Source organism: Opisthocomus hoazin, chromosome 2 (assembly GCF_030867145.1).
Source record: "Opisthocomus hoazin isolate bOpiHoa1 chromosome 2, bOpiHoa1.hap1, whole genome shotgun sequence".
Taxonomy (NCBI): domain Eukaryota; kingdom Metazoa; phylum Chordata; class Aves; order Opisthocomiformes; family Opisthocomidae; genus Opisthocomus; species Opisthocomus hoazin.
The window spans coordinates 52,725,308-52,788,460 of NC_134415.1; the positions used below are offsets into that span (position 1 = coordinate 52,725,308).

At 38.5% G+C, this 63,153-nt stretch overlaps 1 protein-coding gene and 1 long non-coding RNA gene across 4 annotated transcripts; one reads left to right on the forward strand and one right to left on the reverse strand.

Moving 5' to 3' along the window:
* Nucleotides 1–7,518: 7,518 nt before the first annotated feature.
* ACYP2 (acylphosphatase 2) lies at nt 7,519–55,486 on the reverse strand. Of its 2 annotated transcripts, XM_075413629.1 has the most exons (4): nt 55,404–55,486; nt 54,801–54,817; nt 52,441–52,550; nt 7,519–8,142 (listed from the first exon to the last, which is right to left on the reverse strand). In XM_075413629.1, the coding sequence occupies exons 1-4, from the start codon at nt 55,471–55,473 to the stop codon at nt 8,028–8,030; spliced, it is 312 nt and encodes a 103-aa protein (XP_075269744.1). In that variant the 5' UTR covers nt 55,474–55,486; the 3' UTR covers nt 7,519–8,027. The 2 variants fall into 2 exon arrangements, with proteins under 2 accessions (XP_075269744.1, XP_075269745.1); XM_075413630.1 differs by lacking the exon at nt 55,404–55,486 and having other exon boundaries at nt 54,730–54,813.
* Nucleotides 55,487–55,519: 33 nt separating this feature from the next.
* Nucleotides 55,520–60,450, forward strand: LOC142360535 (uncharacterized). 2 transcript variants are annotated; one of them, XR_012763138.1, is made up of 5 exons: nt 55,520–55,780; nt 55,879–55,938; nt 56,991–57,124; nt 59,187–59,665; nt 59,771–60,450. It is a non-coding gene; the product is annotated as an uncharacterized LOC142360535 (long non-coding RNA). The 2 variants fall into 2 exon arrangements; XR_012763139.1 differs by having other exon boundaries at nt 59,187–59,314.
* The last annotated feature ends 2,703 nt before the right edge of the window (nt 60,451–63,153 follow it).

A 63,153-nucleotide genomic window follows, 5' to 3' on the forward strand; every position in this document is an offset into this window, starting at 1 on the left:
TTGAACAGTAGAATGTAAGAATTCAGTGGGTTTAACGGACTTTGCTTCAGATAAAAGTGTTGTTACAAATGTTAGCACCACATCCTAGAAATAAGAGAAAGCACAGTCTTGTCAATCACATGGTGCCTACAGTTCAGTTTAAAATGACAGAAATAGTTTCTTCCTTCTCACAGGCACATTACTGACTGCTAGATTATACTGCCTGCATAATGAATTTAAGTGATCAGCATTATGGTATTCAGGCTATGGCTTAACTGTGATAAATAGTGCCTAAATCCTATTCATCTTGGTATATCACTCATTCTTTGGAGTACACATTACTATTTAGTCATCATTTTGTTTTGAAAGTGTCAGCAAACATAGATAACTGCACAACTTTTTTTCCTCTGTATTATATAGTGGGTCATTAACTAGTTTTAACTTGGTCTGCAAATTTTTTGTCTGTCTATTCCCTGACTGCAGACATGGTCATTTCTGATAAGAGATGTGACTGTTATAGCTTCTCCCTTATCTGGAGATACACATCACAATTCACATGTATTTCCCTAGCTGGTAATAAGGTTTCTTCCTCCAAGTTAACTAAGCCGCTCAGCAGTACACTAGTTATAAAGTTCAGTAGTACATGTCATAGAAGTTTTATAAGGCTAGTTGTTTTTAAACAGGGAAAAAAATACAAAACACCAGCAACAGTTGTACAAGACTCACAGTAAGTATCAAAAGCCCCCAGCTGTGATCTGCCCAGAGCACCAAGATGCTGCCATCTAGAGATGATTCTCTTAAGAGTCGATATATTATTTCAACCTCTCTTTCCATGCTCCAAACATATCTCCTGAGCTTTTGATCCTGAATGCCTTCTTGAAGATAGGACCTCTTCTGCCGAGACCCTCTTCCCCAGCTAACCCTTTTCTGTTTATGCTGTTCACCAAGAACTAGTTTCCAGTGATGCTATTGACTGCAGCTCCAGATAAACAACTTCATGTAAATTTCTCCATGTTGAGCTTTCTAAAAGTCCAGTTCCTACACCCTTCCTGCTCTATTTACAATCCCTATGCCTCAGCTGGAATTTTATTGTTATTACTGTTAATGCTTTGCAGGGTTGTGTGTATCCACTTACCTCTGCTCCCATTCTTTGCAGAACAACTTTGTAACTACAAAGTGGCAATTACTTGTTTGCTTGGGATAGTGCAGTATCTGGCACCTTTTCAAGTGCTGAACTTCACCTAAGAAAGTTCAGGCTTTTATAACCTTACCGAAGACACAGTAATACTTCTTTAAGTAGGAAAAAACAAAGCCAGCACACAAGAAGGTGACTTAGTGTCTTTATCTTATCTACCACTTCTCAAACACTGTCCCATTAATAATCCATTTCCTTGCTTGGTAGCGTTCCTCCAGTTGCATGACTGTTCTCACTGAAGTCCATGGCAGCATTCCAATGGAACATAAGTTAGTGCTTCCGAGGACAGAACTCCTGTCTCTCCATTGTTTATTTTGCTATCTCCCTGTCAAAGACAAGTGAATGTCAGGTTACCTTTCATCTAATGGAGAAACCTAGGGATTCTGGGTATACCTCTAATTCAGACTCGGTTTAGCGTGCTATGCATATCCATACAGAAAAGAATTGGCCTCAGAAAGCCTAATGGGCATTGTCCCTTTTCCATGTCACTAGACACCAGTGCATGGTTATGATGGACAAAACTTATTTCTTGACACTGATCAGATGTCTGTGAATCAGAATCACGGCTTAAAGCCTATCGTCCACATTCAGGAACAACTCAAATGCAGGAAGAAATGTTACAGGACTTTCCTATTTCTAAAAAAGAGGAATCATGGCCGTTAGTTCTAACACCAAAAGCTATCTGCATAGCTACAAAAGAGCCCACACTGCCTTTTCAAACCATAGATCTCGGATACTGTTGGGCCAAGCTTCTCATACTCCTCCATTAAAGCTGTTTACAGTGTATTTCTTTGTGTTGCTACCTTCTGACATAAAGGTGATTACATTTCACAACTGGTTTATGAAGTGATTCATCAGAAAATATTTTTATATTTGCACTTATGTATATTAACTATTGTTGTAAGATCACCTAGTTATGGAAGACAACCAGCATCCTCAATTACTTAAATCATTCTTTAATTTTGACTTGTAAAACCTTTCAATCCATTTCTGCAGGCCCTTTAACCAAAAGTGAGGTTGGCTCCTTCTTTGATCTTCCATTTCATTATTTCTTATTCAGTTATGTCAGTATTAATAACAGACAAACTGGGGCAAGCATAGTTATTTTAAGTCTGTGCAACGTGTTTTGGTTTTGATGCAGAAAAAACTTCCAACTCTCTAATACTAGTACTTATACCCACTACAAAGGATACTGTGAGGAGTCGTTAAGAATGAACAATACTATAGAAATTCCAATTTACAGTATTGCCATTGTATAAACAGCCTTAAGTTATAGCACATGCCAATATTTGCCCTCGTCTTTCAATACAGCGTTCTCTTCAAATTAGAGTACTTTCAGTGGGTAGTAGTATGTAGCTATGCATTAATCAGCAAGGTCTCTTGACTAATCCAGTTCATTCTGTCTAGTAAGAGGATTCCAGCAGCAAACATGCATACAGTTTTCTAAGAAGAAAGCAAGCCAAGAAAGGCAGCTCCAGAGGATATCAAGAAAATAAAAAGTGACAGATTGGTGTCACGTAAAAGGAAGTATGGCAGGAGATACCATCATGCTGTTCTCGGTACAAAGGCTCAAGAATGAGTAAGTATAGCAGAACATTCTTGTTCTGCATTACAACACTGTCAGTATTGAGAACAGCTAGCTTAATACAAGATTACATCATTCCTGATGAGGAATAATGCTCTCATTCTGTTCACTGCTTAGGGAAGATTTCATTTTTTTATTCTTTAATCAAAGGAAAACCCACAAATTTTTGAAACTGCCTGACCATTTAGGGGTTAAGCTCTAATTTTAATTAACATGTCTGGTCTTAAGTTTTAATGATGTGAACTTTCTTAAATTATGGTAAAACACAAGTAAGACACAAAATTTTCCTTCAAGAAAATAATTGTCCAGAATTCACAAATAACTTGGAAATAGTGAGAACAGACTTTCAGTCTCAATCCTTTTTAGACAGGTGGAAACTATTTCCACTTGCAGCAAGAATGGAGCTGGCCTACACATAATCCGTTCCTGCTGCATTGCGTTTTTAAAAAATCTCAAAATAAAATTAAAGGATATCTACAGTTATAACTGAGTGATATTAGTATTCAGTAGAAAAGGGAAAAAGGTATCAACCTAGTTTTCATGTCTAATTAGCCATCTGTTCTTGTCTTTTTTCTATCTTACAACTGGAATTCTTTGGCTGCTCAAAATCAGTGATGTTCTCATTAAATTTCAAGATACTGCTCTGATGTTCTGCACACACTGTATTTCCACAAATTCGATGGTTTTGGACTCATGATGCCTTAACAGAATCTGAGGATTAAATAAAATGAGAAGATTAATGCATGCAATACAAGACAGCACCTCATTAGTTGCAGTAACACAGCAACATGTGACTTGCAGCATGAAAAAATATTTCTAAACACCCATATTCCACAGAGAGCTCAAACCTCCCCAAATGTGAGGGTGTCTTTCCCAGACGCATCCAATCCCTCTGACAAGCTCTTCATCCAACTTTAGAACCCTTAATTCACACAGGGCAGCCTCACTAGCCTACCCAGGAAGCTGGCAGACAGAAGTTACCACTGTCTTCTGCCATGCCACAAGCTCACAATTAAGACTTGACCTGCTCAGACTGCAGGACTGCATCCTGCCTTGATCTGAAGGATCTTTCAGACAGAGAACGGAAGTTATTTGGAACAGTCTTTTAATATCGATTTTGGAAAAAGTTATCCAAGTTATGAAAAACAAACTGCTATCTGTTCACTTCCAGCAGCCTTCTCAGGAAAGCAACAATGACACACTGTCTTCTAGACTACTTTCCAGCGTGCTTTTGACAACACCGTCTCACTTAAGCTACTTACAAAACTTCAATCTATTCTCTTTCTTGCAGTCAGTAAAAGCCTCCATTTTGTGTTCAGTATACCCCTGAAAAGATGCAGGATTATTTGCTTATTGCTGATGATCGCCTGGGCAAGAGTCCTACAAGCTTGTATTTACCCACAAGTAAGGCAGTTGCCACTTTGTGCAAATCAAACATTTCCCTGTGCATAAAACAAGTTACTTTAGGCTGGCTATATACCTCAGCAAATACAGGATCCTAACAGCTCTGCAGGCATTTGCATGAATAAAACATGACTATGCAACAACAGTTAAGAACAGATATGATGGATTAAAGTTTGATTTCAATGCAGTGTAAAATGTCTGTGTAAAGGCATTTCCCTCTGGCCATGCACAAGGATGCCAGCAGCAGTCAAGTAAGTTAAGTATTAATTCCACAGCTTGATAAACAGATGGGCTTTGGCCTCAGTAACCCCTATATTCACAGGGACATATACTCTTTCCTATATTATTATTACCCTTATCACCACCTTGGACCTCCGCCTGCAGCTAGAATGAGGAAGTGTAAGGGAAGAGATCCCTTTGCCCCTTGGAACACCACGCACTTCAGAAAACTCTACCTGGGTGTAACTCCAGAAGTACAAGAGGCTATAAGACTTCCCAAAACTTTGAAGGTATGGAATGTGGTATTTATTCTCTTTTCCTCTTCCTCTGAAAACCTTGCCCAGGGTTTCTGGGAAACATTGACAGGCCTGTAGTGCTTATTTGTTCAGCAAAATTTTAACTTCTCTAAGAATGAAAAGCATACTATGTGCAACTTATTTAGCACTGTTATAAAACTTATCATAGAAGCATACAATCATAGGTTGGAAAAGACCTCTAAGATCATCAAGTCCAACCATCCACCCAACAACAGCCTACTAAACCATATCCCAAAGCACCGTATCTACGCATCTTTTAAACACTTCCAGGGATGGGAACTCCACCATGTTCCTGGGCAGCCTATTCCAATGCCTGACCACTCTTTTCAGTAAATAAATTTTTCCTAACATCTAATCTAAACCTCCCTGATGCAACTTGAGGCCATTGCCTCTCATCCTATAGCTAGTTACCTGGGAGAAGAGACCAACATCTGCCTCATTACAACCTCCTTTCAGGCAGTTGTAACGAGCAGTAAGGTCTCCCCTCAGCCTCCTCTTCTGCAGACTAAACAGCCCCAGCTCCCTCAGCCGCTCCTTGTAAGACTTGTTCTCTAGACCCCTCATCAGCCTCGTTGCCCTTCTCTGGACACGCTCAAACATCTCAGCGTCCTTGTAGTGAGGGGCCCAAAACTGAACACAGTACTTGAGGTGTGGTCTCACCAGTGCCGAGTACTGGGGCGCAATCACCTCCCTACTCCTGCTGGCCACACTGTTCCTGATACAAGCCAGTATGCCATTGGCCTTCTTGGCCACCTGGGCACACTGCTGGCTCATGTTCAGCCAGCTGTTGACCAACACCCCAAGGTCCTTTTCTGCCAGGCAGCTTTCCAGCCACTCCTCCCCAAGCCTGTAGGGTTGCATGGGGTTGTTGTGACCCAAGTGCAGGACCCAGTATTTGGCGTTGTTGAAACTCATACAGTTGGCCTCGGCGCATCAATCCAGCCTTCTGATTCATGTCAAAACCACTCAAACTCATTAGAGAACTTGCGTGTATTTTTTGCCTTGTCATATCACTGATGCGAGAGAAGTGGATGTTGAAAATAGAAAACATCAGTATTGCTGACTTACAAACAAAGAGGAAGGTTATAGATGCATTCCAGAACCAAACTTTTCATCAGATAGGCTCAAAAAAACCACAAAAGCAGAGGCTGAGTGTTATCACACAGATATAGAAAAAATCCTTGTGACAGACTCAACAAGAGATCTGGCCTACAGTATATAAGATGCAGATTACAGGAATTACTTAATTAACACCACATTAGAAGTAAGTTCTGCTGAAACACTTCTTGGTTAGGGAAAGCATTTCAAAAATCCTGGTGTAGTGCTCATATCAAGGCTCAAATTTTTTTTGGTCTTCCATGTAAAACAGTTACCTACAAATTTCTTCATCTTTCAACTTTCTCAAAGTTCTCTACCAGCACATTTTCTCCCCCCAAAAGTGAGCATTTCAAATGGCTGCCTCCCCATCCTCAGGCCTTGCATTTCTAGTGGAATCTGGCTAAAATTACTGAGTCCTTGTGAGCATCCAGCTACACCCATGCCAACACATCAAAACAACAATTTCATATTTGGCTCTTCTTCCTGTGTATCTAATGGCCTATTTGTTTTCTGCCTTCCTCTACCATTGTTTCTCAAAATATGAGCAAAGCAACTTGCCTGGAAATGCCTTTGACTGAAGGAGTATCTTCTGCCAGGTAGCTTCAAGGAAAATGTAAACTACTTACGTTCAGCAGGATACAACTTTCAGAGAGGATGTAACAGCTATTGAGCTACTGCTACACTTGAACTTTGCCATTTACCATCTGAGTTCAACAAGAGTTATTGACAATGACTTCAACAAAGGATGCTTGTGTATAATCACAGAAGTCAACTGCACTCTGAACTATAACAATTTATAAATAACTCCTGCAAATTCTAGAAAGGAGATTTTATTGCTTAATGCACAAAGGCCTAGTGAAAATACATCTAGCAGTCCACAGAAATACCTTTCTATGCACACCTTGCTCTGCACACATGAAAAACTGTAATGCTTAAACTATGAAGTGCCCTTTCCTGAAATTAAAAAAGTAAACCATAAATTTGAGGATGTTGCCTAAATTGACACTATCTACTCTGAGAAGAGGTACAGACCAGCCAGTGGAAATACCAGTGCTCTGCCCATGCTCAGAGCCAATCTGAGGCCATGTGACCACGTTACTGCAGGATTACTGCGCTTTATGTGCTACATACTTCTCACAGGGACTTACAGCTTGAGCCTCCACCACAGCATGAACACACCAATCTTGATTAACTGAAAGTACTGCCAGATCATGTAGGTGCCTGCTTAGATACATCAGATCTAACCAAAGCCTTCCAATAGCTACTAATCCTGACACAGAAGTACTTCCCGAATTGAGGATATAGGTGTGTTCCAGCCCTGACAGACTCGTTGGTGCCTGTGAAAAGAGCACTGTATAAGAGTTAGGTGCAATACTGCAAAGACTTCTCCAATATTTATGCAAGTACATAACCCAAGTTTCCCATGATCTTTCATATACTTGACACAATGTACATGGGACACAATCCATGTTGAATCAGGTTCCAACATATACTCTAACTAAGGAGCAAATACACATCCATAAGGAAAATAACCTAAATCTTCCATTATAGTAAGAACATCAAAAAAGCAGAGAGATCAAAACATCCTTTATAGTCAGTATGGATGTAAGCTCTAGGTAGACAAGGAAAAAAGGAGTGAGAGGCCACGCATTTCATCATCTTGTTCCAAGACTTATCTACACTCTTATAAAGAATTTTAAACCAGAGCTGGTTAGACAATGTTAGTTTGACACAACATACATTTATTTTAAATTGCTGCTGCTATATCTTAACTAATTATCACAAATAACATGATCTACAATACAGAGCAATTAGAATAGATCTTAGTGTTCCAGTTCTGTAGTGAAGTATTTTAGGTGAAATTACAAGCGGTAGAACATAAATTTATTGTTTTGCATTAAAAATATGAATCAGTGTAAAACTAGGTTCCATATGGTTATCTATAACAAAACTCACTGTGCACAAATAATCACTGACCCTTTTCACCTCTTAACTCGCTTTCAAGATGCAATAAATCAGGTATTGGCATTTTAGATATTAGATCTTGACATTCGTGGTGTCAAAAGTCCAAAACAGCAACTAAGAATTCTTACTGCATGTGAGCAGAGACCATTTATATTTATCTCTACTATAGAAAGCATCAAACTGCTCTTGTGACGTTTCACAGAGGCACAGAAAATATCATGCAGCAGAAATATCATAGTTTCGTGCTCAGTGGTGTTTTCTTCTACTAGTATCTAGTGCTAAATCCTGAGAAGTCAAGCTTGGAAATCTCCTTTTCATTAGAAAAATTTGTTCGGTCTATGCGAGAACTTGGGCTTCCAATTTTACTCAGCCAGGATTTCCTGCAAGAAAAATGAGAGGGTTAGCACATAAAGAATATGTTTAGTTCTTTTCTGTTTTCCCTCCCTTTCTCCTTTAAAAGCAAAAAACCCCACCAGATTTAAAAGGTGTCAATATTTCAAAAAGTATGACAGAATATTACATATAAACACATCTGACTAAAGGCTAAAGCAGATTTACTTTAATGATCCTTTTTAAGTGCTTATTAATAGCATTAAAATAGGTATATATTAGCTTTGCAGATTCAATACTATACTTCTAGCAAGGACATAAAACCATTCTAATTGAAAAATATTATGAAGAAAGAATTCTAACAGCCAGGGTACCCTTTTCTGATGACTAAAAGAAATGGAAACTGAAATGAAAATCATTAAGTTAAAAAAGCAAAAAGACATAAAGCAAACAAAAATCAACATGGTGTCACAAAGCAATACTAAATTGCAGTAATAAATACCAAATTTTATACAGGCATTCTTAAGTGGCCATTTTGTATGTATTTGCAGTGTAATCCAACCTTAATTATGCTGGCACTTGCCTTCTTCCACAGCACACCAGAAAATATTGAACACAAATTACTGTGAGGTAATCAAGGCTAGAAGCTGACAGTGCAATGGCTGCTCCTACACCCCCCCCACGATATTCCTATCCTGCAGTAATTTGCTAATTCACAGTAGCGATCAACTACTGTGTGATAAAAGGAGGTGCACAAACACTTGAAGTGCAGACAACAGCGCTTACAGAGAGGTTTATTGACAAAAAATACTTTCTCAGTAATTTCTGTTGTGCTGAAGTATCAGAAATAGGAAAGTATTTTAGTGCACTGTATTTAATGAGAAATATATTTCCAAATAATTACTTCTTACAACTTTAATGACACATCAACAAGAACAGATACATAACTGATTAGTGTTAAAAAAAATATACCAAAATATACCAATACTATTCATTTAAATTCCAATCTGAAGACCACAAAAGTTATGTCTTAAATTATGTGAATTATACAATTGGAAAAAAAATCACACTGAGCACTATAAAATGCAATGTTCTTGCAGTGAGACTTAATTTTGATGTCTTTATAATGAAAATTGAGCCTAGAGATTGCTTATCTGGAACCAGTAAATAAAACACACCTGAGGTATAGAAATGTATCTTGTTAGAGACCCTATGTGACGAGGGGTTTTTTTTAGACAATTTCTGACACAATGTAACACTGCAAAACTTCTCAAATGTCTTACCTGGTTATCAGGTTATCAGAGACAACTCATTTTCTCCAAACTGTGCTAGTCCTTTGTAAGATTGCTCTCATCACTACCACAGACAGTTCCAAACCTGCATAGGTCCCGAATACAATTAACCTCATTCTTGAAACTCCATGCGCAGTCTTTTGATTATGAAGAAATATATACCCTTAATACTTTATTAAGAGAGCAGGTATGTCCTACTACTCATGTATTTTGAAATCTAACCCTAGGAGTATGCTTGCTGGATTATAGAATTTCAGTGCCAAAAAAACCTGTGACCTCCTTCCTATTTGACCCCTAAAAAAAGAGGATCTATATGGAAAGACTTTCTAGAAAACACAAACCAGATACAAGTATTTTCATCAAGCTTCAACTTATACAGTAACTAAAATTAATAAATATTTCTGTCAGATGTTTACACATCTTCACACCTCTGTTTTGTTTCATGTTGCAAACAACCTCCCTACTTGTCTGTTTTAGATGAAGCCTTTCCAGTAAGGAGGATAACACAGGAATAGGAGTACACAAGTGAAACAAGAATCCAACTTTTCACTCTGTACTGGAGCCCTAAAGGCAAACCAGATATTTCAACAGAAGGAAAAAAGCCTAGTAATAGACCAGTCCATTTTACTCCACGTTACGAAGAATCTGAAAATCCCCTTGTTTATTTAGCAGAAGTCTCTAATACAGTTGGATGTCCTTGCGTGAGAAAAAGAATGTATTTGAAATACTGCATTACTTAAAAAATCTGTACTATTTTTAGAAGACTAACGTGATATCCACAAGTGAACAGACTATTTCCTTTTTTTCTTCTAATTTTAAAGGTGAGCTTGACCTGGACAAACCCAAAAGAAATATATTCCTTGCCCAGCCTTCACAACTGTACATAAGACCAAAATTTATCCACGGCTGTTTCCAATTCTCAGGTTCCACAGCATGAAGAAATTAACTCTGCAAACTTTGCCCAGAGCAAACTTCATTCATTGTCAGCTCCATATACTCTCACATGACTAAGGATAAAGTGCAAATATGAAAATCCAATTAAAACAATCCAGCTCCATGAAAACTCCTTACAGGATTTATAGTATATGTATTTTATTCCCTATTTAGTACAGGAAGTAGGGAAGGAAGCGCTACAGAACTGCTCCCTATCTGGGATTTGCATGACTACAGGGGTTCAGTTCACCACTGAGATGTTAATACTTTGCAATAGGATTGATCTTTCCTTGCTTAGCTCAAGTGACAGACCATTCACTGAACACTATGAAGAAGCATATTTCTTACAAGCTAAGAAAGCAGGAAATCAGTATTTGCTAAAAGCAGTACACAGTTACAGTTGTTTTCTCGTTTATCTACAAAGCAGAAAGTGTCACCTCCAATGGCTTTGATAAGGGTAATATTTTTAAAACAGTTTTAACTTCCATTAGTATCCAGATCAACAAGCCCAAGTTAGGAAAAGGTTCTGTACCCTCTTCTTGCTTCACTCAGCTTTCTTAATTTTATTTCACATACACCATGAATTTCAGATCATGCAACATGTTCAAGAGACTAACTACAGTTACTAGCATTCGCTTGCCATTTATAGCATCCATTTTAAAATCCACTCCGGCGACCCACTTCTATTCAGGAGTGAGAAAGACAGCCTTCACCTTGCTAGCCACATGGGGTAGGTCTGAACCAAATGAGGAAAATCCTTTAGTCTGCGACAGGAGAGTATATAGCTTACGCTTCAATTTGACAGGATCTATTTCTAAAGCAGCACTGCTTCAATAAGCCTGGAACAAGAGCTAACCCCCAAATAGCCATTTCCTACCATGTTTTATTTCTCAAGTATTGCATGTCCACGCAACCACTCTTGGCCATGCTCTGATCTCACTGTTTAAAACCAAACTGGCAGTGCGGGGACTAGATGGACTCAGATACACTTTAACCAGATTTATGAGTTCTACATCTTCCTCTTCTGGCGGAGAAGCTGGGCAGGCCAGCACAGGGGGCTGGCAGGGATGAGGGCCCTGGGGTCACTCCTCAGGGCGTGCAGCACTCCCAGCATCCCTTTCCCACCCTCTGCCACAGAGTTGGGAACACCCAGCCGATCGATTCAGACAGCACCCGACAATCAGCTGCTGCCGTGTGGGCCATCTACCTCCTTCTGCAAGCTCCTCTGCAGCCTCACAGCCAGCAACCACCCTGCAACTGGGCCCCATCCACCCCAGCTGCCATATCTGGGCAGGGCTGCTTGCAAAATACCCCAAAATCAACCTAAACAACATTCCCAAGCACACCTGACACTCCAGGCATTATGAAGCCACTTGGAGCACACTGATTTTCTCACCCTTCTGGACTTCACTTCCTCAGCCCAGTTAGGACAGCCTGACTGAAACAGCTTTCCAGCCAAACTTCAACACACACGTTCTCCATCCTCATATTCATGGCAACTCATTCCTAGGGTTTAAAACAACTGGATCTATCATTCTTTTCCTCTTATCATTTCATTAACTAAAACAAACCTTGCTAAGCAACTCTGCTTGTTACCTAGGCAACCAAGCTCTTTCCATTCAACACGTTATTGGAAAACAACACTTGAAGAGCTGGTTTTGCACTGTTTCCATTTAGGTTCCTGCAGAAATAGCCTGGCTGTGTACAGTACTCCAAGCATGCATCTTTCTTGCAAGCTGAGGCACACATGCCTGCTTATTAACTTGTCAGAATGAAGCCTGACCAGGTCAAATCTGGAGAATTCTCTGGCAACGTTACTTAAGGAGCCTTAGCTCTGTAATACAAAGCAATACTAGCACAGCCCTAAAAAACACCACAGTTCGAATACTACAGGCAGTAGAGTAACTTTGATTTCCTTTACTAAACTTCTGTTTTTAAACTGAAATCTATGATATAAACCAGATTTCTCTAAAATAACTGGCTTGGCACTTCTCCGACTGAAAATATTTTCCTGCTTTAATAAGGAAAAAGTAACTGATGCAGGAAGAAACAAGCCTTCTGCACCTTTACACAGCAGGCACGCCAAGCAAGCCTGTACATTAACAATGCATTTTTCCTGTGCTAGACTCTGCATCAAACCATCGGTATACACAGGACGCTTCTGCAATAGTTCATTTAGTGCATGCAAAAAGCCAAACTACTTTATCCTGAGACTGGAGCCATTTACAGTCTATAGTGCTAGAAATGGACCTGAAAATTACCTGTGACCTATAGCATTAATATTTGGTGAGCTAGGCACAATTTAGGAATATGTTTGTTTCTCTTCACCTTAACCCCAACGTGACTTACAGTGGAACAAGAGAAACATGTGGCTTTATTTAGAGTGAAAAAAAATAAAGGCACTGGCTTGTTTACACTTTATTTCCCTTTGTTTGGGATAAAATATTGGAGAGAGTGCTGTTTTTTGAAGATTGTATTTACATCTGTGACAGTGTATAGACTAGGACTGCAAATATTTATAAAATACCTCAAAAATGTTGTTGTATGCTGAAACAGTACTGTCAAGTTTTCATAAATCCTGATATTTAAATTTTTGCAGAAGTGTGGAATTCTTTTTCAGTGCTGTCTGGCTTCTGAGCTTTTGGGAAGAACTTCAGCCACGATTTTCAAGCTTTTCTTTCAAGGTCAGGTTGGATGGGGCTTTGAGCAACCTGGTCTAGTGGAAGGTGTCCCTGCCCACGGCAGGGGGGTTGGAACCAGACGATCTATAAGGTCCCTTCCAATCCAAACCATTCTATGATTCTGTACAATCTAAGGGGTAAGAACATTTTACGTAAAACCTTTGTTTTTATAAACCTGAAATTCACATCTAGGTAAGGCCTCTAGTAGCTTGTGTAGTAAAGACATCTCACAGCTTACTGCTGAGCCATTCCATTGTCCCCACACCTCTGCTCCTGCCACAGAAGCCTAACAGTAAAATGGGAATCTGGAAATAAGATTTACAGGGGTTCACTGTTGTGGTGAAAAAAATAGCAGAAAATATAAAAACCTTGGTAACAAAAGTGTGTTTGAAAATACTGTTTTGTTTGACATGATTTGAGTCACTGTGCAGCCTGAAAAATGCCACATTTAGCATTTTAACTTTAGCAGAAGTAATCCTTACTGGGCCTTAGTAAGGTGGAGCGAACAGATTCTGAAGAAAATACATGAGGGATTCTGGGGAGAATTACTAACATTTTGGTGCAGGATAAGGTCAAGACAACTCAAGCCATACGTACAGTCAAATTTCTCCTACTAGCCTTCATCCTCGGTTCCTAGTGATTTTTTAGCTCTCAAAACTAGGCTCTAGCTTGGGATAAAAACCTGAAACCAGCTGACCCAAAACGCAGCTGACTCCAGTGCTCTGTTCAGGGGGCCTCTGTGCTGCCATAGAAGCTACTGCACCTCCTCAGGCAAAAGTTATCAGGTGGTTTTTGAACTGTTGTGCCTACTGCCCAACACATCACCAAAACCACTGCTGGCAGCAGTCTGCACTAGGTCAGGATCAAATGTCTGCACTTAATCGGATGTCCATGTCATTTATGTACACGTACCTGCAAAAGGAAGGGGGGAAGTAGCAGAAGGAGAATAAGGCAAAGTGCAACAGAGGGGAATTTTAACATATTTACCAAGAGGACTCCACTACAGTCCATGATCAAAGCCAAGTGACAGGTTACTTCAGAGGATTCAAACAAAAAAGAGAAAGCCAACAGCAGTCTAAGGATACAGGCCAAGAAGCAGGTGGGCTAGAAATGAAGCAGCCTGCTCAGGCATAGGCACAGTGCCCCACAACAGAGTTGGAGCCTGCAGGTATGGGGAAGACTGCACTACTGCTGCCTGCTCACTAGCTGCTCTGGGCATCCCAGCCACAGGAATTTCTCAGCCCAATGGATATTTAGCAGAAGTTCTGGGACTGTTTTAGAAACCAGAGAAAGAGATATTTAATCAAAACTAGTGTTTGACTTTGTATTTTTAAACACAGCTGTCAGATTGAACATTGTTAATTTGTTTGTATTTCTTCCTTTTCTGTCAAACCCTGCTGCACTCCAGGCCAGCATTTCTCTAGAGAACGAATGCACGATGAGCTTTTTTCAAGGTACTTTTTGAAATGTCAACAGCATAGGCACATCAGCAGATTCCGATCTCTTAGAGATACTTTGTGACACAATACAGAATACGCTTCAAATACATATTTGGTGTCATGTTTCTGCTTATTAACCTGAGAAAAATGACTTGTATATAAACATTCATCACTGCGTATGTTATTAGCAAATTTTTTTAATGCAAAAATTATCACTACTAGTAGTTTGCATTAGCACAGAATTTGACTCTATGTACCTCAAATTCACTTTGTTACTCTTATCTGATCTATGCGAAATGTCTTCACCTCTTAAAGAGCAGGAATTATCCCCAAATGAATGAAACCAAGTCTGAAGCTGTTTTTTTCTTGTATGCAATGCAAAGATCTGTTGTGGATTTTCCTGTTAACAATTCTGGTAAACTTCAAGTAATTCACTTAAACATGGGATCATTAGAATTGTATTTTTATCAAAAAGTTATCAGAATATCTCTTTGTTTAAACCATGTTAGGCAAGTCACATTTGGCTTCTTTCACAGATCTTATTGGACAAAACTAAGCAATCTTGCAGAAACTTGTTCCAAAGAAAAGCAAAACCAAATTCAGCCATGTCAGCAACTCAAAAAAGCTTTTACGTCCACACTGAGCTACAGAGTACAAAACAAAAGAGGATTTCCCGTTAAGCTCGTGTCCTGTCTTCATGAAGCAGTAAACATATCAGAAAGCCAGAAGCAGCAAAAAGGCCTATTGTAATTTTTCCTTGTAATATGCCTGCCTCTACAGGGTAAGATTTGGCTCACAAGGCAGACTAGGAATTTTGGCTAACCCCACTCCATTACACAGAATGCAACTGAAAGTTATTTCTCATTCCACATCTATTAAATCTAAGGCCACAGGAAGCTTAAATGAGGAGGAACTGTTGCTGTTAGTGTACCAGTTCAGACTTCTGGAAAAGAAAAGCTAGTTCCCATGCTTCGAAACAGATTACCACCCATCACCCACATAAACTGTTTTTAAAACAAATGGCTCTACTATAGAGTTGAACAAAGAGTAAAGCACTATTGCCTCTAGCCATCAATTTTATAACTAAAATTGTTAATTAAACCCTTACTGTGGCCATTTTAAAGCAACCCTATTGGAAGACCATAACAAATCATCACACTTTGACCAACCCAGTTTTACTTAAAATCCATTTCATTATACAGCCTGGTAAAAATAAAACAGCCACAACAGTAAAGGGAACCCAGTTACAGCTATCCAGTCGGAAAGTACATAGCAAACCAACATGCATCCACAGTCCAGGAAAGCATTCAAATAAGATAGAAAACTGCAGATGACAAATGCAATCAAGGATTTGAAAGATAACACTCTTCTGTTCTCTGGTAATGAGGTTCAGCAAAGGAGACAGACATAGAAGCCATAGGAGGACCAACCCCCACGTGACCATGCTTCCTGTATCCTCTATGTAATTCTCAGAAGACAGACTTAGGCAGAAAAATACAGATTAATTTATTATGCAAGAACTAAAAATAATGCCAGGCCAAAATACAGTGAATTCCTTCAAGCACCACCGGGATTCTTGCTATTTTCTTCAAAACTCGCCCTTACTTTACAAAGTACTTAGAATAGCTAAAAGACTGAAAAATTGGAAGACTTGTTTAGAGGTTGCAATTTCCAATGTAAAAAAAGGATATCTTAAAAGGGAAGCATCACCATTTTTAAAGCGTTACAGAGCACTGAGCAAGTCTGAGTGAGACTATTTAATATCTGCAGTGTTGCACTTACTGTACATGAGTTTACCTTTCCCTAGAATACCACTGTTTGAATACTTCAGGAGCTAACAGGCTGGCTCACTTTAAAACATGCAAGAGTGACAATTTCTATCAAAGTACCTTATCTAAGCACCCCACACACGTGAGCACAGATTTAGCAGCTGGTCTTCCAGCTGTTCCACATGCCAAAGTGCATGTACAATTGCTTTTGTATGCACAAAACATCTGCCTGCCCATTTTTATAGTAAAAACCAAAACCAGCCCCTCAGATTGTCACAAAAATCTCAGCCAAAACAATTTTAAGCTGAAACACTCACTTTGAATATGTTGGTATTTCACATACATTTTCTTCTTACTATTAGGCTAACTGATCAGTTTACGTTGGGACTTACAAATAACCTTTAAAGAAAAGATAACTGCAACACACAGTGTCTAGCCCCTCTAGAAGTGGATGCTGTTGACAGAAAAATACGTAACAACTGAGAATTTCATTTTTCTTTTTACCTATGGCTTGTGAAAGTGTTTTGAAATTTTCTTCTTAAGCATTCAGCTAGATCAGCTCCTTTTTTTTTTTCCACTGACTTTACACTACATGATTTAATTTGGTAATTTAAATAGCACACTTTCAAATGAAGCAGTCACATCCATCTTTTTAACCTGCAATCTCAAGAAGCTTTAAAGCAACTGTGATATAAAATTGCAGACATTTTAGTATATGAGTGAAAAGAACAGGAAATTGTTTTAATAATGTTGTATTACAGAGCACAACTGTTCAGAAAAACACCAAGTAGATTATACTAGCTAACAGTCTGCTTAAATTTTACACAATGAGAAAATCTGGGCATTGTCAAGACCTCCTTTCATAATGCTCTTTTGTTTTTTTCATTATAAATATAGCTACAATAAGGAGGAAGCAAATAATTAACATAAGGATATGTTAGAGCTATTATGTTCTTTATTCAACAAGAGCTATTTGTGGTTTCCAGCACACCAAAACATGCGCTTGATGTGAACCCAGCATGGTATGCTTACAAGGAAGGTAACACTGTACCCTTGGTATACAAGATGTATGTATAATATTCCCTGGCAATAAAATCCCCTTTGCAATTAGATTTATTACCAAGAACTAGAATTTGTTGGTATGTATTATTTATTGTTTCTATAAATAACAGAAATAGATCTTGTATTTAAAAACAGTCATATACTTCCCAAAGCCTAGCCTGTCTCACCTGCCTGGAGGTAAACCTTCAGACACAGCAAACAGCCCAAGGCAGCAGAGGCACAAAAATAACACAAGCCAAGCCTCTGGCATGCTTTCTCTTATGGAAGGGCAGACAGACCTTACAGAAGCGACTACATCTTTCCACACTGTCACATCCCAAAGAACTGTATTTCATTTACAGTCAGAAAGTTATTTCCAGTCTTTAACATTTATTTCTTTATGATATTTTTCTATTACTTCATACACATTAAAAATACAATTCCTGAAAGACCTGATATAAAGACTGTTTTCTCTACCACCTTTGTAAGTTCCATAAATTTATCATTTCACTTGTGGGCACTCTGGTTTTTTAAGTCCGTAAGATGACACAGGCTATCTTCGCAGTTAGGTATTAAATATATCTTCTAAAGAAGCCTTTGAAGTCATGATCCCGAACTACTCCAATAGGAGTTACAAAAGTAATTCTCAGCTGTAAGCTATCTGATTTCCTACCTAACTACATTATTCAAATCTACTTTGTAACATCTCCAATTGTTAGGCCTCATACTTTCTATTAATATCACGAAAAAGCTCGATAGAAAAAAAAAAAAGACCTATTCATGTGAACAGCAACAGTGCTGCAAGCATGCCTATGGCAAAGTCCATTCCTGTGGTCTATAAACTGTCATTATGAATATACTCACTTAGTAGAAATAAACACATTTAACATCAAAGCTCCAAGCTATTTAAGGAGGCTATCAGAGCATGAGCACATATTTTGGTTCAATGCTTTTGTGTAAAAAAAATGTTATTCTAAACAAGGCTTTTAATACTTATTGAAATAAGATCTGATACATGTTCTTTGCTATTCAGTGGTTCCTGTGCTGTACTCAATCATACTTTCATTAAATCTGCTTTTCAGACTATTTCTCTAAAACATTTTTCCTGTTCATCTGCAACAGTGATAAAATGAATCAAGAAACAGAGATTTCTTTCTAGCAAAAAAACAATCTTTTTTCCTACAAAAATAAACCCAGACTGGAAATCCTAAACTATCACCTTCTCAAGGCAACTATGGTACATGCTACTTCAAGTTACCACTTACATAAAGCAAACCTGAAGATTTAGTGATTTTTTTTTAATTATTATTATGAGCATAATGGACTTGATATCTCCTCCTAGGCTTTTCTTTAGTTTTGGACATCTTCCTGCTGACTCATTAGAATCTGCCCTTTAGCAGATTTTTTTGTTATTGAGAGCTACAGACTTCAAACACTAGAATAAAATCAGAATCCTACTTAATACAGCATCTTATTTCTACTCAAGTCAATAGAAACACTTTATGAGGACAGTGCAATAGACTTGACCTCTGTTTTTACAAAATCTAAACAAAAGATCTACAACTACTTATAAGAAATAAACATCTAAGAGGCCTAAACCAAGGAAAACATCTTTGGAAGATGATTGGCCCATACAATTTTCAAGTATTCCTTCCAAATAGGCATTGTTACCTATTAATAAGCATCTTGTCTTACACAGTGAAAGTTTTAATTTTGTCACTTATGCTTCATGTGATTTTAAGCTGCCAGAGCAGAAATGTGCATCAGGAGGCAAATCTACAAAAAAGGTGTTTTGCATTAACACATTAACAGGCCCAGGAAACACTTCTCTAACTCATTCAATGCATAGTAAGCTGGGCAATATTCTCCACTGCAAAGAATTTCCATTTTAGAAAACATATTGAACCTTTTTTAGGATAACTTCATATTCATTTGACACTGGTAACACCTAGCTAAATCTGAGTTTCTCCTTAATATTTTTTAGTCCAGATAAACTTGTTCGGTTTTCATTTAATTGTTTAAAAACATTTTCAGAAAAACTATGCGCAATGAGCTAAGAATGTATGCTTTAATAATGAAACACTAAGACATTTCTAAAATAAGCATTAAGAGTCAGGTAAAATCAGCTCTCTGCTTTTTGATGTATATAATTGAGCATATTAACTATTATGTTTTCAAGATCACTCTCAGGCAATGCCACCTTGCCACCTAACTACTGTCTCTCACAAAGGCAGACTGTAACAGCAGAGTAAGAGTGACATTTATAATTTCTTAATCTATAACAGGTTTTGGTATTTGGTGAAATGCCTGGTAATAACAGAATTACCAGCAAAGTATAAATATGCTCCTGAACTCACAAATCTTTCCTTTTTTCCATCTTTCCCTCCAGCTTCACGGGCTGTCAAAAAGTATCAAACATCTCATTTGTTTTCTGTAATTTATGCCATTTTCTTTCTTTCCTTTGCCCTTTTTTTGAAATTGTATTCTGCCTGGATAGTTACAGCAGATAGATCTGTTTCTGATCACTTTCACACTGTAGACTGCTGCAAGGACTATGTAGGTTTTGTAACAGGAATTGAGTACTACCAAAAAAATCCTAGAAAACCAGTAATTTCACTGTCAGCTAATTTTACTGAAATTTTTTACGTACAACTATTTCATTAATATTATTCTCAACAAACCTAGGTTTTGAAGCTAATTGCCAGTGCCTCATTAATGCAAGAAAGGATGAGTACTGCATGCCATTAGCCTAGTCATAACTCATCACTTTGAAACAAATTTTGTTGTCCATTACAAAGCTTGCATGCATCCCACAGAATGGGCTTTCCAACAGAATTCATGGAACTGGGATAGTTCACTGCTCTTGTCACAGAAGCTCAGCTGCATTCTGTCTTTCCTGACTCAGTGTTTCCTGTGATGGTCGTGGTTTACTGGTGATCACCTATGTGCAGGTTTTGGCCCTTTCCTTAACTATAACATTCCTGACTCAACTGTGCTAACAGGCACATTTAAGAAGGAATACAGGACTGCAGTCCAAAGTCACTACTTTCTTAACAAAGTGAAGAAATAACTAAAGTATTTTAACTCACTCATATCAAAGAATTCACTTCTAAATAAGCTTTGAGTTACTTGGTGCTTCCAGTGGCAAAGATTTCCAAAGGCAGAGACTTGGAATGCTGACACTGGAGACTGGCAGGTTTCCTAGAATAAAACCTCTCAAAAGGTTTTCATGCTCTTTGAATTTGCTCACGAAGGTCTGTTTGGCCATTTATAAGCACCCAGAGAATTAAAAAAGCTTTCCTTTTTTGCAACACCAAGACCTTAGAAGCAAACCAACAAAACTAATAATTCAGGAGGAAGAGTTATGCAAGTTTACAAACATTAGTCATGTATGATTAGGGGGAGCTGTTCTAAAATGATCATTTTGCAGAATTAATGCCAGAACAGTTCACGTCATCATGCACTTTATAAAAACAAGAGTATGCTCCAGCTTCCTTGCTGTCCAGAAAAAACAGTCCAAACACTTTATATAAATCATATCAGTTAAATATGAACTTTACTTTACAACAGCTTCAATGAAATTCAGTATATATAGTATAGATCAGATGAAATCATGATCACAGATTTGGCTCCAGATAAAGACACTAAAAGCTTTCAGGAACTCAAATGCCTATTCAGAGATAAGCAAGGTCTGATTTTTAAGAATATTTATGACTATCTGACAAATCTAATCACCAAGCAAGTATAACAGATCAGGAAGGAGCTCAGCGCACATCACTTCTGCAAGCCACATTGCCAGCTCTCAAACCAGGTACCAGTAAAAGGAGAAAAACAGAGTTCATGTATGAAAAGCCTAGTCTAAATTACTTGACTGGCACCATGGTGGTAATCTAAGGCAAAAGTAGAGAAATCCACAGATTTCAGAGCAGTGTTTAGCGGTCTTAGTTGGTCATTGTTCTTTTCTTCCTGTCTCATTCACTGGTCAGGCTGGTGAAAACAGAAGGTATGATCAGAAGCTACAAGCCCTTTTACCATACAAAGCCCGCTGCCTCCTCTGAACAAGCTTTCCCTGGACACTGAACAGTGCAGTGGTTATACGAAAATATGTTGGTTTTGGTGGTATAACTGAACCCTGGCTGGACAGGCACACCTAAGCAGACTGAATTACAGTTGAATTAAGTCTTAGACAAACATACTCAGTTTCACCATTTCTCCTAACCCTACAGGTTGTATCTCCACCAACAATAAACCCCTTCCTTCCCTCAGTACATAACCTGTGAATAACTTCACCTCTGTAGAAGTCCTCTGCTACTCCACCTATACTAGATAAGACAAGGCACCATATTTGCCTTTTTACTGCTTGCCACTGCTTTTGGGATCAATGCTGCTGTCAATGAAGGGAGATGGCTGTGACAGAGCACTCTGTAGGAAAAGAGCCCAATTGTGTGAAATTTTCACTCTGCAGAAATCGGTGGGAGTCTTTCCAATGGCACAGAATCAGAATTTCATCCTTTATACCCCCCAACAAGCAGGTGTATTTGCCATCTCATTCAATATATTCCAGAAATACAAGAAGTGCAAATTAATAGTTTCATTCTCCTGTACAACCTCCTAATTTGGAGAAATTAGTAGCTTAGTATCCTACGACCATTTTCATTAGAAAACACACATGCAAAGATGTCTGAAGTAATACAGCTGCTAGCATTGTGTAAATAGATGGACAGATACATCCTACATGGGGCAAAACCAGCGTTGTACATAGGGTAGAAAAGAATATATAGAACTAGATCTTTACTGTAACACTTCTAGACAAAGCATATTCTCAAACATATGTAGGTTTCCAAATCAGAAGACCTGCATTTTTAAAGATCAGGGTCAGACAAAACATACCTCAAACTCTTGAATACCAATGCTATCTTAATCACCAGAGCACATTTCCTCTTGGACACATGCACCAAACCACATGCTAAAATGTTCAGGAACGCCACACAACTCCAGGAGACTGGAAATCCTGGTACTCAGAAGTCAACAGATGTCAAAATCCAGTCACGAGAGACTTCTGCTAGCAATTCATTAGACAGTGAATAATTGTAATGCTGATTCTAAGAATTCAACATATATAATGCCATAAACAGTCCAGTACGCAGTTGTTGATTCAGTTTTCATTGCAATGCAGAGAATTTATCCATAGAGCTTCCATTAAAATTAAAGTAAAATATATGTCTAACCCTCCTGCACTTCCATGAAATTCTCAGCGTATACTGTGCAGCATCAATAAAGCTCAACACTATATTACAAGTTAAAAGTTCCTGTGTTTAACTTTGCTCTCCTGTTCCTTCATTACATGACACAAATATAGCATTTCAAGTACAAGGGTTGTAAGTTATTACGAAGGCGTCTGCAAGTAAAAAAAGTATCTCTAATCTTAGAGAACAACTTTTTTCTTATAATATAAAGCAGCAAAAAAAGATTTTTTATTTAATTAAAACAGTACGTCCGTTTTGGCTTTAAACTTAAAACAGGATGTTACAGTCTTGCCTACATATTTTTTGGTTTACTTAAACAATGGAAACAAGAGTTCATAATCCAAGTATTGACAGATCTTTTACTAATACGGTACAAATCACTGTGTTCTTCCATTCTCCTTTGCTTTAATGGTAGAAACCACCTTTGCTCTTTTATGCAATTTTGATTATTTATCCATATATTCTGATATAGTGTACAGAAAAGCATTACTACATTTACTTACTTTTTTATCCCCCAAAATAGATAAAACTTTGCATTTCAGCTAATAACTATTCCACCCCATTTCTGTCTTAATTGTTGGGCATTTTTCACAACATAACTTTCCAAAACTGGAAGACAAAGCCTCAAAACGCATAAATAGTAAAGTGCCCATTTCTTCTTTCAGCTGTTAACACTGCTTCATCTTCGAACTATGTTAAAAATCAGCTCAGAGAAGGTCGATGAAAGCTAACCACCCACTTTAACAGTTTCCTACACAGGATATTCACTTATAGAAAATTTTAACCCATAATGCTGATCCATTACAAATATACCCAAACAACCTGCAAGCACACCTCAACAAAACTAACTCAAGGATTAAGTATATTGGTTTATGAAATCTAGATTTAGCTTCTTAGACAAAGAAATCCAGTATGAACTTGAAGAGGCCAATAACCTTTTTAATCCAGACAAAAAGCAATGTGATTCAGAATATTTAATTAAATATTAATATCTACTGCTTTGTCTTGCTTTTACAGCAGCAGTAAAATGATAAAAACAAAGCCAAAAACCCCCTGCTCAACTATTCACATTGTAATTGACGGTTGAGAAAAACCCTATGACTCCTTTCCATGCATTCAAACCTGAGTTAGTGCTGGGCCTATCTACCTCTCCTTCATTGTGTCTGGAGACAAAGATCACTCCAAATTGCTAGAGCAGATTCTCCCAAAATCCACAGAACAGGTGTATCCAAAAGGTTGGGTGGGATCCAAGAACTGGATAAAGGGATGACAGGTTCTTGCCTTCCATGAAATGCAGAACATTGATTTTTATTAGGAAAAAAGTCATGCGTTTTTCCCATATATACAATTGATACACCACTGGCATGGCCGGCAAATACCAGCTAGGAAACAGACAACACCCTGAAGCAACAGGGCACCTGGAAGAGAGTAAAAACTTTTTCATATACCTCAAGATGTACAGAACCCTTACAAGATCAAGAAAAATTACAGCGGAGAAAAAAATGTAACAGGGAGAGCCCTAAGGAGAACAAATTACCAGAACAGAAAACTATGCATAAACAGTTCAGGCCTTGATCTCTATGTATAGTTTTAATACAATTACATTTACAGTGAGCACATGGGACAAAAATGGTTACATGGCTGTAGTTTTAACATGAACCATAAGCAGTTCAAAGCTGCTACATTTAAGTACAACAGCCACAAACTCCTGATAAAGCTGGCTGGACAGGCCCAAACACAGACATAAATGCTAAGGGGGATGCAAAGAGCACTTAATTCAGAACAATGGGTAGCTATCCAAATCATGTATTTGTAGAAAAATCTTTTTGTCCCTCCAATTTTCCTCTATTTTTATTGCTGTTACTCTGACAAATCAAGGCTATCTTGCCACTTATACACCTTATTGCACAACCTGAGTGCTGTGAACACAGCTCTAACTTACATTGCTTGCCATTAGCTCCATGAGCAAGTTCCAACAGTCAAAAATCACAGGTACTTGCTAGTGCATCAAAGATGCAGCTGGCACAATGTTTCCTCATGAACTAACGGTACTTAAGACATAAGAGACAACTACTCCTCAGCAAAAGGGACGGACAAAAAACAAGAGGTTGTTTTAAGCAGAGTTAAATGTGGCAAAGATAGAGGAAGAAGCAAGTATGAACAGCAACATGCTGCCTAAACATGCACAAAGACAGAAGAACATATCACAGTAGCACTCTAACACATCAGCATTCACATCCTCTGGTTTTCATCATTATGCTTAAAACGACCACAATCTGCATGAACAAAGGCAGAAGAATCTACGGGGAAGGAGGACACTACCTTAAACCTCCTGATAAGGATACCTCGTTGCTGGGTAGTTTGTAGATGGCAGGAATAAAGGATGCACAGTAAAGTCTCACATCAGGAGTAAAACCTGAGACAGAACATCTCCAGTGTATGGTGGAAGATCAAGTGATAGGTAAATCCGAACAAGCCTTTGCTTTGATCCATACACTCATATGTGGAAGCAAGAGAAACAAAGAGCTATGTACATTTTCAAATAAGGACACATACAAACAGAATCTCTTACATGCTTCTATAGAAATCACTTTGTAAGTTGCTCCAAAGTAACATGCTCTTAAAACTAGGGATTTTTGTGTAAAAAGAACACCTGAATCTCCGCTCTATGATGTTACTATGTAACATTCAAATCACACTCTTTCCTGATATGTTTTTAAAGTAAATTAAGTTCTAAAGAGAATTCTGATTCCCAAGCAATAACTTATTATTTACTGCTCTTCAGGGTACCTCAGTGAATTCTGGAAGAGACCATGTTTGCTAAGGAATGCAAAACACTTCCCTTACGGCCAAATTCTTTCAGATAATGAAACTGTTGCATGATAGACGCTGGCTAGAGAATACAAATCATTCCAGCGAATCAAAAGAATTTTTCTTTTCAAGCAAGTTATTTTTCATTAATTGCTATATGTACATTCACCACTTTTTTCACAGGTATTTGAGACAAATCTATATTAAAACAACTTTTTCAATAGCTATTTTTATCAGCAGTATCCAGGCACTATGGACCAAGTGACTCTACAGTCACCCATAGGTTAGAAAGAGCTCTCAGCACAGCAGCAGTTAGCAAAGTTTTTAACAGGGTTGGTATCAGTCAGATACAAAGTCACAGCAATGGCCCTGTTCAGTTCATTCCCTGGGAATGGTGACGCAGTGTGTAAAGTTCTGTCTTCAACAGATATTAAGCCCTATGAAATAACACAAAAATAAATGAAGACCACATTCTACCATATACCTTCCATGAATGTCTAGTCAAAATATAGGACTTAAGTAAGCCACCAAAAAACCCCACACCAAGCAATTACTGTTTTATATAAGTTCAAAAGTATTTTCAGCTACAAAGTGGAATTAGGCACCAAAAAAAACTTTTAATATTACAGGAGTGAAATCCTAGAATACTTCCTTTTCAAGAAAGTATTTTGCACAACAGTTCCAGTCAGAGTTTCAGTTGTACCTGGAAGTACCACATACTGGTAGAAATACCTTCTTTAGCTTAAAATTGCCATGACAAAGATCTCATTTCTCTTCCCAGCTAGCCTGCATTCACATCTGGTTTCACTTACTTCCTTGTAAGGTTGGTTCAGGCACCTATAACCCTCTTAGACTGGCACCTCAGCAGTATTGTAAGCATTTAGCTTTGTAATTCTAAATTGTAAAACAGTCAAGGCAGCATCAGTCGGACAGCATTACTGGTCCCCAAAATCACCCCACCAAGATGCTATATGGAGATATTCAAGGATGCACCCAGAGATCTATGTCACCTATTGCTCCATAAATGCCTCTGTCTTTCCCCATCTTTTCACTTACTCTGTTCTATGCATGTACTACATTACAGTTTGTTCTTTGCAATACGGATCTAATCTAACTTTCTGGTTAATGATATACTTTGGGAAATTCTGATTGCTCTTCACCATGACATAATAAGATGACAGATGCTGCCACTCAATTGAGACTACATTCAGCTCAAATTAAAATTCAGCGAATCTTTATTCACTAAGTTGTACATCCTCCCTAACCTTACACCACTTGCACTGTGAGCCAAAAGGATTTTCTGACCTTGTAAGAAAAACATTAATTAACATGATAGTTAACTGAGTTCTTTTAGAAATTCAGGTCCATCTCATTCTGTCTGCAATTAACTTCATAATGAGCAAGTACAAATTCTTCAAGCCTCTGCATATTTAAAATTCTTAAATAATTTTCAAATAGGCTACATGAAGAAATTACATTATAAATTGCTATTAAGGTTTATTATAAAAGTATGTGAAGCAGTGTGGCCTGTCTCTTGGCAGTGAGCCCTATCTTGCCTTCACGCTCATTCTTTCCCAGTGCTGCCTCTAAGGCTTCTTCCTGTCAGCACACGGAGGCAGTGATCACCCAGACATCTCACTACACTGGCAAACAAAGTCAGGTACAACTACAAATTTTAGTTGCTCACACCAGAGATGATGCAAAGTAAAAGAAAATCCAGTTTAACCAGCCATTTTGCTCTGCCTGGCTTTTCTGTTTTACTGCCATGTTGAATGTATTCTTCCACTTTTTAAACTGATGTCTAAACAATACATATCAGATCTCCAAATCACCAGAAACACTGGCCAGCTTTCATTCTTCAGTGATGTTTTGAATTTTTAGTCTCTTAAATTTTTAAAGAAATAGGAAAATCTTAAAAAATAATTATGTTAGTGATAAGGTACTGGTATTTAGTCCAAAAATTTAAAAAATCATAGGGTATTTTGTCCCAGACAAAGCACTGAAATATCAACTCTGATCCAAACACGTAGGGACATGCAAAAAACAATATAACATTTAAGGAGAATTTCACCTACATACTACTACTATATACTACTACTAGTATACTACTACTAATCCACCCAAATGATAACAAGGCTCCTGCATGATATTAAGAACAGAATTACTGCTGTTCAGATGCTTTAATCTGGCAAGTTTGAATATAATGCAAGACACCTTCATGGTGGAAATAATTTGTCTGAATATTTCCAACTAGGGTCAAGTTCATCTTACACAGACACTAATTAAAACATGTTTCAAACACTGCTTGACTGGAAAAAAGCTTTTGAACTCTGGGGTTTACGCTGGGACATGCAGCAATCGGTAGGGGCAGTTCAGGTGTAAGGCCACAGTACGCAACACCTTAGAGACGCCAAACAGTGCTCCGGCCCACCGGACAGGCCCTCCTGACCCCAGGAAACCTCCACAGCCATTTACAAGAGATAACTTCAATTTTGGAAGCCAGCCAGCATCAGGATGGCAGAGATGACAAAGCATATTAGCAACAGTTTCATACTGAATCACATTCACCTTTGTCAAAAAATTACACAAGCTGTTAGGCCAATTAGCTATTTTAGTGGTGTCTAAAATTGTACCGACTTTTTTCAGAAGAGGCAGCAAAGGTCGACCACAAAACTGGAGCTATAACACAATGAAAGAGGTTAACAAAATATGGAAGGGAGTTATATTGTTACAACCATTATTACTTGCTCTGTGACTAGAAATTTCAGTGCACCTCACTGAAATCCACCAGTAGCATTCATGGCAACAATTAGTTCCATTTTCTTCTAAACAGTTACTCAGAGTAAGATACTACTAAAGGTATGCAGAAAAAACAGCAGGAGGCAGAGGCTTCTCCCTGTACTGCTGCCAGTCTCAAAGGTTTTCCAGTCCTCTTAAGGTCTCTGAAACGTGAAGAGGGGAAATGCTTTTGCAAATGGCACTTCAGTACTAAAACAAACAGGCTAACTAGAAACAGCGTGATTACATCTACATTAGCCAGGACCAGCAAGAGCAAGTTCATAAAAGTACAATGGTTGGTGCTGAGGACCTGACTCCCACACCGTATTTAACATTTCAGACAGCTCATTTTTTCCTCACGATTTCTTGAATTAGAACAGAAGAAAAAAAAAGGACATACAGCAGAAGCAGGATGTAATATCAGAAAAAATATTAAAACTGATTTTTTAAAGTGTTTCTGTTCTTCCTAATCCCCCTACCTCTTAAAAAATGGTACTTCTTAATCACTGAAAAATTTCAGGATTCCTCTGGAGTTAAGTAACTCCATCAGCCACAGACACCTCCAGAATATGCATCCTTTAATACGTACAGATGTGAGCTACTCATAGAATGGTTTGGGTTGGAAGGGACCTTATAGATCATCTAGTTCCAACTCCCCTGCCATGGGCAGGGACACCTTCCACTAGACCAGCTTGCTCAAAGTCCCATCCAGCCTGGCCTGGAACACTGCCAGGGAGGGGGCAGCCACAATTACTAAGACCTGCATCTCCTGGCTTGCAGGTGAATACCATGTTAAATGGACTTCAGATGCCTCTTGTCATGTCTGCTACTGTAAGCTGAATATTGTATTGTGGTTTGTTTTGCGAGCATACCACAACATATCACGCTGTTCCTCCTTTCTATAATTCAAAGATCTTATTTCAATTACCATTCTTGCAAGGTCTTATTGAAAAGAAGGGAAAATATTAAGAAATGAGCACTGAAATAAGTTTCTCTGCATTTTTATGAATTATACATTTTCCTATACAAGACAGTAGACAAGATTAATTGTATGTATGTTTATAACCAATGTTTTCAGACCTCCAAATGTTTCATACTCACATTTCCCTCTCATGCTCATTGTTACGATGGCAGTGTTCCTACTAAGTTTAATTTGTCTCATCTTCTTATCCCTTAACACTCTGCCTGCTACAGGAATAGAATAAGCAGAACACAGGTTGGGCAACATGAGCACACATCTATGATTCTCTCTAGCTTAGCATTCAAGTTTTTCCAGCCTCTGTTTTCTGTGAACTAAGAATTTGTTCTTGCAAACAAGTTTTACACAGTCAATAAGACACTAGTCACAGAAATATTCAGCCATTTTACTAAACTTAGTACCTACAATGCTCAAATAGCAAGAAATAGCTATCAACAACAAACATTAATATGTATATTAAATTGCTGTTCAGCAATTAGAGAAAATATTTCTACCTAAGTCTTTCCAACTTCCGCTTACATGTTGAAATTTCATTTTGCATTACAGCTGTCCACTAGCTCTATTGAAATAAAAAATTTTAATTACACTTTGCAATCCCAAAACTGCTGTCTTACTGGAAGAAATGTTCTTCAATATTAGCCAACAAAAGAAAATTTATATTTAAATTCATCCATTTTCTCATGGTATTGACTCCCCTGCAAAGTACATGGAAAACACGATTCTACTAGTCCAGTTGGTGAAAGAAATATCTAGAAGGCAAAAAATAGATAGCAGCTTCCACATATGCAAGCAGATTGACATCTAGTGTGAAAACACTGAACTACAAAGCCTATACTGCATACAAACAAGGATGAATTTAAAAGTAAGCAAAAAACACATGTATGTTTAAATGACACAAGAACCAAATCCTCCAAACACAAGCACATTATTCTTTTTTTAAATAGCTACACAGAACCAAAAGCATTGTACTAGTAACTGAGGAAGTGTAACTTGTAAAAGATAAGAAGTGAGATGTTAACAGTGACACTTAACAGTCAATAAGAGAATCAGGAAACAAACTCAGGAAGACTGAGAAGAGAAGCACAGGCTAGCTGGTCAAGCACAATTTCATTTTCTAGCCTTCGATAAGGTGAATTAGAAAAGTCAAAACCAAAGGCAGAATGATTGCAAGATTTGTTTTAGACTTTGTGACTCAAAAAGATCTTGAACACCTTCATTTCTGTGATTTAGGCCCAAAGACTTAAGAGGAGTAATGTACGTAGTCTCTCAACAACGATGATCTTTAGCACAACACATATAGCCATGAAAAACAGTTTATGTTGTACAATAGATAAGTAAAAGGCTTTTCATAGTCACCCCACTAAAGACTGAGCCCTAGTATCAACATCATTATCCTAGAATTTAGCTTATCAAATATCATTTGTCAAAGATGCTTTCATTCCTGCAATGGAATCTCAAAAGTCTTTGTCACCTTTTTTTATTCTTACCAGCATCATGCCTAAGTTCATGGTAGCATTGGCAGAGATTTTGGACCTGAATACATTTTCCTGTCAGTTTCAGTCATTTCGGGCCTATTTGCACCTTCTTCTCTGTAGTAATTTTGTAAAAGCAGTATCTAAAAATAGTATTTTAAAAAGCTGACAAAAGTGCATTCACATTACAACTCTCAACCCACTTATGATTCACTTACTATAAAAAAATATTATGGTGTCTTTTCTGGTCCCTGCCGAAAACTCCTCAGGCCTGTTCATTTCATACCTGTACTTTTAGATATTAGGCACTTCCCAGAAACTAACAGTATCCATCTATTGATAATATTTGCATGATGGCTGCTCTGTGTGCAGCCCCCTTTTTGCGTCACTGTCGAAAACAGCTCTTAAGAGAACACATACGTCCAGCCGAAAACAGTTTACAAGCCTCCTACCAGTTAAGTGTAGAAATACATGGCAGCAGCTGGAGCTGTCTGAGATGTCATCCACATGTACCTTCTCACTCCAGCTATTCTTCAAGATAACGCTCACAGCCTGTCTACCCCCATCCTTATCCTCGGCATATGAACACAATAGATGGATCACAAACATTGCTATCTCATTCCCCCCTCAATTACAGAACTCTGGAATTAAAAAGCCTTTGAAAAGGCCTTGAGTGAGACAGGCAGGAATATGGAAATTGTTATGCACAGGGACAAGACAACCTAAATATACTGATACGAAATTTTGTTTCACATATTTGAGTAACTGTCCATATTCATACACGGAAGCCTTCCAGCCACACAGAGTATTATATTATTTTGCATTCAGCATCACGTGATATTACCAAACTAAGGAGCAGTAAACAGCAGAGATGTGGTACATACAGGCATCTAAGATAATCTCCCATTAGTTTCTGTATTTCCCACTATTATTCCTCAACTCTGAAATTTTTTTTTCTGTTGACTCAAATCCAAAAGCACTAGTGATTACATTGTGTTCTGATACCTATTGCCCTGAGTGATGGTTAATTGGCAAAATTAATTACTTTTTACATGTAAATGTGATTCCTTAGCTTGACATTGACTCAATATGTTAATCATTAAGCAGCTGAGAGTTTCTAATTCTGTAGATACGGCCAAAGGCTTGTTTTTATTCCAGAAAACTTGGGACTCAGGGAAACCTCTGCACAATGAGTGATGACTTCAGGATAAGCTCTGCAAATGGTAAATGCATCTGGAAAAATGAAACAAATAGCTGCTCACCGTGCCATTTTTGCAAGGGCACAGAGCAGAAAACTGTAAGCCTACACACTGAAACAAAACTTTCTTGACAGTAACTATACTGTACACATCAAGTCAAGTGGAAAATAGATTCTTGGCACCATTTAAACCCTACAGAGTTCTAAAGAGAAAGCTAAAAAGAGTTTGTTCAATATCAGAGATCTTGCCAATCTCAAATATATCCAGTTTTGCTCCTCAACCTAGTGATTTTCAGGAAGTGCAAACAAGCAGACCCTGAGTGAAAAAATCCTTATCTTGTCAATTTTTGTTTTGTGCTAGCAACCCAACAATGTGAAATTAACTGGAGAAACACCCTATAAAGATCCATAACTACACCCACGATAACTTCCCCAGAAACATACTGAAAACAAATGAGAAATACATATTTTTTGAATAAACAGCTTAAGTTTTGATTTCCTTCAGTATCTGACAGATCTAGGGAGTAAGTTTCTTATTTGACTCCATTCGGCATACCTTACACCTTAGACATGTAATTTATCGTTCATCATGTTACTTTTAAAGTCTGTTCATACCAAGAGCAGTTTGTGCCTCATCTCCTCTTCACACACTAATCCTGACACTCAACATCCCCCTCTAGCAGCCCTATTCTGTACACATAGATTTTCTTCACTGACACAGCCAGTTTAAAGACCGCCATAACTTAAATGTGATAAATCAAGCGAGATTTTGTATGCAACTACAGGAAGGGAAACACAACACAAACCACAAATTAAATGTACCTCCCTACATCCTAAGATACAAAAACTCCACAGTTCAAGGAAAGACTGCAGGAGGCAAAGAAAGGAATACTGAATGGATAAAAGAAATGAACACATCCACATCCAGAAGCAACACGAGACTCCTGCTGTGGAGAATCTCTAATTATGAAGCAGTTGATACTTCCTACCATACTTTATTGCTTCATGATCTACACACATTGCACTATATTTTAACTGTGCTGTAAGGCTGAGAAATTCAGGTCCCTGTCTCTAGATTCAGATATAGCTCTGGCTGAACAGTTCCCAGAAAAACAATTCAGAATTCAGTTGAACCAATGATCAAACACAGATTCAGGATCTGCTTTTTCTTATGTCACTAGTATTACATTGGTCTGATTAAAAAAAAATACTTAAACTTATCTTGGCATTAAATGCGCATAATAATTTTCTTTACTTTTAGCATCCTTATTTCTTTATTAGGAGAACTAGACATCAGAACAAGAAAATGTGCAATTAACCTGAACAGATATAACACAGAACAAGAAATACCTGGAAACTATTCATAATACTTATTATCTTATTATCTTATTCTCACTAAAGACTATTACTAATCCTGCACATTCAGATTTAATGATCAATTGCCAGAAAATCATTAGACCAGCTGAAATCTTATGAGATCTTTAAAATAAAACTCAGAGTTTTTGCTTGCCTTTGGGTTTTGGCATTACCTTATCAGTGCTAACTTTTTCTCTGCAATATGCACGGCTGGAAAACTTTCTTTAAAGCAGAACTTCAATTCCTACATAACAGGTTTGTACCAAGCACTAGGGCTTTAACAAAACCCAAAATATTGTCACAAAAATCTTCAGTTAGCAATGCAATCAAGATGCAATCACTGAGTCATTAGTGAATTAATACTGTCAGCATGCTGAAGACAGGCTTCACGTAACAGACTGTTGCTGTTCTCTGTAGACTCAGTGAACTAAAAACTAACCTTCCTTTCTAGACATTTTATTTTATTCACCACCTAAAACACACCTGAAGTTATTTGCTAAAGCAATAGCCCTCTCTGCGTAATTTTTAAAATTATAGCCCTTACTCCCAAAGGAATTTAATTTTTCACCTTTCTTGAAAAAAATCTTTCCATCAAGATCCATATGCCTTGAAAAAACCCTTTACGAGGCTGGCTTGCTTTATTTTTAATATATCACTAGATTCCTTTAAAAGTCATCAAGGCAGAATTTCTTTGTCATCCAGTCACTTTGTCCCACTACAGTGGTATAAACATAGCCAAAATTTCAACTTCAATTGCCACAAGAGGAACTTCTTTGCTGTCAAGCTGTAGTAGAGCCAGAACAACTGGGAGGGCAAATGTGCTCACAGATTTCAATGTCTGCTGGCCTCAAGACAGCTGCTCTTCTTTCTATTAGAAAGTGACAGAATCAAGGACAAAAAAATCATTTAGAAGTACTTGATTCTCCTCTGCCAATCTTACTCTTTCTTTGAGATGGTTATAGAATCAGAACTAACATTTTCTTTTATGTCAGCATTTAGAGTACTTCATCTTATGCCTTCGTCTTAGTGAACTCCATTTCATTGCCCCACCAACTCCAAAGCTAAGAAAAATATTTTTTTCTTACTACATCAATCCTGAAACCTCAGCAGAGAGCAGGCTCATGAGGTCCTGTTTGAAATACTGCCTACAATGGTAATAATGCACAAGATCATGTAAATATGGTAAACTTTTCTTATTACTAATTACTTAAACATAAGTGCTTGTTTTAAACAACAGTAAGTGGTTTATGTTACACAGCCATCGATAACAATTTCGTTTTAACTACATAGCAACCTTTTAAAAATGCTAAATTCATTGTAAAGACCAAGATGACTGTATAATAGTATTACAGAATATATATTATTCTTGCCTACAGCATACTGAGGGGGAACATGCAGCACACCCCTTCCATTTTGTACTCCTGTATTTAAATATGACCTTGAGATTAATTCCAAAAGTCACTGGCATGTTACACTGCTGATCCACTTTAAGAGCAGGGGGCAGTTTGAGAGGAGAAAAGGGTTACCAACCACAATGCTTAAACCAAGTGGCATCAACATTAACTTGAAATGGATCATGTGTTCCACCCTCCGGCAAGCCCATGTCCCCTCTGTTCGTGTTCATTTCACCACTGCTAACTTCCACTTGCAGATTTGCCTAATCTTGTGACCAGCTGAACATGATGATTGTGGACTGTATTTTAGGAGGTGTAGATCAGAGAACTTATTTCTAAAGACAGCTGTTCAAAATTAACACTTGCTACATACCAGATATACTTTATTGACATCAATGCATTACCGAAACACTATAAATTCTCTGTCCTTTCCCACTTTGTCCTTTGAGGTTTTTTCCTAACAGCAACAATAAGCTACCACCACCTCTCAGGGAAACCACCACAGCAAACAAACACTTTGCTACCCTGGAACACTGACTCACATTAACCAAAGGGCCTATAGTACTATATTACTGTCTTCAGTCCTTAGGCATTTCTGTTCCTGTTCTTCACTAAAAAAATATTGGGTTGGACAGCACCTGGCAAAGAATAAGAAAATATGCTATTTCTGTCAAGACCCCATATCTCAAAGCATAGGCTGTGATTTCAAACAGGCAATGAAGTAAGGTAAATGTTTCCATAACAAGTGCCACGATGCAGTCAGGGAGATACGCACAGACGGAGCCTTGCACACCAACAGAGTCCTACTAAAGGCACCTGAGCCTCATACTCATACAGAAGCTATCCATTCCAAGATTAAGGTCGTAACTTTTGATAGCCACTTCAGCTGGAAAAACATTTAGAGCATTTTAGCAAGTTCTATTTTCAAACCACACGGTAACACAGACCTCTTCATGCCTTTCTAAGGGAGACACATTCCCAGTGACACGACCACTTGGGAGCAGACAAGTTTCCATGCAAGGCTCCAACTAAAGCCATTAACTTCATTTTTTTAACCTCCATTTGGAAGGATAGTCAAAGCACAGTCAGGAAGAGGAGAGCCATTAGCACAGCATGGCTTCCACAGGGGCACTGTTGTCAGGGTAAAGGCATCAGGAAGGTCTCTATCGGGAAGGATTCTTCAGTGATCTCTGCACAGGTCACAGCGCTGTCCACAAGCTCCAGCATCCCCTCCCACATCAATCCCACACAGCAACATGACATTTTAACTCACTGGACAAGGCAAACACCGGCACCTGTCCCATCAAGATGTTGCTTCATGCCCAGGTCCCGTACGTGCTCCATACTTCGCAATTTCCATTTGTCTCCAGCAGGCATATCCTACATGCCTGACAACTAGAAAACTTGAGATGATTTTTCAAGTCTATTAGATCACTCCCAACAATCAAGCAAAATATTTAGCATTTCTCAAAATGTGTGGGGCTCAATATTTTGCTTGTCAGCCTTCTACATGTTTCTGGTTGGGAATAACAGGAACATCTCTTTTAGTATTAGCAAAAATAGTAAGACAGACACTAAGTTGAATAGATTTTTGTTAGCCTAAATTCGCTGAATAATTGTGACTAAGCTCAGGCAAGAGAACAGCTTTCAGAAGATAAGAATAACATACCGTTTTAATAAAAGACTACAAGTCTGGTTTTTTAAATGTTTATCTATGGGTCTGCAAGTCCTGGGAAATCTGCTGTATTTACTCAAACAGCACAGCAGAGATATCCTGTCTGCTGCTCTATTCCTACACCAAAACCCTTTAAAAGGATAATGAAGACAGCATCACATTTCATAAGAGATTTCCTGAACCCCTGCTGAGCTGACCTTGTTTACAAGTACTCACTGAAATGATTAATTGCTCATACATTCCACTCCACCCTGGTATAGCAGATTTTTCTGCCTATACTATCCATATGGACATGAGCCACAAAAAAATTTCTATGTAATTATACAATTAACTATTAATGCTAGCATTCAACAAAATAATGCCAGCTGGCATACATAACAATCAATTCTCTTCTATTGTGCAAGAACTACAAAAAGCTTTTGTTTTCTTCTTAATAGCTATAAAACAGAAAGTTGAACAGTTTTGTTTTGTTTTAAACTACAGAGGGTCAGAAGGGCAGAGAATAAAGTGGTGAAGAACTGAAGTCAGGAAACAACTTGGAATTCAGAGCCTGCAACAAAATTCCTGTGTGATCGAGCCAATTGGTTCATCTGTGCTATAGGTTTCCATTTGTAAATTAATGCGCTCTCATTCTCTGGTTTTATTGCTTAATTTCACTATCTGTTCTTTGGTAGTAGGAATCTCTTATCACATGTTAATCAAGCAGAATGGGATCCTGACTGACTGCAGCCTATAAATTTTTTTCTTTGTACTGTTTAACTTCAGGTGGATTTTGAGATTAGAAGGATACAATTTCTCCTGAACCTAGCAGAAACTGACTGCTCCAGCTGGCCCAGAGAAATCCATTGATACAATAACAGAGCAATGTATTTTGACACAGTCCAAATGCAGTCACTGGAAACTAGGTAAGAGCAGACTATACCCTGAAATTTAGAGCAAGGTGTTATTCTTCAGAGCTTTACTGACACTAGCTAACCAATGCACAGAACCCCAACTTAAAGGTAGAACCTTTGTTCTAATGATTAGTGTAGGACTGGGTATCAACACTCCCATACCTCCCTCTCAACTCCACCACAGCTTTGCCATATGAGACTGTACTGATGCTGCTCTGTGCCCCAGTTCATCTACATACAGCATGGGAATAATCCATATGTAGCTACTCAATTGTTTTCAATTTTAATTCACATTTGTGCTAGGAATTTAAAAAGACAAGTGTTTACCAAAATCTGCCTCAATACTCATTCCAGATACACATAGTACCTTCATGGCTATCAATTTCAGCACCATTACAATAGTAGAAAGTAAATCCGAACTCTATCTTATTTGAGTTACACTATATTGCTACTGATGTATTTATGACACAATTAACTGCAGTAATATCATCAAACACCCCCTAGGCTGGGTAACAGGTAGGTCCTGACAGCTGAACTTCACACCAAACAGTTGATGAGTTGTGTGAACAGAACAACACAGAAATCCATTAGTTCTTGATCTTCAGGTGATGCTGATAGATATCCTGACACCCCGGCACACTTAGTACTTCAAACTTCAAACGAAGCAGAAATGTATCTCATTTCACTCATGCTAATACTCAGCACTTTTTCCCCTAATTGAGAGGATATAGCAGTTTAAGGAAAGCTGAAAACACAAATAAATATAACTGTGTTAGCAGGGTTCATCACTAGGACAGCCAGCATTCCATCAGCTTTGCTCTCCCTAGCAGGTCTCACACAACACATTGCGGGGATTACTGCCGAGTGTTCATGAGGGCAGATGGATAATACAATACAGCAATTCATGCTCTACCAAAAAGATCTGGAAAAGCAGCCAAATGGACAGCAGTCATTTCACAAGGCATTATGGGAGCCCTGTTTGCCTGAACTTTTGCAAAGCTGACCACATCCCATCTATGATTTTTTTTTAAATGTAAGTAGAAATCACGAGTGATGCTTGTGATGAACAGCAAGGAACAGCAAACGTGTTTTCCTATCACTGAAGCTGAATAATACTGCTCAAGCACATCTTCCCAGACAAGTAGGGCATAGCACATGCAACAGTAAATTGCAGCAGCACAAATAAAAATTCTGTGTATATACTCCCACCACAGACAGGTTACAGGTGTGATTCACTGGAAAACAGGCAGCTGACCTAAGAGTTTGAACAGATTAATCTCCAAAGGGAAATGAATTTGCACTCCAGCAAAGTGGTTTTCATCAGAATGTGCTGCCAGTTTGTCTATGAGACTGCTGGGGAGCCTGAGCTTTCGAATTTCACAGCACCAAGACAGTTGTGCTAGGCAGACTTGCTCAAGACCAATCCTTCCAACGCTCCTGGCTCTGCAACAGCCTCTGCAGAGCTCCCTTTGGGACAGAGTCCTTACATCTCCCTGAAAGACAAGGAACATCTCAGTTTCCAGGCTCCAACTCCTGGATTCAGTCTGCAAAATCAAGGCAGGTCAGGGAGATCTCAGACTGGCAGCAGCCAGCTGCTCTTCTCCACCCCTCCTAGAATACAGAGCCAAACCATCTCATTTTCATAAACCCTTAAAAATCTGCTCTGCAGAAAACACTGAGCCATCTAAATTTAAAGAGTATTTTAAACCTACACAGGCTGACAGTGGGGTATAGCTATGCTGTCTGAAAAGTTTCCTAGTACTGACCTTGAAATCTAATTTCAAAGAATGGCAATAAGCAGGGCCAGAGGCTCAGGATTAGCATTTGTACAGCATAACAGGATTTCAGGTGAGTTCCTATATGGTAGGCCAAACCTGCTCTGATCCAAATACGAGGACTGAAATCTCATTAAATGATTGCTGGGAGATTTGTAAACTGGAATAGATTGGGTTTGTTTCTCCAGATGGTTTGTTCCCTAGTAATTGTTAAAATGCAAGGGCTTATGAATCAAAAAAAGGAAGGACAGCTATTTCTGCAGGACCCTCTCCCATCAGAATGATCATTGGGAGTTCAAGGAATCTTTTTCCAAACGTAACATCAGCTGCCCATTTTAAACCCTGCTTCTCTTCCATTAAGTTACAAACACTTTCCAGACTGATTTTCTTTGTTCCTTCAGAAGCAGGAAAACAAGCAGGAAGAGCCCACAGCATCACAACTTAGGAGCACAAGTCTGAACACCAATGGAAAGCATTTAAGGTACACAAGCAAAGTATTCATTATAGATTAAAACAGCCAGCTGTTTCACCCCAGCTACGGAAAAAACATCACAAAGAATATCAGCTTTGAAAAGAAAGCTTATAATCCAGTAACACAGAGCAAATACAGTGAATCAACTCAAGAGCAGAAGGATGTCAGACCAAACCCAGTACCTCCTCCAACTTTATATAAATGATTCTCTGTAAAGAGACTCCACTATCCCCTTCAGAGGGGTCACATGAAACAGAAAGGCAAAGATAGAAAAAGTAACATTAACTCTGCAGGATAGTTCGTAACATCCAGCATAGTTCAAGGGAAAAATCTCAGGGTATCACACTAAGCAAATACACACTGTATTTCCCTGGAGTGTAAGGCAACAGAGTGAAGGGAAGAGTTGGGGAAAAAAAAACAAGGTAAAATTGAGTTATATAATATAACATAATGAAGTTATATTATATATATACACATATAGTTATATTATATATAATATAACATAATGAAGTTGCCCAGCAATATATTTTTTTCTCTACTGCTGCAATGCACTAACAGCTGCAGAGAGAAGAGCAACATCAGAAACAATTTTGACTTTTTTTCCTCTTGTTGGCAAAGGGCATTATCTTAAGTACATAAGTATGAAGCATACTTATCTTCTACAAAAATATGGTAAATAAACTGAACACAGCTTGCCCATGAATCAAATCAGTACTACAGTAATTTGTGGAATAAAATAAATGGGTATCTCTCAGCAACATAAAGATACTTCAGAGTTCTTTCCCCATTAAACAAGCTCTAACCAGCTTCTTCTTCCTTTCCAGTTATCTGTATAGCATGACATAAGTCATAAAGATTTTGCTTAAAGTCACAGATTCACCTAGCTAATTTAAGCACTTAAATCCTAGAGAGATGACACTTTTCCAAGTCAGCATTTTTACCACCACCATGTTGGCAAGATCAGTAGTAGCAAGATTCATAGGATATGTGCATAATTACACTAGTGAATTCAGAACTAAATCAAATCTACTCACTCAATGCAGAATTCATGGGTAACTATCTGCCCCCTCCTTTGTACACTGTCCATTTGGACTATAAAATCTTTGCATTCCTATGGAAGAGCTCTTGCATCTGGTATTGTACACATGATGTAATACATCTGAAAAATACTCCCTCCTGATTTCTCACCAGAAGCAAGGACTACTACCAGCTTAATTCTGAATCCATTTGTCTAATTCATAACACTTGTTCTGGGGACAGCAGCAGCATTCTTGTAGATGTCTTTTCATCCTTACATTATGCAACCTTAATACTAGTTCTATGTTGCTTTCTCCTGGGGACTACAAAAACAAATCTCCAGACCCAGAATACCACCCTTCATCCCTCTTAAGATAGAAAAGTGGTCATAACAGACTTGTTCCCTACTTACGGGACTATTAATCTTCAAACATAATTAGCACACACGAAACGAAAACAAACCCTTTCAACCATCAAGTGGGAAGATCAGAGAACAAAACAGATATTATAGCACACTGTAGTACAACTCATTTCTACTCAATCCTGACTTTTGAATGCTTAGCTTTACAATTTAATTAATGATCTTTAACATTCGCCTGCACACTTAATTCCCATTTTTCAACCAGTTAGCTGAATTCTTTTCCTTCTCAGTAAGCTTCTGTAGGTTAGAACATCAAGTGGACACCCTTATCAAATTTTAAGTCTGTATAAACAGAGTTAGTTACCCTTTCAGCATACAGGTGATTTGCTAATTCTTATGCCTTGCACTTTTCAGAAGGCAAAGATCCACTACGATATCCAGCTACAGCATAGGTATCCCTGGGTATTTCTTGGTTCATGATAATGTAATTTAGTACCGACCTAGGGAGAAACATCAGATTATATGCAAAACCAAACAAAAAATTTTCACACCAGAATTTATATCATACTTTTGGCATGGTTTCATGGACAACATTGAAAAAAGTCACAATCATCCTACACAATCTTTGTGCCCAATCTGCTGAAACACATTAGTCTTAAGCAATGCATTTTAAAAAAATTTAAATGCCTCAATTTATTTCAGTATAAAAAACATTTCAGAATTTGAGGTCAAAGAAAATGTGTTTGAATCAAAGAAGCAAAACAAGAAGTTATACTTCTGAAGTTGTTCTTTAAGAACCACTTTAGTTGAGGGGTTTTTTTTCCCAGAATTTGTTTGAAACATCCATGCAAGCTACGGCAAAGAGGCCTGTATATAAACTCACTGGAGTTTATATATAATTGCATCTGTGTAATCCACGCACATGAATAAATTCGGTCTCACCAGCATCTAAGTCTTTTCTACATAAGAAATGTAACAATTTACTCAATTTCCTTCCCATTATGTTTATACAATTTGACATAAGCAAACATAAGCACGCTCTGCCCTGCGTTAAGGTGACTGGAAGCTACAGAGTATCACTGGTGAAACACCAAGCTCAAGCTAGAAAAGCACTGCTGAGAAGCGAAGTACAGCAGCTGAGGTTCACCGGTGCAAAAACAGTCTGACAGGTTCTGGCTGCTTCAACAGGGGCAAAGGAAGATTGTGCCTCAGAAAGCAACAGAGATATTGTCTCAGCGGTCTTCACAGAGTAACCCATATTCAACAGGACAAACATTTAGAACCTTACATCGCTCAAGCATAGTTTTATTTCATACCACAGAAACCCTGCCAGCTTTATCAAATATAGCATCTATAATAGGTTTCAAAGAAACCTACATTTTTCAAGTACATGCTTTTATTGATAATTACCAATTTGTTGCCAAAGATCTATTTTTAACTGTGTGCACGTAGTTATTCCCCTTCATAAGCTGGAGTACAGAAATCTCCTTTAATGTAGTTTAAATTGGACTTTTACCAAGTATTTCTGTAAATGTTGTGTTGGAGCTCTAAAGACACCTAGAACAATCTTTCTTCAGCACCAAAAAGCCAGAATAACAGCACTGAACCACATCCTACCACATCCTACTGTATCAGCAATAAGAAAACATCTTCTCTTTGAAAGTATCCAAGCATTAAATTTGGTCGCAGTAAAGTATACTATAAAGTCAACTATAAAGAATGTATAAATGCTTAAAATGCTCAAATGAATAAAAAGCTTCCAGTAGAAATCATACATCTTACTGGCATTTGCATTTTGAAAACAGTCTCCCACAAAGCTCAACCAATCCTGCAGAGTTGCTCTAGAATACTTTATTATTAAACTGTGGTTTAACTAAGAATAATTTAGAGTGAAAATAAGTTTCTTGATCTTTCAGTGTGGATGTAAGAAAGACATATCACTCTTCTAATTATGCAAGGAAATCCCTAAACTGAGTGTTCAGACAACAGTTCCACTTGCCTGTGTTTATAGTACAATCCAACACAACCTTGCAGTCCTACTCGCTTTCAACTGCAACGGAGATTTGAGAATTGAACATTAACACAGATAGTTATCAGTTAAGCAAATGAAAGTCTGAAATTCTGTAGCAAATTAGAACTTCAAGTACTAACACTGCTAAAGGACTTTGAAGCATAACCACTGTTAAAAGCTTTAGTGGTTTATGGCATTTCAAACTAAAGAACAGTGACAATCCAGCACAGTGTGAAGGACAGGATCTGTGCCAGGAGTCCACTTCTGTTTCTGGCTCTGTCACTGGTGGGCTGTGTGACCTTCAGTGGAGAGCTACATCTCTCTTCCTTCAACCACTCCTGGTCCACAGGGAGAGAACTGCCTTTTGCTAGGCCTCTAAGTGACGAGCAAGATGGGACTTCACTAGAGGGCAGTCGGCACTGCTATACAATGTAAAATGGCAACGGCAAAACAAAGGTAAGCCATGGAGGCAAGCAGCTCTCTTTCAGCTAAGTGTCAGTAATATCTTACTGGTTTTATTCTCAGAAGCCAGTAACAAAAAACTACATCTTCTGACTTACCCGACCCATTCCTTGTCTTTTAAGCAAAGTTGCTACAATAAACTGTAATTAGTTCTTCGTTTACCTAGTTTTGAACTGCTAAAACACCAAAGATCAAGTTTTAATTCAATATTTTTCCCAGGTCATCATCAGTAACATATAGTAAATTTAATTTACAGGACCAAGCTCTGAGCCTGCATAACTTAAATCGTTCATAATTTAGCCTGTCAACTTTAAGCAATAATCAAATAATCACAGATAAGAAATTAATACCTCAAACATTTGGTATGAAGAGAGATAGTCACATTTACTACCATAGTAGCCACAAAGGCTATAGTTTAACACTTTTTTCCAGTATAAGTTAGTTTTAAAATAAAACCAAACAAAAAAAAAACCTGAGCTTGTTATACTTGGACCCACACTGAACTACAAAAACCCCATCATATTTGTTGTGATCTGACTGCTACTGAGTCATTGAAATACTGTAAATGACCTTCAGCAGTGATTAATGTAAGAACTGTACTTCGTGACACTCATAAATGACAACACAGCCTAATCCTTTTTCATTATTTCACATTTTAACAAATTAAAAATAAAGTTTAAACATTTTAATTTCTCTCTCCATTTTCCTTCAAAATATATCACTGTCAGTTTCCCAAGAACACCACATCCAGGAAATATTTCAGCCATCCTATTACAGCACATAGCTGCCTCAATGTTTCCCTTGCGTCTTGTTGACAAGTGCTCTGCATCAGGACAGATGTAGTTTCACAGAAAACTAGCATGGCAAAAAGTATTAAGTCCTCAATTTTATAAATGTTTCCTGTAACAGTGAAGCACATAATCACCAGTGCTGTTCTTTCATGATGAACGTCAAATCCAGCAGTTGCAATTTCGTGCCTGTATGCTTTTCTAGACATGTGGGATGCTAATGTTCACCTTGGCCTCCCTATCCCTTGATCAGATATAAGATACAACGGAATTTCAACCAGTGTGTTCATTAAACATGGCTAGTAATTAAATTCTTTCAGTAATAAATTTTTACAGCCTTTGAATAAATACAACCCTGAAAATGTATACCTATGAATTTAGAGCCTATTTTGAGAACAACTGCATTCATCTTCAAATAATAGTAAGAGTTTCTCACAACCTACTTAATTTGTTTTATTGAGATGGTCTAGTGATCTCTTTCTTGCTAAATTCTCTCTACGACGTTTGACCAAAAACGTTGTCTCAACCCCCCCATCCGTGGTATTTCACCTCCACTGCAACTAGCTCATTCCTCTGATATTCTCCTCTCCCACACTAACAGATTTCAGAATTTTCCTTCTATCTCTAGGACCAATCTCCCACAATTTTTTTCTATTACAGCACAACTTTGGTTAGTATGTAATGCTCCCCTTCTGCCTCCTAGACATAAAATTATCCCTGGAAGTTTTGTACCTTTTCTGCTTGTCTGACTTTACTCATCACCTCTCAAATCTACTGATTTCCAGTCTGCAATCACGTTATTTTACAGAACTGCCATTGCCAAAACTAAACTGGCTTACATATTCTCTCCCTAATTCATCATTACTTCCAACCTCTTTGAACTTCTCACTCAACTGCCATTCTCTTCTTTTCAATAGCAGGCTTCTGGCTATTATTACAGATGTCTCAAACGTATCTAAAAACCTAAACCACTTCCTTGTCTGTACAAGTGTCCTCTGCAGATTCATTTCTACTATTATGCCTAGGTTCAAGTGCAGAGAAGTGTTTCTTCTCCTAAACAAAACTTGGATTAAACTAGAAATTTTTTTAAAATATCCTTTTATAGTGGAGAAAAATCTCAAAATAAAAAATAAAATCTGTTCATTTTATATCTCAACATAAATTGGATATTAAGCTCTAGAATTCTGCTCAAGCAATCCAGCCACAGTCTAAGTATGGAGGGTTTTTTTTTTACTAGCATTTAGTTCCCTTCCATGCCACCAGGGCTATTCTCAGCAAACAATTAAAACATTGTATTGAGGAAAAATGTATTTATTCAATGCCATGGTACAAACAGGAATCTTGGATACAACCAACTAATGAAATACAAACAGAATGACAGTAGCAATATTAACTAATTCAGAGTTCCCTTCTCATCCTTTTACATGGTAAAAATACAGATTTTTCTATGCAGATACATACTGAGGTAATCTAAGTCATGTCATTTATATATTTAATTCATTTTAACTGATATTGATACAAAAAATTAAACCATTCAGATAAAATTAGCATTAATTTACTAAAACAATTTGCAAGACAAGCAATCTATATTTAGTATCATGCCTTTCTACAATGACAGGAAGAATACTTACTATGCTGTTATACAGTACTTGTGTCTAAAAAATATCCTAAAATTCTACATTTTAAAGTGTCAGCCTGATTTGAAATCTTTGATTTTTGGAATAAATTCTGAACTTGGTAATCTACATTACAAGAGTCTTAGCTTCCTTTTTTAATGGATAACCATGTAATATGTTATCATTCAAAGTTCAAAAAATTCTCATAGGAAAGTGATTTCTAGCCTGTCAATGCAAGTTGCTATGGCAGCAACCACAACGAATACAAAGGCTCCAACCTTATGTGAATAAAATGGAAAAAAAAAAAATCACAAGATATTATAATGAAAAACCCTGTACTCTTAAGTCTTTGTGCCAAAAAAAAAAAAAATAAAGGACTACCTTCTCTACCCTATTTAACAAACATCTGGACTGGCAAAGAAGTCTCCAGTTCATCTTATGTCATTATGTTCTAGAAATGCTGAGACTCTGCTTTTCCTGTGACTTCAGTATTCTTTGGCTTACAGGCAGGTAAAAGACTGAAAATGAGCTTTTAGGATCTCAGAATGATGGGTGTTATCGACATGGAGCAGTAGCAGCAAACAGAACAGGACTATAAAATACAGCAGAGAAAAAAATAGGTAGTGAAGAAAAAGATGGATTCAACCATAACAGTCTTAAAATAGATTCACTTCAAAAGAATCATGTATAGTTGAAATATCTTCAGAACAAACAGCTCCATCTACAGGTTAAATTGCAAGAGATACTAAAGCAAGTGTATCGGTAAAAGGTTCTCCGAGTCTTCTTAAAAATACCCTCTAAAATCGTCTGCAAGATCTCCCAATTAAAATAAAAAATGAGCTTCAAAACACAATTTCACATAAAAGTCACCTAGTCTTTGAGAATCTAAGAGTTTTTCACCAAAAACTGAAGACAAATCTTGAGATGAAAATCTTTAAAATCAGAAACTGCTCATTCATACTTTAACCTTTCTGTATTTCAGTGAAATTCACACTGAAAGCCTAGCCTCATGGAAGTCAGGTAAAGATTTCACCACCACAGAAAGTAAATCAAAGAAGTCGGCCTTCCAGCACCACTTCAACAAAAATTTATACCCATGTTCCACACTAAGTGAATGGTCCAATAAAGAATGAAACTTCTTGTACATAAAATCATAGAATGCTTTGGTTTGGAAGGGACATTTAGAGGTCGTCTAGCAGTGAGCAGAGACATCTTCACCTAGACCAGGTTGCTCAAAGCCCTGTCCAACCTGAACTTGAATGTTTCCAGGGATGGAGCCTCCACTGCCTCTTTGGGCAACCTGCTCCAGTGTTTCACCACCCCTCACTGTAAAAAATTTCTTCCTTATATCCAGTCTAAATCTGCCCTCCCTTAGTTTAAAACCTTGTCCTGTCAGAACAGGCCTTGCTAAAAAGATTTTCCCCATCTTTCCTACAGGCTACCTTCAGGTATTGAAAGGCTGCTGTAAGGTCTCCCTGCAGCTTTCTCTTCTCCAGGCTGAACAGCGCCAACTCTCTCAGCCCTTCCTCATAGGAGAGGTGCTCCAGCCCTTGGATCATCTTTGTGGCCCTCCTCTGGGCTTGCTCCAACAGCTCTATGTCCTTCTTATGGCGGGAGCTCCAGAGCTGGGGTCAGGATCCAGGTGGGGTCTCACCAGAGCAGAGGGGCAGAACCCCCTCCCTCAACCTGCTGGCGATGCTGCTTTTGATGCAGCCAGGATACGGTTGGCCTGCTGGGCCATGCAACACTTCTTAGGTTCCAATCCTTCACACTTACCTATAATTTTCCACTTCTTTCTGCAAGAGTCAGAATGCCCCTGCTAAGTTGTTACATGCTCCAGAACAAACTCTGCTTTGCATGTCATCTTTCAAAGTAATTAATCACAATCATATTTTATATCTGCAGTAAAACAATTACTTCCACATTTCAGGACAAAATCCAGGCTTCAGCACACTCCAGCTCTCTTGCTTTAAAACTAATTTCCTCCATTTTATACTGGTTCCAGTCACACTCCATCTAAACTCCATGGATGCATTACAATAGTGCTTAAAATAGATCACCAGGACCATCCTCATAATTCCTCCCAGATTATATTTTACTTAGCATCCTGCGTAAAAAAAAAAAAATCATATAAAGGCACTGTTACTTGAGCCTGTACTGGATGCTTCCTTAGCTGTGCCTCACAATACAAGTAGTGATACAAAATAAAAAAGGTCAGAAAATCAGGAGCAAAGGACTACTGCTGGAAAACCGTTGGGTTAGAGGGCTGCCGCATTACTGCTCCAGAACAAAGGCATGCTTTGTTATTTACTCCATGCTTCCGGTAACACTGAATTGCCTCATGGTGTTTTTCCCACTTTTTTTTTTTTTTTTTAACACACATTCCCTATCTCTAACCTCCTCTCAAACACTTATGCCTCTCTTCCTCCCTCCCATATTGCTTTTTCTGTTTCCCTGTTCTAGAGCTGTACTTTCTAAAGGCATCACTACTTTCTTTCTAGTCTATGTTCTTGATTCCATTTATCATCGTGAGTAGCTAAACATTGTTTACAACAGACCAAAAACCCTCTTCCAACTCCTCTTCAAAAATACCAACATTAACAAGACAGAACACGTAAAACAACTGACAAATCGTTTTCTTACCATTAATATATATGATTTTTAAAAGTTCAAGTGCTGCACCTCTGAAAATCAGGCTATTTTGTGCCCACAGTTTGATTTGGAAACTTATGCAAGTATAAAAATATCTGTCCAAAAGACACTGCACAAACTATTCTTGAAAGATTGCTACGAGGTAACATATTGTTCCAATATTTGAAACAGCACTCAGCAGGAACCTTTCTTGAAATATCTTACAATGTTGATTCATGTACTGTACTTCTCTGAAAAGTGTTGAATTTCTTCAAACACGGAGATCTCCAAATTTTTAAGTATCACACACACAGAGTCTCTTGAATTCTTAATATCTAGCAAATACAAACCAGAGCTTTCATAGGAAGTCCGTGCCAGAATTTCCTCCTGATTATTTATCACAGTTTGAGTACAAATGTATGTCTAGAATTATTTGTTTATATTAATTTGACATAGCAGGAGCAAGCCTCACTTTGTTTTTATTTAATATAGCATTTTAAATAACGTTTGAATCTAGAAGACAGCATTATGAATTCCTAGGAACCATGACAGAGTATTACAAAAAATGATGTAAGATCTAGAAAAAACTTCAAGAACTCAAACCTGTTTTGATCTTCTATTAACATGTACTAGCAGAGAGAAATAACGACCTTTCAAAGTTTCAAAGGCAGAGTTACTGAATGCCTTCTTTGCCTCAGTCTTCCGTGCTAAGGCCGGCCCTCAGGAATCCCAGGCCCTGAAGGTAAGAGAGGGAAGCCTGAAGAAAGGATGACCTTCCCTTGGCCGAGGAGGATTGTGTGAGAGATCATTTAAGCAATCTGGATGCTCACAAACACATGGGCCCCGATGGAATGCACCCAAAAGTGCTGAGGGAGCTGGCAGATATCATTGCTGAGCCACTCTCCATCATCTTTGAAAGGTCCTGGAGGACAGGAGAGGTGCCTGAGGATCAAGCCAATCTCACTCCAATGTTCACAAACGGCAAGAAGGAGGACCCAGTGAACTACAGGCCGGTCAGCCTCACCTCCATCCCAGGAAAGATGATGGAGGAGCTCATTCTAGAGGTCATCATTAAGCAAGTGGAGGAAAAGAAGGTCATCAGGAGTAGTCAACATGGATTCACCAAGGGGAAATCATGCTTGACCAATCTGATAGCTTTCTACAATGGCATGACTGGCTGGGTAGATGAGGGGAGAGCCGTGGGTGTTGTCTACCTCGACTTCAGCAAGGCTTTCGACACAGTCTCCCATAACATCCTCCTAGGGAAGCTCAAGAAGTGTGGGCTGGATGAGTGGTCGGTGAGGTGGATTGAGAAATGGCTGCACGGCAGAACTCAGAGGGTTGTCAGCAGCGGCGCTGAGTCTGGTTGGAGGCCGGTAACTAGTGGTGTCCCCCAGGGGTCAGTACTGGGCCCAGTCTTGTCCAACTTCTTCATCAACGACCTGGATGAAGAGTCAGAGTGTACCCTCAGCAAGTTTGCTGATGACACAAAACTGGGAGGAGTGGTGGATACACCAGAAGGCTGTGCTGCCATTCAGTGAGACCTGGACAGGCTGGAAAGTTGGGCAGAGAGGAACCTGATGAGGTTCAACAAGGGCAAATGCAGGGTCCTGCACCTGGGGAGAAACAACCCCATGCAGCAGCACAGGCTTGGGGTGGACCTGATGGAGAGCAGCTCTGCAGAGAGGGACCTGGGTGTCCTAGTGGACGACAGGTTGACCATGAGCCAGCAGTGTGCCCTGGCTGCCAAGAAGGCCAACGGGATCCTGGGGTGCATCAAGAGGAGTGTGGCCAGCAGGTCAAGGAAGGTTCTCCTTCCCCTCTCCTCTGCCCTAGTGAGGCCCCATCTGGAGTACTGTGTCCAGTTCTGGGCTCCCCAGTTCAGGAAAGATGAGGAGCTACTGGAGAGAGTCCAGCGGAGGGCTACAAGGATGATGAGGGGACTGGAGCATCTCTCCTACGAGGAGAGGCTGAGGGAGCTGGGCTTGTTCAGCCTGCAGAAGAGAAGGCTGAGAGGGGACCTTATAAATGCCTATAAATATCTTAAGGGTGGGTGACAGGAGGATGGGGCCAAACTCTTTTCAGTGGTGCCCAGCAACAGGACTAGGGGCAATGGGCACAAACTGAAGCATAGGAAGTTCCATCTGAACATGAGGAAGAACTTCTTCACTCCGAGGGTGACGGAGCACTGGAACAGGCTGCCCAGGGAGGTTGTGGATTCTCCTTCTCTGGAGATATTTAAGACTCGCCTGGACAAGGTCCTGTGCAGCCTGCTGTAGGTGACCCTGCTTCGGCATAGGGGTTGAACTAGATGACCCACAGAGGTCCCTTCTAAGCCCTAACATTCTGTGATTCTGTGATTCAAAGTAGCTGTTCATATACAATAGTTCCCCCTTTTCATGTGCAAGTTCACCAATTTAACGCCAAAAATTAACTCACTACCTTTTCAATATATCAGAACACGCACCGGGAGCAAGGAAAAGTGAACTTTCTCCTTCAGCATTCTACTTTAGGATCACCAATTTAAAAATACATATATCTCAATGTATACTTCAAAAATCACACTTCAGCTTCAGCATTGCAGTATTACTCCCACATCAGAGGAAAACATTGTTTTCCAGCATGAAATCAAGAATCAGCAACTCAAAAAACTTTTTATTTGCTCTGAATATCAAACACAATGTACATCAAAAGCATCAACTTTTTTTTGGTTGCAGTCCAGCTTCCTGACCCTACTTAAAATTGTGTAAGAACAAAAAATAAAAACTTTTATTTCCTTTTGGAATAGTCTGTATGCCAACACATCTTTGAGAACAAGCCTAGTCTTATTAGTCAAGTTTTGGAGCTGTACTGCAAGAACCCCTATTGCACACAAACTTTCTGGTGTTGGGGTAAGTGTAGTTTCCTTTAAATCCCATCAACAGAGATAATAGGAAAAGGATGGACAAAACCACTGCATTCTGCAGCAATCCTAGTTCATGCAAACACACCAAATATTAGGAGTTAAGCTGTGCTTTCACTTAAACCTGCTTAATGAGACTAAATCAACTGACTAGAAATTTTTAAATTAAAAAAATACTCCAACAAATAGAAACCAAATCCTGATTTCTCACATGTTCATTTTTGGTGTTCTAAATTAACTAGACATGGCACCAAGACACTAAATTTACATAATATTTAGATCAGGCTATTAACAAAGGTCTTCCAGAAAATAAGTGTAAGCTCAATCTAGGAAAACAAATTATATTTCTCTGGCTTTGTAGATGTTTTGCAGCCCAAGACAAACAACCTAATGTTAAGCTCAAAACAAAAGAAAAACTACTACAAATACTTCTGTCACATTAGATACTCATATATAAATCTCTTTACCAGAAAGTGTAACACTAATTTCTCTGCAGAAAACCAACTTCACTTCATGTACGTTCAATTTTGTATCCAAGTCCAGTTTTGAAGCAATTCCTGTATCGGAAAGTGCTGGCAGAAGTTGCACTAATAATTGCCCATGCATAATAAAGCTTTCAAAGGAAAGTTATACTATCATTCATTCTTTGTTGAGAGAACAAACCGCTGAAGGATTTTTAAAAACTCCCAACAATCTCCCCATATATACTTGCAAAAAAGGATACTTGGAAGCAACTGAATTGGGCTTTGTGTTTTTCCAGGCATCATTTCCTCAGAGTGATAACTTTAAGCTTCTGCAAATTGGCAATTTAATAAAGAAAATCATTACCCATTCTTTTAAAAACACCAAAATATTTCAGAATTTATTTCCAGATGGTAGAGACTACAGACCTTTGCTGAAATGTGTATTTACTAATTCTTTTAAATCAGGGAAAAAATCATATTTAAACCAAATTTCCTTCAAATTAAGTACAGGCTGAGCAAGCATTTCAAGAAGTTCTTCAGTCTTTCTTCGCAGAGAAGTTTTGAAGAATTAAAAAACAGATCTTTGCTCACATGTATTAATGAAGGCTTTTTCTTCATTTCACAAGAAGAAAGTACTGTAGGGAAATACACTGACAAACTGTGTGACACCAGGAATTAAAACTGGCTGATGCTACACGCTGTTTTTGAAGCTTACAGAAATTTTTTACAAGTTAAAAAAAAAGAATTTATCTCCTCAACTCCTCAAAACTGAAACTGATTATTGAAAGTACTGTTACATTAATAATATATGAATCTACTTGTCACTTCATATTAAAAATGCTTCTGTAAATTACTTTAGTAAGACTTAGAAAAAAAACACAAAAATACTTACATTGCATTGACTTTATCTTCTGGGCCCTGAACTTGGCCCGTTACAGTTCCTTGACTGGTATTTTTAACCCAGCCAACCACTCCTAACTTCCTAGCTTCCTCTTCTGTGTACTGATTTGAAAAATAATAAGAGGACAATCAGTGTCAGCACATACAGCATATCTATACCACTTAAAAACCCACTATCATAGCTTTAAAACCTACACTTAAGAAAAAAATCCGTGGACACTGCTCATATTCGGGCATTAAGATATTCCTGTCAGCTCTGAAGTTGCAGCAGACCCAGCCAACTTTTGAACAAGAATTAGATCTTTACATATACATAATAAATGCATGAGTTAATTCACTCTCCCATTTTCATAGCTTTTAACACTTTTCTTTGAAAAAAATATAGATATGACGGCTCACACAAAGACATTACACTGCTCATAATGTAAGTCATCATCTTCTTTGCTTTATCATCTGTACATGCACATAAGTCTTCTGATGGTGTGAAGCTTTTTCATTCACAAGGAGGTCAAAAGCTTGCTGCCCTTACTTTAGCAACTCTTAACACTATTTTCATCATAACGGACTCTACTAATCCCTCAACACTCGCTTGTACCTACTCTTTTCCTTTCTCTAGCTCCTATCACAGCTCATTTGCCTCTTCAGCAATCACACTGACTCATTAAATTTGCTACATGTACAAATTTCACAGTTCCTTCTCTCCAATTTCATTTTAAATCCTTTCCACCTGAATTTCACCCCTTAAATTCTACTCCCAGCTGCTGCATTACTACTGACAACTAGCAGCAAAGGTCATAATCTAATTATACTGGTTCTCTAGTATTTTTCCAATACCACAACAAATTATGGTTTCCCAGCTATTCACTTCATGTGATGAAATCAGGAACTTCCAATCACCCTTGGTTTTTAGAGAGTTTTTAAAAAAACCCTCAATTTCCTGTCTTTCATGTACATATGAAATATATGCATGGTTTTCGTAATTTATCTCTGAACATTGAAATGGTAGGAAACAGAAAGCCTGTTTTGCCGAAATCAATTCTTGTTCTAAGTAGGACAATGAAAACACTATTAGCCAAAACACATTACTTAATTTCATTAATAGCAAATTTATTTACATTTAAGGTAGCTCCTCTGTTTCACTTCTTGTATGTTTAGTAGAGGTATAAGATCACATGGCCCATGTTTTCATATTGTATTACAGAACATCAACAGACTGATGGCTCTAACAGTAAGATCTGAGAGTTTTCAATACATTTAGATGGGAAATAGCCACCAAACATTTCAGAGTATGTGCAATAATACCCAAAACAGTACACACACTAAGTGTGCACATTGCATTATCAGCCTCTTTAGACACTTATTCTAATGCCAAAAGCCAAACTTCAGGTCAATACAACCACATTCCAAAAGATGAAACAAATTTTGGGGTAATCTAAGCAACAAAAAGGTGTTGCTAACTATGAAGAGTATTTTTCAAATTGATTATGAGCAGCTTCTCCATATCAATTCATCCAAAAGCATGGGAATGCAGCTGACAACCTGTTTCTCAATACTGCTTATGAGCTGAGGACTGGCACTGTGGTATGTGTTCACATGGCTTCAGGTCAGCTCAAAACAAGGTAGAGCAAACCTGCACCTGCCCACCACAATGTGTGGACATACATCTTCCACTTGATAGAATAATTAAATTCAAGACAAACTACATAGTTATCCTCTATCCATTTCAAATTTCCACCATTTCACAGTACATGTAAACTACACATAAAAACTTTTGGGTCTAATGTTAAGCATGGCCCACTATTTTCAAAGACCTGTTCTTACTTGAAATCTGTCCTCTTGTTTCTTCAGTTTCTGTGAAATGCAAAACTAGCTGCTACATGTTCAGAGCTGGTGGAGACGTTTTACTGGAATATGAGCCACAGAATGCATGCTCGTAGCACATCATTACAAGGCAACAAAATGAGCTTCCTTAAATACTGCTACTATAATTACCATTAAAAAATACATGGGCGTACATTGTTTCAGAAGCTAATATCAAGATCTTCAGATTTAATATTTCTGAAGGTTAACATGTTAAAATGCTCTTGTGCTTGTTTTATCACAAGTAATCCAGACACAATCTTTAGATACTATACAAACAAGCAACACATTAGTAAGCTTTTAAAAATCCATTTTAATATAACAGTAATATAATTTTTTCCCCTTTTAAATCCACTTGCAATACTTAACCATCTAACCTAGAACTGAAAACAGCAGTTGGACGTGTTTATACTCTACAGACCTGCTGCCATATTTTTAGCACTGGAAATACTATACTGCAAAGCAGAACTGGCAAATCAGACATTGCCTTACCATCCTGAAACAAACACCTAGAAAAGAAAGAAAAAGACATTAAAATAATTTGAAAGAATACCACTTCTTGGAATTTCTCTTAATATAAAGTTACAGTAAATGGCATACAAGTCATCTGTTCTCTTTTTTTACAGAAGTTTGAGATTTTAACAGGGCAAACTCTACAAAATTTGGGTACACGCTGGCCTCGCTCCTTTCCCTCAGCAAACGATTATTTTCATTAACGCAGTTAGCGCACGTGGCTTTCTTTAACGAAGATGTTGCAGCGTGGGAACTGCCTTTGACTCAATTTTCACGTCAACGCTTTGCTGCCAGCGGGGAGGGGCATTCCCACATAACCGCGGGCAGCAAAGTGCTTTTGACAGCACAGCCTGTGCTCCGCATGGAACCGGGCGAGCCTGGCAGCGGGGTTTAGATTCACACCCTTTCGTCCTTTACCGTTGAGGACGAGGAGTCTGCAGCCTCCCCCCGACACGACACCACCCTCACCTCCCTCAGCCCCGCGCGCATGCGCAGCCCGCCAGAACCGCGCGCCCTTGGCGCAGCAGCCGCCTCAGTGCAGCGCCCCTCACCCCCACCCCGCAGCGCAGAGCCGCTCTCTACCTTGCACTCGTCCAAACACTTCGTAATCCACCGACTTCAGCGCGCCAGAGGCCTTCGCCAGGGCAGACATGGCGGCCACAGCGGCGAAGGAAGAGCCGCTGCCGCGTAGTGCGCCGCTCTCCGGCCCGCGGCCGAGCGGCGCCCGGACGGGAGCGCGCGAGGCTCAAGCTTCCCGCGTAAGCGGCCGCCTCACGCACGGAGGCGCCCCGGGGCGGGAGGCGCCGAACTGACCGGGACGGGAGACACCGCCGCTCCGGTCTCACCTCTGCCTCCGCGACGGACGCGGCCCCGCAGCGCGGAGCGGAGGCGCGGCCCTTGGCCGCCTCACTCGGAACACAAGGGCTCTGCGGCGGCTGCCGCCAACCGCCTGCCGCGAGGTACTTACTCAGCCCTCATAATATTATTGCCCCTTATAGTTGAGATTAGAAATGCGTTGAGAGCGCAAAGGTCTGAACACCACTGTCTCCTGTTCCAGGGCTGGTGCAGAAAGTGTAAACATCTAACTGGGTTTCCCACCGCGAGCATCCCATGGCAGGTAACCAGCACTAACCTTTTTCAGAATATTTACAGTCATCATTGAAACAAAAAAGTATTTGCCATACGTGTCTGAAATGAGGTCATTTTGACTGGTAAGGTGGAAAGTTAAGTAGTTGAGAGCCAAAACATATAAACCCCCTGCCCCCCAAATTTATCTTGGGCATCCCTCCGTGGTGAGGCTGCAGGACAAACTTTTCTCGCATCTCCACATTACTTAAGGTTTTACCAAAAACATCAGAGAGCTCATTTCTCTTCCCTGTCTAGCCACCACACTGAGGCAAATAGCAAAGCCAGCAAGGTGCTGGACTCTTCAGCTGGAGCAGCAGGCCTTGGAGATAGAAAGCTCACCTCATGCAAACTATTCACCAGACCTTCAGTGATATCTATTGGCGCTAATGTTTTCATTGGTAAACCTTTCCAGGAGCATTTGCATGTAATTTCTTTCATGTAGATGCTACACATGAAAAAATACAGGCCAGAAACTGGTTTAGTAGGCTGAGTCTCCAAACAAATACCACAAAGATTTTCTGTGTCTGCTTGCAGTTTAACTCCCCTCCCCCCACCAATATTTGCTTTTTCTAAAAACATCTAAGCATCTTCAGGCAGACTTCTACACTAGAAACAGCACTTAACCAGCCTTAGAAGATGAACTCAGCCTTCTCTTACTCACCAAGATATAAAGGTGGGTTAACTGTGACTTTACAATAAAAATCAAAATAATAATTTTATTTGCTCACTCCATTAGGCAACTCCCTCCCACATACCACTTTGTGTCCTAGCAGTAACACAGCATAACCTGAGTTGTTTACATGTTTGGAACTCAAGGCTAGAGGGAAGTTAAAAATAGATCAAGACCTAGAAAAAATAGGATTGTTTTTCTGAGACACACCAAGTAACTAGAGAAACAACCATTCAATTCAGTGCAGAACAAAAATACCCACACAGAATCAGAAAACTTCCAGTAGCACCGGGAATAGGAACACAATGGACAAAGTTTCATCATTTGCTTTATCTATATAACACATTAAATCAAATCTTTGCCTTTTACAGGGGTCATACATTTTGCTAGTGTGGGATCAGCACCATTTTGTTTTTAAAAAGGATTCTACAGAAACGGGAATAGAATGCAGACTGAAAATCTTTCATCATTTGCTGCCATCTATCAGCAGTGAAGAGCAAGACAGGTAAAAAATAAATTCACAATAGCAGCCTTTTTACAGTATAAAGCATTGTAACATAAGCCTTGAAACCAGAGCTTATTCTGGTAGTGATTACACTTTGCTATCTACACATTCCAGTACTGGCAATGGCAACTTTTATCAAGACAATCTTTAACCTTTCAAGTAAGTTTTCTTGATGTCCCTCAGTTAGGTCTCCTCCCATCTGCTCTGGCTCATTCTTAGGAAGGGAATCCATTCCTGTTGCTGTCTTTGAGAGCTTCCTGGCTCAGAGATACTCTCATCTCCTGCCTTCCTATTGCTATTGTCTTTTTTCAGAAAAGTCAGTTTAAGATTATTAAGATAGAAAACATCCTGCCATTCTTTCTGTAGAGGACTCCAAGTTTCTCATTATTTCATGGCAAGTAGCAGAGATACCATGCACAGGCTGAAGAAACCCAGAAGATGATACCATGAAACACCCAATATTTTACAGTCCAAGTAGTCAGTAAACAAACAGTATTCAAATACCCTAATTAGCAAGAGATCTTTAGCATACACTATCAAGAAGTGTGGACAGTCTGTATGAAGTCAATGAAGTTCACACCGCTTACAGCTGTTTACTCTAGGGTGATGATATTTGCCTAAGAAAAATCAGCTGGTTGCACTTCCTAATGCCATAGCCAACTGTAAAAAAATGCACAACACCTACATCTGTTAAGGCATATGATTGATTATACAGCAGAGGAATGCAAATGATCATGAACATCTTCTGCAATGAACACCTTGTTGTACCTTTAGGATGAACAGAAAATGTAACGCCATAACATCTGTAGATCATCTGGAGATAAAATACAGAGTCTTTCATACTGCAGCCAGCTTAGCTATTACCACATGTTGGATTCAGTTTGCTACTCAGTAAATGAGAATGACCTTTTTTATTACTGAAACAAAGCCACAACAGTCATGATTAATATCCAAGTGAGAAATTCCAGGCTGCAGTGAATTCCAGCAATGATCATTATAGTGCCAGTTTGTCCAGGCCTTTGCTATTCTCGCAGCAGTTGCTTTTTTAAGATTAATCTCCTATTTCACCATACTAATTTCACTTTTCTTTTCTGATCGCTACATATCCTTGCTAATGCAAGTATGTGCTAGCCAGCTTTTTATTCCTCTGTCTTTTTCAGAAGACATTGTTTTGTATTCTCACTTCTGATACACAGATTGACTTTCACTCCCAGTACAGTGTCATCTAGGAGCAACAATTTAACTTAAGCTTGTACAAAAGGGCATCTTTATTCTGAAAGGTGCTTTGCTTGGCAAGCTTTCTGCAATTGGTGAAAACTCTGTTACATATAGGTCTAGTTTTACCACTGGGTCATCTGCCTCTAAGCATTAAGTCTTAAAAAGTTCTCCTGGTACTTTAAGTGCAGTAAAGTTTTCCCACTAGTCTATTTTTAATCATAGTATAACAAAAGTACATATAAAAGAATATTATTATTGGAAAACACCAGACACCTGCAACAGTGCTGTTGCAGCCAAACATCAGGGAAGAGCACAAGCGTGGCTATGCAAGGAGCCGAGGGCGACCTAGCACTTACATGACACAGTCCCACAGTACCTAGATAGGGCAGGCAGAGCCATGAGCTGGCAGCAGGGCCCATCCAGGAGCAGTAGACTGGGCTGAAAACACAGCTATAACACAGAGGCAAAGTGCATCCAAGAGGCAAGGCTGCAGACAGAGCTGAAGACTAGCCTTCCTGTGACTTAAGAGAAGTTGATGTGCTCAGCCCTGAGCTTAAATGGACCTCCTGGACCAAGGAGAAGGGTGTGGCTGGGTCACAGGTGAGGTCGCTGGTCAGGACAATTAGACCTATTGGTGCCCTTGACACTGACCACTATCAATGACAAGTTCTTGATAAAAGAATCCCTTATTTATTAGGCTTTTATTTTGGTTGTTAAATCAAAGTTATTCTGAAAGTTGTAACTTAGTTATGCTGCTTGTTCATGTCTGGCACACAATAGTTGGAAAACCATTAAAAACTTTTTTCCTTTCAATACCCACTACTCCTTCTTTCTCTCTATGCAGCTGTCACCTTGCACCACTGCATCTACTGGACATTTTCCACTCCTAAAATTACAGTTGTTGGTGTTCACATAGATGTCCCACCAGGCACATAACCTCCCACCTTGCTGTCTTAATTCATCCTTCAACTGGTAACTATGCTGCTACTGTTCTGCACCATTTTAATTTAACATGGCTCATCCTCAGACCTGTCCATGATGGTATTTCTGCTCTCCTGCTACCTTTTTGGAGAGTTCCTTGCACAATCTACAAACTGTTAACATTCCTGACTTTTCTTTGGAGTTCACCCCTCTCTCTCAGCCATCAGCTTGCTAGCTGATATCTCTAGCTATACATTTTCTTTAGAATTTTTAATATTTCTGCAACTGTTTCATCACTGTGTTTATCTGAACCAAACTCTAAACCTGATTCACTTGCAAATGGTCTCCAGCTGATTTTGATGAGTGGTTTCCCAAAGGATACCAAAGCCTCTAGATAAAAAGGTACTGCTCCTCTAAGTATACTAAAAACTTTTTGAAGACTTAATGTTGACCAACTGTGAAATAAGAGATGGCCTTGCTTCATTCCATTTTTTTTTCTTTCTGCAGATCACTGGCTATCAGTAGCTGTCTCCTTGTCTTAAGCACCAAAGATTAGATTTAGAAGCCTGAAGGACAAGACAGGCCCACAGTGATATTCTTGAAGAGCCTGTCTGCTTTCTTCTGTAGAAGGTGTAAAACAATGGCTTCTTGCAGAACTACTGAATAGAAATGTTGCAATCATGCAGAAATAAACACAAAACAACTTCTATTGCACAAGCTTTAGGACAAGATAATGAAGTGTTCCTAGCCTGTAAGGGTTTTGCTAATACCATTAACAATGGCCATGAGTTAGCTTATTTAGAGGAAATTAAAAATCACATGGAATGGATGTAGAAGTGTCAATTGAAGTAAAGATTTAGGCTTCATATACCTTTCATATGGTATATTCATATATCATAGAGAGTCTAAGTACTTTGTAGAAGAGCATAGAAAAAGGATGTCTGTTAAGGAGAGCGTCTGGATATAAATGAACAAGCCAATAAACAAAGTGAGGTTTGTCAAAAATGAAGTCTTGTGTTGAAATAGAATAACATAGGAGGAAACTGTTTTCTTTAGCTGTATCATATACAAAAAAAATACTTCGTACTGTAAAACTGCAAAACTTGAAATTCAAGCATATAAATTTAATAAAAATCTTTGAGGATGATCTACATGGATGCTTGTATTGCAATCATTACTGTGTAACCTAGAGAAAAATTTTAACAGAATGGTTGAAGAATTACTACATTCAGTTTCGAAAGAGGATTTGATTACTCTTCTGGAAAAATAAAAATGAAAGATTGTTGAAGTAATAATGTATTGCCCAAAGTAACAATTGCTAAAATATTTGCTTAGTGGTTGGCTGATTAAATATGTTACAGATAAACCTACAGTATAGCCAGACCACAGGCAGGTGACCTCGTTACGACATTTGTCTCCAGATCCATTTATAATGCAAGATCCAAATCCAGCAATTTGATCTGTGTGGGAGGACCCACACACCTGTGCAGAGGCCCACTGAAGCAAGTGGAGTGTTGTGCAGAGGAAGGGTCACGCCTACACGGATCAGATGACAGGACTGCAGCCAAACTTTGTGTGGATGGGACCTAAATTTGTCCCTCTCACGCTCTAACATCACAGACTGCTTATATAAAGTAACACAAGTTCTATGGTGACAGATACAAAATTGTGAACCTGTTATTTTACTGTGGCTAGACTATATTGTGTAGATCTTTTGTTGCTTTGTGCTTTTTCAAACAGTTATTCTGAGAGCCTACATGTAGAACGACCATGTTCTTGTACAGCAAATTGCATGGAAGACTTTTTGTTTTACTAAAGCCCTAATTCACTACATCCTGATTCTGTCCAGTGCATAAAGACCTATCAACTGTATTTTTCTCTGAAATTAGTTTTTATCTTTTAAGTTAAAACAGTAAATCCCAAAGTTCTTGTGCTTGTGATCCCATTCACAGATCAATAATTTTGTTTGACATCATGTATAGATATGAATATTTGATGAAACTAAACTTCTGTCCACTTTTCAATATTTTTTTATCATTTCCTTGTCAAAGTCCTTAGTTCGCTTAACAGTCCTCTACACAAAGATCTAGGGCAATAAACCACTAAACCTCCACCAACAAAAGCACATGAAAATGAAGTTCAGATTTCCAGTCCAGGTAAATAATTTCTAGTTAGTAGTAGTAAAAGCTTTAATCTAAAAACATAACAAGGAACTAAACCACTGAGTAAAAATAAATGCTCAGTGTGAGGAAATTGGCCCTGAAGACTTGCATCATAATTCTAAAGGTCTCTTAAATTATAAAGTGTTGGTAAATAAACCATGAGAATATGAAGTGATATATTCTATAGCAAAAAAAAAATCCATCTTAAACAAAAATCTGATTGATAAAAGTTAGACTATTGAGTCCTAAGGCACAAAAATCAGAGGGTACAATTTGGGGTTAAGCCTGTCAGTCCTGTGCTGGCATGATGGATCAAGTAAGTCTCGGCTTGATGATTAAATCCAAACACTACCTACTATAATGCCTGCGCGGATTTAAATCTGGGTATAGTTTTGTTACAGAAGATAAATGTAACTTGACTTTATAAGCAGTTTGTGAACAAGGGAACAATTTAACCATAATATTTTAATTTTGGGAATTCCAGACCTAGGAGTTTTGTGCAAATTAGATTAGTTCCTGAACGAACAAACATGTAAAATGATGTTATTCAGGAAAAAGTTTCTTCTGCAAACAGAATGTTAAAATTCTTCAACTTAGCAAGCTGCTCTTTTGGCATTGTCTTTGTGATCTCTGTTTTACCTGGATTATTCTTTAATGATTTGAAATGTCATGCTTCCTAAGGTTTTACTGGAGACATCAGTGAGCTCCAAAGGGAAAGAGAGAAAGTGTGAAAGGATTGGGGCTCGGTGAAAAAGGGGAGCCATCCTCTCACATTTAGAAGAAGCACATTAGACGCCTTAGTCACATGGTTTGATAGGAAAGCAGAAGGAGGTTTATCTGACATTTGATTTATGAAATATCCATTCACACGAAACACATTAAAATTTGGGGGAAACATTGACTGAGATGCTGCTGCTGATTATGTTTTCTCTTCTTATGCATCATGCTGAGGAGGAGGAGATGTGGTCATTTAAGGCAGTTCTTTATTCCCATTGAAATACAGGAAATTTAAGCATTGCCCTTCCCACAGCCACTAGAACAATGATGTCAGGTTTTGTGGAGGATTTAGGGCTCTATAAAAGATCTAAGAAAGCACAAAAGAGTGTGGGTTGGTAAAGCAGTGGTTTATAATGGAGGTGGGTTGACAGCTATTACGTTTTGCAGTTCTGTGAAATCATGTGATTCATTCTCTTTAACAGCATTAGCCCACCATTTCTTCTTAAAAGCAATAAAGAGAAACCCTAATTAGTATTTCAAAATCTTGAAATGTATTAGTGCAGCCTGCATCACCAGGTATTTTAGTCAAGTCTCTCTGAATTGATTACCCCTTCATTCCTTGGAACTCAGTAACTTGGAAAGCTTTAGTTACAATTTGTGTTGAAATAGATAAAATGAGCTATCTGCTGTTATTACTGGGGTATCTGAGAACCAGTGATGGCCAAACAGCTGGCATTGGTGGAGTGGGGGGTCAGAATACCTTCTTAGATTTAGCAATAAATATTGTCATATTGAAATTTTAATTCAAACATTCTCTGTGAAAATGAATAGTCTGTTCCAAATGTTTACTTTAAGTTCCCATAATATTGCCTCCTTAAATCAGTACATTGAGTTATTATTTGTGCTAGAAAAATAAATGGTAAATTAATAGTAACAATGAAAACATGTTGATATGCTGATCTTGCTAAGATCAAAAGAGAGAAAGCATGAAAGGCACCAAGTGCATAGATA

What these genes read in the sequence shown, in the direction of transcription:
- ACYP2 (XM_075413629.1), bottom strand. Translation starts at nt 55,473, where the DNA reads ATGTCTGCCCTGGCGAAGGCCTCTGGCGCGCTGAAGTCGGTGGATTAC. An exon ending in GAAGATAAAGTCAATGCAAT is followed by an intron (nt 8,143 to 52,440) that starts GTAAGTATTTTT and finishes TTTTTCTTGCAG; the next exon opens with GAAATCCTGGCTGAGTAAAA.